Source organism: Benincasa hispida, chromosome 9 (assembly GCF_027475165.1).
Source record: "Benincasa hispida cultivar pf3 chromosome 9, pf3_genome.v1.1, whole genome shotgun sequence".
Taxonomy (NCBI): Eukaryota; Viridiplantae; Streptophyta; class Magnoliopsida; order Cucurbitales; family Cucurbitaceae; genus Benincasa; species Benincasa hispida.
The window spans coordinates 1,927,644-1,999,732 of record NC_143486.1 but is presented as its reverse complement, the minus strand read 5'-3'; the positions used below and the strand labels follow the sequence as shown (position 1 = coordinate 1,999,732).

Below are 72,089 nucleotides of genomic sequence, written 5' to 3'. Positions count from 1 at the left end.
TTAAACCCGTAAACATCCATCAAAGCCATCCACAAACACATTTAACAATCAAACACAATGTAGAAAACCCACAAACAACTGAAAAAGAAGTTCAAAACATAAGTGAAATTTGGAATATCAAACAACCTAGCTCTTGATACCAATTGAAGAAAATCAGACATGAAGATTTCCATGAGCAGCGGAATGATCGTTCGAAATTTCATTCGTATTTGAACATACACAATTACAATCAAGAAACGGAAACTAGTCGGTCATGCAACATATGAAATTACAGCATGCTTTTAATAAGATCAAGGGAAGAATTCACATACCTTTAAAGACTCATCTTCACTCTCCCTCGATCACAAACGCTTGTTCAAACAGCAAGACAACAATCACGAATGCTCGAACACTTCAATCGCACCACAACACGATCACAGCGACCATAAACTCAACGATCTCCAAGATCACGAACACAGCGAACAACCTCTAAAAACCTCGAACAATGTCGAGTTGTGTACAACACCACCACAATGGCTACCTTGGTATTCTTGGTGTGAGAATCTAGAAGTGTGGGCTCTGTGTGGACTTGATTAGAGGATGAGACCGGAAGAAGAAAAATTGTGTAAACGATTGAGCAAGTGGGAGATGACAAGTCTATCATATAGACGATACCCAATCGTTTAGAAGAAGCTCTACGATTGTTTAGCTATCGGCCAGTTGAGTGACTATCATGTAGTGTCACTCCACGATCATATAGTCTCTTCTTTAGCTATCGTTTAGTGAATGTCATTCACTTGATAGTTATTCCGTGAGAACTTCCGAGAATAGAAACTCTCATAAAAACATACTAAATTTAGGAATATATTTTTCCTTTAATCTCACGGTTACTATAAAACCACTAATAACCTCTCACTCAATTGATTATTAGAGAAAAAGAGATAATTATCCAATAATTAATATTATTATAAATATATATGATAACCAACTTACTATAGTATATTCATAACCTATAGTTTTAATATTTCATTTCATAAAACATATAAACCATATCTCTTTTTCTATTTCATGGTACTTAATGTAAATCTCATTTACATTAATCCTCTACTTGATGTATCTCATACATCACACCAATCATATCATATATAATCGAATTTTCTCTTATCAATTTGAACATTTCAAATTAACACCAAGAACTGATTCTCAACTTGAATCGATTGAGCTACCAAGGGGACCTTATGGACCTATAGCTTAAAGCTCCAACAGTACATGAATAACTGACTAAACTCTTTAGTCATGGGATCTACGATCCGTTAACTGTCAGGCACTCCACTAAAGATTGATAGTTGAACTCTCCATATTTCAAATATATTATATGTTCATATCAACCAATCAACAGTGCGATAACCCTGAATAGATCGTTCGTAAGTATAGCTAGGCCAATAACCGTTATGCCTCTATAGTTACATCTAACTCCTTAAGTACCACCGATCCCTCTAATGAAAATAAGTCATAGTTCTACTATGACTGAGTCCTCTCTTCCAAAGAGAAGTTGTGGCCATTATGTTCAAGACCCGGAATCAGCCCTTAAAGAACAATCTATCTACTTACCCCTGCTTCAGGAAAGAAGTGAATTCCATCTTGTGTAACTGAGTTCCCAGCTCCCAAACTAGACAAGTCCCCAAAAAGGTAGACATGTTAAGTTGGCAATTTGGCCACTTTCACCCATACTAATCAAAGGGCCGCCCTCAAATGCAGGAGTTCCCAAAACACTCAGGATTGAGGTCGTGTCACCTATGGTCGTTGATGCGTTATTTTATTAAGTGTGGAAAATGGATGATATGCGTTGATGGAATTACGTTGTGCACTCAAGTTTCCCCAACGGAATTCAAGTGTAAATTCCTCTGAGTTTCTTGGTAAGTCCAGGGTCGAACACAGGGACTTGTGAAAATAGTTTGCGTTGATAATTTTCTTATGAAAACTTTGCGATAACTGGTAACATAAATAAGGTGGTTGGTTTGTTGTTGCGTTAATGAAAATAATGATAAATGTGGTAGAGTTCAAAAAGAGTTGGCAACGGGAAATACGATGAATATGTGGTGAACAAGTTGAGAAGGGTTTCAGCTAACATTCCCTAGGTTGCATTAATGCCTTGCGATCATGCAACATGCATTCAATAGTAAACCACCTCTCGGCGTGAATGCCACGGCTTCTAAGGCTAGACGCATGCGATAAATATGCGATAAGTCTACATGGTTTACACATAAACCTCTATTTCTATTTATGCAATGACAACATGACATTCACACAAATATGCGACCGTATAATATCATTCCTATTCCTAGGATACATGCGATGCAAGTTGACAAACAGAATTTATCTCTAAGTCCCTATTTCTTGTTTATGCAGGCTTAATCTTGCTCTTTCAAGTCAGATTCTAACCTAGCTCTCTCGAGACATTAGGTTCTTTCTTTAGATTCTCTCTCAAGTATCTCTAAAGGGATGTTTCTCACAGCATAAAATAAGACAATCGCAAGCAATGAACTTCTTAGATCATGTTAGCTTAGTTCTTCTCAACCCATTCAACTAGTTTAACTACTCATGCGTATTGAGAGAGTGAGCAGATATAGAAATAGAAATTCCATTAAATAAATAAAAGATGAAGTACAAAATAACAATGTAAGTATAGTAAAGAGCCTGGAGCAATTTCTTGCCACTAGGTGTTACACTGTTCTACTCGTGCTCTAAACATATTCTCACTTTCGCGAGGGTCAACCCGCTCTCTGCTTTTACGCCCCAAGGTTCTCTCTTTAGCCGCCTTGGACGATCTCTGGCATCACCACTCTTCTCTAGCTCCACCGTGAAATGGAAAAGAAAACTATGAACAGAGGTGTGAACTTGTAAAGTGATGAAGTAATCGACTGCTTAACCCCTTCTCTGAAGAATGCACTTGGTATTTATAGGGCATCAAAGGTGAAATGTGGCTTCTCTCTCCTGGTTTTACAGATGGGACAACTTTAATTCCTGACTGATGCGCTGGATAGTAGTCACCGATATAGCTGGATGTACTTTGTGACCATTATCGACTGTCAACTTAATTTGGATTCGACTGCTATCAGCTTTCTGTCCCATTGATCTTAATTATCCTTTCGTCTGGATGCGTCCACCATGTTGCGGTGATTCTTCTTGGGTAGATGTTTCCGAGCACGATCAATGCAAAGTCTTGCAGTGAAGTTGCGCTCGACCGATATATTCCTATGATCGCATTCTTTGTATTGCGTTAACGCATTATTCTGCACAAAAATATAGAGATCAACTGCCCTGTGTTGGATGCATGCGACCGCAATATTGTAGAATTTATGCTTAATTGACGCAATTTAACATATTCTACCAACGCAATCCAACATTGTTTAAGAACTTAGTACTATGATAACGTGCATTTCTGCCCATTATCAATCGTTTAGGTGAGATGTAAGTCTCAAATATCAACGACGTTATATACAGAGACTAGTCATCTTGTGGTCCAGTCTTATACAAACTCTTTATAGAGGACACCCACACTCGCATGTCTCCACATGAATGTTCAGGATCTATAATCTGTAGTAGTTCACAACACTTGCAAATCTTTACAAAGCTGATCGTATCTATAGTGTCACCAGGATCAGGTATCCTACCTTAAACCTTATACTACAGACCTATATAGGTTATCACTTAAGACATGATCCACTTGTATATCTCATGTACATGCTTATGTTTGCATACAATAATCATGGAGCTTTGTTTATTGGATATTAAATGCTAAAATAGAATAACTCTTATTTTATTCATAACAATGTGTATAAATTACAAACTACGCGACTCCGAGAGAATTAGAACACCCTATTATCATTATCTATCATCATTTATATAGAAATGATATTTACCTTTTTCTTATTTATATGTTTTGATTTTTTTTTTCTCTTTTTTGATTCTCTTCTTGTCTAACTTCTTCTTCTTATACTTCAACTTCTTCTTCTTGAACTTCAACTTCTTCTAATTCAGCTTTTTCTTCTTCTTTATCAGTTTTATAATCTTTTTCGACTTCATCTTCTTCCTTTTCTATTCCAATTTTAGCGTCTTCTACAACTTCATCTACCTGAAAGCATATGATAGAAAAGTAAGAATTTTATTCATATAGGTTCTGATAGAGAGCTATCACTGTCTATCTCAGATAGACAGTGATAGACTTCTATTAGAGTCTATTCCAGATAGAAAGTGATAGAGGACTATCACTGTGTATCCCAGATCGACACTAATAGGCTACTATCAGTGATAGACATTGATATCTCTGTCATTCAACTCTTATGTTTGAACAAAAAGTAGCTTAACAAGAGCATCAAACCTCAGGCAACTCTTGTGTTTTGGGTTTTTCCAAATCTGTATTTGCAATCGGATCCAAATCATCTTGTGTTTGAAGTTGTTGTGTTTGCATCTTGGTTTCCTACAAGAAAAAAAAAATTGTTATTATTTTCTATCTAAGAATCTATTGTTTTCTATATAAGAAAGTAAGAAAGAAGATGGACCAATAAAGGACTATCACTGTCTATCATATATACAAACCTCTCTTTCCCTTTGTCTCTTATTTTGAACTTGGATCTACAAGGAAAAGAAATTTTAGTTAATAAATGTATCGTTAAATTTATTTAAATGTAAGAAAGAAAGAAAGTAAGACTTAAAAAATATAATATTATGATAGACAGTGATAGGTGACTAGACAGTGATAGAGGACTATCACTGTCTATCTTACGTGTGTCTCATTTTTAACTTGAATCTACAAGGAAAAAAAAATTTAGTTAATAAATGTATGGTCATATTTAAACAAAATAAAATAGTATATAACAAAGCAAATACTAACCTCAGATAAATATATTGTTGCATAGCCAACAATTATATCAATATCATCACTTTCTTCCAAAATTCGAAGGCTACAAGAAGACATTTTATTTTTTCCACACCTTTTTTGTACTCTTTTTCTTTTTGTTGTTGTTGTTGTGGAAGATTTTCTAATGGAAGCCTACCATTCAGGCTTTCCATAATTGACCTCGACATTCTTTTGATTTCTTATTGGCCTTGTTTCAAAAGATTTTATTCTTATACTATTTTATATTGGTATTTTCTTATTTCAATAACTTCTTTCATTATTCTATTCACTCCTCCTTCTTCAATTTGTTATTTTGTCTTCGTTCACTTGCCTCTCTTTCTCCCTTTCTTCCCCCCACCACCCCGCCCGTGAACCCCTGAACTTATTTTCACTAGTTAATTAAGTTTAAGTCCTATTGATTACGTGTTAAAGATGTGTATTAGCATTAATGCAAAATTAAGTTAAGTATGTAATGAATGATGCGTTTGAAATGTTTAGAGAAGGAAAATTTTCTAAGGAAAATTTTCTAAGTGTTACGAGTATATGCATTCAGGTTGTAAACACAGTCAACGCATATAGAGTTTGAGAAGTTTAGACAATGGAAAGCTGGAAAAAGGGGGCAAGAAATTATGCTAAGTATGAGATGTTGAGTTCTCAGGTTAAGAAGAAAGAAGTTAACACTTAGAGAAAATAGAAGACTCCATATGTTGGAGGTATGAAGCATCATGCGACCCGTTTTGTTGAACTATGCGGCCAGAGGTCCAAGAAGGGAACATTATGGCTAAGTCCAACAAAGTGGCATGAAGGAAGTATTCGACTAACCTTGTATGCCAATGTTAAGGTGAAGCTAACAAACGAGGTGGCAAAAGATCATGCATTGGATTGTCGCGCAGTGAATGTAACAATGAGTAGAAGTATGAGTTGATAGGTAAAAGCTTAAGTGGCTGCAAGACCATGCGATGAAGTTAAGTTGGGGGGGTTCAGCTTAATTATCGGGTAAGCAAGCCAGATGGCATTCTTGAAGGTGCCAATTGGAAGATAAGTATGCCAAGTTACATTTAATTAAGCAAATTTCCCATGCAAGCCTAAGTATAAATAGGCTTGGCAAAGAAGGAAACTGTTTTGCCAAATTTTCTTACACCTAGGTGAAGAAGAGCTACTGCCATTTAAAGACTTTGAAAGTTGAAGAATTTTTTGACAAGCTGAAGGGAAGGTTGGAGGAATTCCAATCAACTCAAGGGAAATAACGCTCAACTTCTAAGATAAGTGAAAGATAAGATGTTTATGAGAAATTTCATTGAAAGGAGTTTAGCTAAAAAGAACGCTGGGATTAAGTTATGCAATCTGAAAGATAGAAAATTTAAATGATGATATGGATGAATAAGTAGGCAGCTGCATACGAAGAACAAGCAAGCGACTGGCCAAGTGATGTTATGCGTTAACGGATACGGGCATAGTCAGTTCATAACAAAGGCGTTTGGAGTACGTCGCATAGTAGACGTTCATCGTATAGGCTAAAAAGAGGTTTCAACACTTATTTGAACACCTTGAGGAAGGATTTCCAATCAGCCAATTTATAAGGTAAGAGGGCTAAGAATAGTTGATGCGGCGTAGATGGTTTATGATGCATTGAACTTATTTATGATACGATGAATTATTAGTATGCGATGAAGTTAAGTTTATGCGTTAAGCTCAAAAGGGAGCTAATTATACTGACCAAGGGATTTTTCCTTATTTTAGGGAAAACGTAAATAGGGGGACCTATAGACCCCTTAGATAAGTAGCTTAAGATAGTGAGTGACTAGTTTTCAAAATATTTTCTGTGTTCTACTTATGAATGCTCAACATATAGTTGTTATTACATCAATATTCAACGTATGCTTTTAGTAATGGAAATTGAATTTAACGCATGACTGATGTTTTTAAACACAGTTTTTATACAAAATCTCCATGCATTTTACTTGAGCTTTTATGACATGACTTGCAATTTACATGAGTTATCCATTGCTTCTTATAAGTTTGAAAGCATTTGATTAAATGATGGTAACATGTGTAATGATATGAAAACCTACTCCTAAGCTTTGGTACTAAAGGTATGGTAAGGTACTGGTGCGTTGATTTATCATGCGATGTAAGGATGTATGGATGTGATAGTCCCGGATGGGTCTATTGTGATCATTTTCCAGTAGGATAGGATTTGCCATCACGTTGTTTTCATTTGCTACTCGTTCCTTAGATTGTTCAGCCATTCTATGAACTCTTCCTTGCCGTTTACGTCTGCTTCTCTGTCTTTTGCGAAAAGTTCTTTCGATCTCTGGGTCGTACTTGAGTTCAGGAGTATGTCCTTCTCTCATGCAACACTTGCTTCTTCCTTCACAGATGGAATGGCAATACAACAAAGGTTGAAATCTGCAAAGATCAAAGAGGTTTGATGTTAGTGCAATTTATACCGTAATCCCCGGCAACGACGCCAAAAACTTGATGCGTTGATTTATCATGCGATGTAAGGATGTGTGGATGATGATCATACAAGTTTTCCTAATAAAGCCCAAGTATAAGCCTTCTTATTTTCCTGGTAAGTCCAGGGTCGAACGTAGGGATTACTAAATAGATATGCGACAGACTCTTTGATTCTATTACGATGATGATAAACAAGTAGATGGTGATTTATTTTAGATTTTCTAATGCGATGGAATTAAACGCGGAGTGATGAAAGGGTGGTGTTGTAACAAGTATGCGATGAAGGGGTTGAGAAGAGATTTAGCTAACATTTCTTAAGATTTTTTGCAAGTCATATGATCATGCTATACACAAATATTAAGCACTACATTTCTCAATGCAAAATGCCACATTTCCTATTTCTAGGATGCATGCGATGTGTATAGAAGGTAGCAAATAGAACTTATTTCTAAGTCTCTACTCTTGCTTATGCGATCAAATCCGACTCTCTCAAGCCTAGATTTCGTCTTTAGACTACTCTTTCAAGTACTTCAAATGATGAATGAAACATACATAAGACAAGATGATTGCATAAAGTGCATAGCTTAAGTCATGCCAGCTAAGTACTTCTCAACCCATTCACAAATTTAGTTACTCATGCATGGTGTGGATAGACTGAACATAAATCGAAATGAAGTTTCCATTTTTGCAAATAAAGTGTTGAGTACAAAACAATAAATGGAGTGAGAAATATCAAGCCAAGTGAGCAATGTCTTTCTTCCTGTGGCTTTTTACACTACTCTTATCACTTCAACTCTTTTTTTATTTGTAGAATCTTGCTCTCACAAGAGTTGGGTGTCTCTCCTTCATGTTGTTTTCGGCAGTCTCTCGACCTTTCTGAAAATCAATTTCTTATCAAGAATTCCCTTCTCTCGGCTTTGCCTTCTCGCGCTCTCTTCTGGTTTGGTAATATTGGGTATTTATAGATTTCAAGGTGAAGCAGTTCTTCTCACTAATGATTGCATGGATGGGCAGCATTAATTCCATACTTTGTTGTGCTGTCTGAAAGTCATCGAAAGTTCAATGTTTGCAATGGTATGGTCTTTAACGGTCGTCAACTGTATTTCAGAATTGACTGTTATCTGCTTTACGTCCCATCATGTTTTATTATATTGTCGCCTTTATGTAAGGTCTTTACGCGATCGTTTTTTATGTACTTCTTGCGATCGCAAACTCCAGTGCATCATCACATTGTATCCTTGGATCATAATTTTAGACGCGCCATCGCATTGTACCTGCACAGAATAAAGCAATTTAACTTCTTTTATGCGATGAGCATTAGTGATCGCAATTTCTTTTAGTTTGACACATTCAATCATAATATTGTCTATTTCAACATCGTTTTCTCCCATTGTTTTAATAATTTGAGCTTTAATAACTTGTATTTCTACCAGTTATTAGGTACCCAGTTATATAATGATCCTTACTACCAAAGGTATGGTAAGGTAAGCATGATCTTATTCAGTTCTATATGCACGTAAGAATTATGTTATCGACTTAGATGAGATCGAGCAAAAGGGCTCTATCTCAACTAAGGTTATTAGAGATTGAGCAAAAGAGCTCTCCTACATGTTCAAGCAAGGGAGTAGAGGAATTCTACAGGATATGTCGGTGAGCTTTAAACCAAAATTTTCATGTTATATTTTTCTATTTCCTAAATGATATTTTTGAACCCTGGTATGCTAATCAGAATATTTTATTATTAAGTTGTTTATATTGTAAGTAACAAAAGCATGTTTTCTTAAGAAGTCACTCACTAGGCTTTCCAGCTCACTCTTTTTAATGTTTTCCTCTCCAGGTAGCAGTCAATGTCCTAAGGCCTAACAACTCTGTCAATCAATCACTTCTCAAACCTTCAAAAAGTGTGAAGCTTAGGTGGCTCATCGTGTTTTGTTAATCCAGTTTTATTATTCATGTCATGGGAAATAAGATAGAATTTGAGTTAAGCAGATGTTGTAAATAAGTTTGGCTTATCTAAAATTGTTAATTGTATTGAAGTTGATATTCTGATTAGTAGTAATTTGTATGTTTTAAGCTATTGTTGAGTTGTATGTTAAGTTCTAGAGAATTATAACTGCTAATCAGGTTTAACATGTGCTAAGGACACAAGTTTCATGAGTATATTGAATAGTAGTTGTCATAAGAGGGTTGACAATTGCTATCTTCACATCTTTTTCTAGATTAAGAGAGTAATCTAGGGAGGGGTGTGACATCGTTTTTCTCCTTCTCTACCTCAAGTTCTATGAAATATTTGAAAGTTGGTTGAGATTCTTCTTCTATTGGACGTTGTGGTGTCATACAAAACTAAAAGTAAACATATGTTAAATTATTAGAGAAGAAAACTTGCACCATCAGTGATAAACAGTGATATACAGAGATGGAACTCTATCACTGTCTATCAGTGATAGATAGAAATAAAATAGAGATAGAACTCTATCACTATCTATCTTTAAAGTGATAGACAATGAAAATGTTCTCATTTAAGAAATTATTTACATTTTCTGTTTTGAAAATGTTCTCATTTAGAGTCCTCCACTCGTTTGACTCCAAGAACTCCCATGTTATGATTTTTGGACCTTCAGTTCCAAGTTTCCTTCCAAATCCAACATTTAAATCAGAAAGTTTTGGGATTTTCTTAAGAGTCCAATAAACTAATGCTAATAGGAAGCCTTGAAGATAGACAACATCCTTCTCAGTATATGATGCTCTCTTAAAGAATTGATAGATTAGGGTGTAAGACAATCGTCCCCAAGGATGGTCTTTGAAGATTTGTTCATCGTCCAAAATGTTTAGATGTTTTGAATTGACATGGTTATGTTGTTGTTTGGGGATTAAAAGAGCTTTTAGGATGTAGAGATTGAGTCATTTAACTTTCAATGAGTTTTCCTCACTGTGTAGTGCTTTGAAAGTTCTCTCTATATCTGTCCTAGTTATATAATCATCATGAACAAAAAAAAAACATTTATGAGTTCAGACACTTTTCTTTCTTCTAAATCTAGAGAATTTATGGCTTTTCAATCCAGTTATTAAACAAAATTCTTTCAAGCCAAAATTTGCTATATGTCCATTGAAATTGAATGCTAGGACATTCAGCTTTTTTGCATAGCATTGGTTGGGTATTTTGGTCATTTTAATATTAAGAAAGTGTCCAAATGGGCTATTTAAAACTTGAGGAAAAATTGTTTCATCCAAATTTTTTCTCAAATTCAACACCTCTATACTAAAGTAGACAATAACTCTTAAGTTTCTATTCTCATTTTCCATAATCAATTCATGTTCCACCTGTTGAAAAGATATTTAACAATTTGTTAGAAACTAAAATTTGAATAACACCAACACTAGCGAGCTAACTATCAAAAAAATCATCATCTATTTTCTATTTTCTATTGATAGACACTGATACTACTTTATCTCTGTCTATCTCAGATATACAATGATAGAAGTCTATCACCATTTATCTGTGATAGACGGTGATAGAACAATATCACTGTTTATCCCAAATAAACAAATATAGTGGTCTATCCTTGTCTATCACTAATAGACACTGATAGAATGTTATATAGTATTTATATTCAGTCAACATAGTGAACACAAAAATAGAGTACAAGTACCAAATACTAAAACAAGTTTCAAATACTAGAAAAAAGTAAAATAACAGCAATCATGTTAATATAGCAAGTATATTTTAGAAACCATCACAATAACTAAGTACCAAAATCTAGAAAAAGAGTCCAACAATAGCAAAAACTTTATAGAACAAGTATACTTCAGTATTTACCACTATTAATATCTTTCTTAGATATATTCACACTTTAAAAAATTGAAAATAATAAATCATTATCACTAACATAGAGTGCAAAGCATTAACAAAATCACTATCTACCAACAACAATCAATAATTATTTTGATAAAAACAAATAAATGTCTATCTATGTCTATCTACTTATAGACAATGATATAACACTATATTATCACTGTCTATTAATAGATAGACTCAGACAAACAAGTGTTTGTATCTATCTTTGATGGTTCTATCAATGTTAGATGGTTCTATTAACATTGTATAGTGGTTCTATCACTTTATATACCTTTGTGAACAAAAATATATAGAGTGTGTTATAATATGTATTTATATTATAATTATGATTAGGTATTCTTTATTGCAATTTTGTATCTCCTAGATTAAGGTTTCTTTGTTGCCTATTATATATATGTATCTTCAGCCTGATTGAATAATAAGATCATTATTCTCTCTAAAAGTATTGAGAACATTGTATTAGAGCAGTCTAGGGTTTAGAATATTCATTCGAAGGCTATGTTAGGGTTTACGCTTCTCACAAGGTTAGGGTTTGAGTTGAGTCACCAAGTTTGAGTGGCCGCTTGTATACACCACCCATCCCAAGAGAAGTGTCGTCACCGTCCACTCGAGTTTACAACCGTCAATTGCCGGAAACAGTCGCGGGTAAGCCTCACGCACTGCCACAAAGGATCTCCTCTATTGCTACATGTCAATGCATGGGAGCGCGTGAGACGTCCGTTCAGCGTTCGTCAGTTGGTTTCTTCTCGGTTCATCTTTTCTGACTATTCTATGTATTTGGTTCCATTGGAATCTACTTGGTTGTGAGTTATTTGGAAAAGAATACCCTTTTGTGCTTAGGGTTTATTGTCGTTTTGTTTCAAATTTGGAGCTGTTTTTGATAGAGTGAACTCACATGCAGCGGAAAAAATTAGAATCAATAAGCATTCTAATTACACTTAATTTGAGTTTAAAACATTTCTGAAGAAGGTATCTAGAACACAATACCTTTGATGAAAACACTTTAATTCTAGCTAGAGACCTTCTCTACTATTCTCTAACTTGAATTGTGTGGTGGAAACACTGAATTGAGTAAGATTTGAGTGAGATAGATGAGGGTTTGCTTGGTTTTCACTTTCGGCAGAATTTCAGCTAACAAACTAATTGCATGAAGAGGTAATTGAAGTTCAAAACTTCAATTTATAGATGGAGACCATGCAAATTAGTTAGCATGGCTGATGCCACTTCATTTCCATTGAAATTGAAGTGGCATGAGGTGTTAAATTGAGTGGAAGAATCCAAGATTGGATTTTTCCACTTTCAATTTCAAATTCAATTAATTTTGATTAATCAAATTAAATTAAATCTAATTTTTCAAAAAAAAAATTAATTTCACAATTTTGAATTTTCAAAAATCCAAAATTCTAATGAATCAAATTATCAATTTTGAACAAATTTCAAAATTAAATAAAAATGAATAATTAATTAAACTAATTTTAATTAATTTAATTTAATATCAAATATCAAATATTATATTTTACCTCATTAAATATTTAAATATTTTGAATTCTCCAATTTTGTTCAATTTTCACAAAAATTAAACGTTTCAATTGTATCAAATACAATTAATAGAAATCCTAATTAAATTTGAACACTTCAAATTCAAAATCCTAATTTTGAATCTTATCGTTTCAAATTCACCCAATTCACTAATCCAAGATAATTTTATGAGCTAGTAGAAGGACATTATGGACCTACAGATCATGAACTCTAACAATTTGTAATTAATTGGTTAAAATATTTAAACCGAATTAATCACCATTCATTAACTATCAAGACACACCACTATAGCTCATTTGTTGCACTCTCTTCACTATATATAGCTCCTCCGTTAAGAGTGAAAACTGATCCTGATGTAGATTTCTTAGAATATATATCAGACTGAAAATAAGAGTCAGTGTATCCCATAAGGATCAAATCCTTAGGCCTATACACAAGCATATAGTCTCTCCTTCTCCGGAGATACTTGAGGATGTTTTTTATAGCAGTCCAATGACTGTGTCCAGGGTTAGATTTGAATCTGCTGACGATTCTAATTGCAAAGCATATGTTAGGACGTGTACACAACATAACATACATTAGACTCCCAACTACCGATGCATATGGAATTCTATTCATTTTCTCAACTTCTTGAGGTGTTTTAGGACACTACTCCTTCGACAAATGAATTTCATGTCTAAAAAGTAACATACCCTTTTTGGAATTTTGCATATTATACCTCGACAAAATTTTTTTCAATATAAGATACCTGAGATAGTCCTAGGATTCTGCTTTTGCGATTTCGAAAAACTTGAATCCCAAGAACATATTGAGCATCTCCCAATCCTTCATTTGGAATTGTGATGCTAACCATCTCTTTACATTAGCAAGGAAACTTGTCTCATTCCCAATGAGCAAGATATACAAGGTTTGTCAACATTCTGTTCAAAGCCATAAGACTTGATTGTAGTGTCAAATCTTATATTCCAAGATCTAGAAGCTTGTTTCAACCCATAAATAGATCTTTTAAGCTTACAAACCTTTTGTTCTTGACCCTGTTCAATGAACCCTTCTGATTGAGACATGAAAATACTTTCATCAAGATGGCCATTCAAGAAAGTTGTCTTGACATCCATTTTCCATATTTCATAGTCATAATATGTGGCAATGGATAAAAGTATTCTTATATATTTTATCATGGCAATAGGAGAGAAAGTTTCTCCATAGTCCACCCTTTCCCCCCCCCCCCCCTTTGAGTAAAACCTTTTGCCACGAGTCTAGTTTTATAGGTTTGAACCTTGCTAGTTTGGCCTCACTTTCTCCTGTAGATCCATTTATAACCTATAGATTTAACCCCATGTGGTTGATCTACAAGTTTTCAGACAGAATTGAAGTATATTGACTCCATTTCTACGTCTATGGCTTTTATCCATTGTTCCCTATTAACATCTTCCATTGCCTTTTTAAAGATCAATGGATCCTCTAGACTATCATCAGGTATGATGTCCTGAGCATTTGTTAAACCCATGTAGCGTTCAGGCTTTTAAACAAATTTCTCACTACGTCGAGGCATTCTCAACTCTTGAGAAGGATGTGATGGGGCAACAACTTTTGTTGATGGACCAGCTTGATCAACAACTTTTGTTGATTTATCTGTAGTATCTTTAGTCATTTCTTTCAATATTAGTTTACTGCGAGGGTATCCTATTGGGGATCATAGAACAATCCACCTTTTGTTTCCTTAGGGTATCCTATAAATAGGTATAATTTTGAACGTCGTTTCAATTTCTTAGGGTTTTGAACCAACATGTGTGTTGGACATCCCCAGATTCAGAAGTTATGTAAACAACTTTTACATCCTCTCCATAACTCATATGGTGTTTCTGAAATACTTTTTGAGGGAACTATGTTTAGAATATATACAGTAGTCTGTACTGCATACCCCCAAAAGGATTAACTGAGCATAACTCATCATCGAACGAACCATATCTAACAAGATTCGATTTCTCCTTTCTGGAACACCATTTTTTTGTGGTGTTCCAGGTGCTATAAGTTTGGATTGAATTCCATGATCTACTAAATAGTTCTAGAATCGTAAATCTATATAATCACCACCTCGATCGAATCGAAGTGTTTTAATTCTTTTACATAATAAGTTTTCAATTCCGTCTTAAATTCTCTGAACTTTTCGAGAGTTCCAGACTTGTGACTCATTAAATAAATATAGCCATATCTTGAATAGTCATTAACAAAATTGACGAAATATTCATATCCACCTCGAGCTTTTACATTCATCGGACCACAAAGGTCTGAATGTATAAGTTCTAAGGGTTCTTTGGCACGAAGACCTTTTTTAGAAAAAGATCTTTTAGTCATTTTTCATTCAAAACATAGTTCACACGGAGGTAAAGAACTATCTTCTAACTGATTTAAATGGTTGTTTTTAACTAATCTCTCAATCTTATTGAGATTTATGTGACCAAGTCTGAGATGCCAAAGATAGGCTTTAGAAGAAATTTTTCATCTTTTATTTTGAGTTTCTGTCGTTTTAAACATCTCTATATTTAAAATGGCTTTTGCTTCAGTTTGTTTTAATACATACAAGTTATTTTCAAGTCTAGCAGAACCAATATGAATGCCTCTTGAAAAAATGAACATTTCATTAATTTCAAAAGATACTCCATACATATTTTCTAACAGGCAAGATATGGAGATCGAGTTTCTTTTCATTTTGGGTACATAATATACATTATTTAACAAAATAAAAGATTCTCCAAAATATAACTTGATGTTTCCCACTGCTTAAACTGAAATGATTTTTCCTATTCCCACCTTAAAAGTCATTTCATGTTCTGAGAGTTGAGTCCAAGAACTAGTTTTCTGTAGAAAAATACAAACATGGTTAGCGGTGCCTGAATCTAATATCCAGGTTAAGTGAGAATTTTTCACTAAGCATGTTTCAACTACAAGTAAATCTGATTCACCTTATTTAGCCTTTTCAGCTCTATTTTCAGCCAAATATTTTGGGCAGTTTCGCTTCCAATGCCCGTCCTCTCACAATGGAAACACTTTCCTTTAGGAACCTTTGTTTTAGCAGTAGGTTTCTTCTTCCTTTTCCCCTTTTTCTTCATCTAGATACTTTTATCTTTAGAAGATGAAGGGGCAGACTTCTTTTTATCTAAAGGCTTCATTCTCAAAGATGATCCTTTCAGAAATTTTTCCTTATGTGAAACAACATTTGCTTCACTTTCTTTTAATTTCATCATCGATTGGTAAGTCTCAAGTTCATTTAATAAAGTAGTCAGATTGTAAGCAATCTTATTCATTATGACATTAGTTCGAAAGATCAAGAAGCTTTTCAGAAGAAACTCCAAGATCATACTAACTTGACTAGTTTCATCTATAGTAGCCTCGTGAGCTTTTGCGATGTTAAAGTGAACCATCATGTCTAGGACATGCTCCCTTACATTGGTTCCATCTTTCATACATGAGCTATAAACATATTTTATAGCCCTATGTCGCACAGAAGATGACGGTTGCCCAAACATTTCTTGCAATGATGTCATAAATTCACAGGCAGTAGGCATGGCTTCATGTTTCTTGTTGAGAACATCAGATATGCTCGTCAAGATATAGGCTCTTGTTTTCTCATTAGCCCTCACCCATCTATCATAAACTTCCCTAATATTTTGGTTAGTATTTGAATCGGGAAGAGGAGGATATTCCTCCGTTAAAATAAACCTCAGGTCGTCAACAACTAATATTGTATTTATATTCGATTTCTAATTAGAGTAACCTTCTCCATTGAATTTTTCGAAAGCAAGAAGTTGTATAATCGAGTTTGACATTTGCTGAAAAATAAACAAATTCTATTAAGCTTATGCATTTAAACCCAATTTTAGCAAAAAGTAATAAAGTGCCCATATTTTTATTTATTTATTTGCAACGATACTTTAGTGAGTTAGAATAGATGCTACCGAGGGGCAGTCAAATATTCTTTCACAGAAGCGAGATTATCTTGACCAAATACTATATCTAGAATAACTCTTATTCCTATAGTTCGTTTGGTTACCGTTTTCGGTTAAGAACTTTTCTAACCTTTAGTAACTCTTGTAAATGTAACCAGCCATTTTCAGATCTTATAGAACGGTATGAATATGCTTCTGATTTGGAAGAAAATGTTCAAGACGGAACTATATGACCCTATTCATTTTTGAAGCTTGGGTTGTTCCGAATCTTTTGTTACAACCCTTCGAAAGGATCGCCATGGTTAACGACTAGCTAATGCTGCCTAAAAAACGACAACAGACATAATATAGGAATTTCACGGTTCAAATTAATGGAGGAGACCGTAGGATATATTGACATATTTCCTTCACCCACTTACTATGAACTACTTCCCTATTCACCTTGTTATTGACCCATGCAAACACTTTACAAATGGGGTAGTCGCAGTAAAAGCGATACGAAGCCGAGCATGGATCTCACGGTGTAAACTCTTGGGGACATGAGAGTTTAAAAATGATATATTGGATATATTGTTAATCTCCCACTAAAGTGTTCTAAATGTTTGGGTATTTTTTCACTTAGGTATATTCTAGCTAATTTTAAACAACTTAAGTCTATATGATTTATCCAAGTATAATGTTTATATTTGGATTTTAACCTATGATGTTTAGGTGTTAAACCAATTTTAAACCTCACATCGCTCATGCAAGCTCATAAAATCAGTTAACAACGCTCAACTTTTCGGTTATAATCTCTAGGTAGGAGGTATTACGTAAACCGTCAACTTAAATACCTCCAACCTTAGACAGGATTATAAATCGATTGAGTTTGTAACCGAATTTTATAAGATAACAACTATTTAAAACAAGTTGTTAACCTAAGTGAGCATGCTGATAATCTTTGTTATGAGTTTTAATGTCTAATGCACTTTTATAACAATTTATAAAACAATAGACATGCTATCCATCCATAACATACATCAAAGACATTCAAAATTAACATAACACTTATATTAATTTTAAGAAATCCTAAACATGCATACTATATATTATAACTAACTTATAACATAATATTATGCATGCAAGAGGCTTTCCTATGGTGGGATTTTAAATCTAAATGATATACTATATGCATATACATGTTTAATTTAAATATAGGGTTGTTTGGGGCGCTGAGATGATATAGGATATCTGGAATTTTGATGTCTGGGGAGTTTTGATGTCTGTGTTTGGGGTGCAGAGTTGTGTTGTCTGAGTTTATATGTTTGTGTTTGGGTGTGCAGGGTTCATATGTCAATGCTATCTAATTCAGTTTTTTGTACTCTAAAACAATTTACCTGTATGAACACTATTTTTTTTAATCTTATAATTCAATTATTGTATCAATTCAATTGTTGTCTTTTAAATAATTCTTTATTATTGTTGTTTAAAATAACTCAGTCAAAATTTAAGATTAATCATAAATAGTCAACGAAATACCAACATTTAAAAATACGAAAAATTAATTCTAAGTCAGGGATGGACGTACCAACCTTTTTTTGTAAAACCTTTTTCACTTTTTAATACCAAATGTGTGTGTGTGTGTGTGTGATCTTCAATCATGACTTGAATTTCAAAAGTAAGAAAAATAAAAAATAAAAATAAATGAATGAAAGTAGTATTTATAAATTTAATTTTTAAAAAACTATTGAGAACTACATTAAAAAAAAAAGATTTTGCTTATGTTTGATTTTAGGGATTTCGTTGAGGCTTTCCTCATATATATTCATAGATGAATTTTCTACTGACGTTTTATAATGGGCTTTTGAATAGTAGATTTTGAATAGTGATGCTGTATATGAAGAGATTTTTTTATTTTTGAGATTAAAATATTGTGATTTTTTTAATGGGCATTATACAGATAAATAATTGATATACTAAGCAAATAAAAATGAAAACTTGAATGACATCATTTATAGATATAAAATTATTAATATACTCTATCATAGGACACTAAAGGAAAAAACGATGTACGTAAATTGAAGGTAAAAAATAGATGCATGGAACTAGATTGAAATATCATGATTTCTTAATAAAATGGATATAGTGAAAAAAAATTACACCCAAAGTATAATGAAATAAACTCAAGAAAAGAATAAAGAAATAAAAACATAAGTAGGCCATAGGAAGGGAGAAAAGAATGACGAGAGTGACGATCAGGTATGAGAAAGGAGGAGATATAGGAAGTGGGGGTGGAGAAACTGAGAAAGTTGTTAAATGAGGGTTACTGTGCACATGTTGAAGGAAGTGAAAAAGGGAGATGATATATCAATGGGTCAAATGGTGATATAGAGGCTATATCATCTCCCCACATAGGATATTGAGCCCCCAAATAGGCCCTAACATACATCACATGCATAAATTACTTAAATAACACTAATATGCTTCAACTTTGGTATCCTAAACAAACAAAAGAACTAATTATTACAAAAATAATCCAAAAACAGCTTCAAATGAGGTATGGACCGCTCATCTTGACTCGAACCACCTGAACCAGACTACAACAACTCTAATTGGGCTAAACTAGACCAGATGTGGCTGAACCAGACCGCATGAAGACCGACCGATCAAATCGGTCATCCTCCCACAGTGACTCATTGACGCACGTTGTTCTTGGCTAGGATGAACAACTTCATGACGCTGCATCAGGGTTGCAACGCTATTCATCAAAATGTATGTGGCGTTGCAACGCTTGATGAACAGTGTCGCGACACTTGCAGGCAGAATCTTTAACCCAGAAATCTACTGCTCGTCCATGCTTGCTTTTCACTTCAATTACAACCTAATTTGGACTTTATTGACTCTAATAAAATTACACTCTAGAGCACACATATAAGCTCATCAATCAAGAACCAATTACAATTTAAACTTAATAATTAAAGAGAAATCTAATGCCAAAGTTGGATTTTTACCATATTGATGCGTTATTTTATGCGGTGAAAAAAATGAAAGGAGTTACGGTGATGGAAAATGCGTTGTGCAACAAGTTTTCTCAGCAGAACCCAAGTATAAATCCTACTGAGTTTCTTGGTAAGTTCAGGGTCGAACTCAGGGACTAAGGAACACAATATGCGGTAATAATTTTTAAGAACACTTTGCGGTAACAAGTAAATTAATAGTTTGGTTGGTTTATTGTTTGAAGTATAAAAAGTATGCGGCGGATTTGAGAAAAGATTGATTATGCGACAGATACACTGAGTATGCGGAGGAATGGGTTGAGAAGGTCTTTAGCTAGCATTTCTTGAGAATGCATTCAAACTATGCAATCATGCTACACTCATGCGATAACAATCATTTTCCAATGCAATGCGGTAGCCTCTAATTCTAGGACGCATGCGATGAATGCGATAATGTCTATAGAGCTTATTCCTAAGTCTCTACTTCTTGCTTATGCGATGATGCAAGATGCACGCAAGGACAAGGTGACCGCATACAATCATAACCTATCTCTAGGATGCATGCGATGCGCTAATAGCAAACAATGCTTATTCCTAAGCTCTTATCTCTTGATTATGCGTTTCTAATCTGACTCTCCCCAACCTAGCTTCTAACCTGACTTTTCCAAGCCTAGATTCTATCCTTAGACTACCCTCCCAAGTATCTCTAATAGATGAATGACGCATACATAATACAAGATAATCGCATAGAATGAAGATCTTCAGTTATGCTAGCTAAGTGCTTCTCAACCCATTCGACAGATTTAGCTACTCATGCATAATATACAGAGAGTGAACAGATATAAAGATGTAAATTCCATTTCTATAAATCAATTCAGAGTACAAAATGACAATGGAAGATAATGGTAGAGAGCCTGGTAGCAATTCCTTGCTTCCTGAGGCTTTTACACTATTAACTCTATTCTGCTTAAAAGATGTTCCTGCTTTCGCAAGAGTTGGCCTTCTCTCTGATCTCGACGCTTCTGGCACTCTTCCAAGTTCACTGGAATGATCTCTCGGTACAATCTCACTTCCCTCGCTTTCGCCTTCTAAGTAAAAGAAAACTAAGAACAAGGCTACTTTTATCTAAGGAAAAATTCTCTATCTGAGCGAACTTCTTCACTGAAGGTGGCCTCTAATATTTATAGAGCTTCAGGGTGAAAGACTTCTTCTCTCTTATGATTGCACTGATGGGATAGAATTAATTCTCTGTCTGATGCACCAAATATTTGTAACCGAAAAATTGAGTGTACTTGCTACAGTAGTTCGTTAACGGCTTGTCAACTTAATTCGGAATCAACCGTCATTAGCTTTCTGTCCCATCGTGATTTATTCCGCTTTTCACCCGGATGCACCCACCAAGTTGCGCCGGCTCTATGCGGCAACCTTCTTTAGTAGATACTTGCGAGCGCAAATGACCGTATAGCCTTGTGTTAACATAATCTTTTGATGCGCTCAACCGTTGATTTCTTTGGATCGCATTTCCCGCTTTGTGTCAACGCATATTCTGCACAAAAATACATAATTTAACTATTTTAATGCGATTAATGCATGCGACCGCAATATTGTGAAATTAATGCTTTTGGACGCAATCTTGTATACTTTTATCAATGCAAACCTGCATTGTTTTATAACTTTGCACTGTAATAACATGCATTTTTGCCCGTTATCACATATCAGTCACAAAAACATGCAATCTTAGAAATTCACCCATCAAACTCAAGTTAATGATAATTGAGTGCTTAAATCATGCTCTGATACCAATTGATAGAGTGAACTAACATGCAACAGAAAAAATCAGAATCGATAAGCACTCTAATTATACTTAATTTGAGTTTAAAACATGCATTGAAACATAATTTCTAAAGAGGGTTTCTATAACACAATACCCTTGATGAAAACACTTCAATTTTAGTTGAGATCCATGAATTGATGCTTCAATCCTCTAGTAACCGCCACATAGACCTTTTCTACTATTCTCTAACTTGAATTGTGTAGTGGAAACACTTAATTGAGTAGGATTTGAGTGAGATAGAAGAGCGTTTGCTTGGTTTTCACTTTCTGCTAAATTTCAACTAACAAACTGATAATTACAATTTAAACTTAATAATTAAAGAGAAATCTAATGCCAAAGTTGGATTTTTACCACATCAGTCACAAAAACATGAAATCTTAGAAATTCATCCACCAAACTCAAGTTAACGATAATTGAGTGCTTAAATCATGCTATGATACCAATTGATAGAGTGAACTAACATGCAACAGAAAAAATCAGAATCGATAAGCATGCTAATTACACTTAATTTGAGTTTAAAACATGCATTGAAACATATTTTCTGAACAGGGTTTCTATAACATAATACCCTTGATGAAAACACTATAATTCTAGCTGAGATCCATGAATTGATGCTTCAATCCTTTAGTAACCACCACAGAGACCTTTTCTACTATTCTCTAACTTAAATTGTGCAATGGAAACACTTAATTGAGTAGGATTTGAGTGAGATAGATGAGCGTTTGCTTGGTTTTCACTTTCTGTTGAATTTCAACTAACAAACTGATTGTATGAAGCGGTAATTGAAGTTCAAAACTTCAATTTATAGATGAAGACCATGCAAATTAGTTAGCATGGCTGGAATTTGAAGTGATATGAGGTGTTAAATTGAGTGGGACTTTCAATTTCAATTTCAATTAATTTTGATTAATCAAATTAAATTTAATTTAATTTTTCAAAAACAAATTTTAATTTAATTTTATAATTTTGAATTTTCAAAAATCCAAAATTCTAATTAATTGAACAAATTTCAAAATTAAATAAAATTGAATAATTAATTAAACTAATTTTAATTAATTTAATTTAATATCAAATATCAAATATTTTATTTTACCTCATCAAATATTTAAATCATTATTTAAATATTTTGAATTCTCTAATTTTGTTTAATTTCGACAAAAATTAAACGTTTCAATTGTATCAAATACAATTAATAGAAAACTTAATTGAATTTGAACACTTCAAATTTAAAACCCTAATTTCGAATTTCATCGTTTTAAATTCATTCAATTCACTAATCCAAGATAATTTTACGAGCTAGTAGAGGGGACCTTATAGACCTACAAATCATGAGCTCCAACGATTTACAATTAAATTGTTAAACTCTTTAAACCAAATTAATCATCATTCAATAACTACCAAGACACACACCTTCGATTTTGATTTTGATTTGCTCTTTCCACTCGTGAGATCTACAAACTGTTTATTAGCTCATAATGGATGAAGTGAAGCATATGGTAGTATCTAATGTAATTCCCCTAGCATCGAAGATAACTGAACACAAGTTAAATGGCTCTAATTATTATGATTGGATGATTCAATTTTATTTTCTTAGTACGGATATGGATGACCATGTGACTAAGGAGCCACCAAAAGATGGTAAGAAAAAGGCTTGGCTTTGCGATGACACTTAACTTTATCTTCAGATTAAGAATTCTATTGAAAGTGAGCTTGTTGGTGTGGTAGATCATTGTGATTCTATGAACAAAATCTTAGAATTCTTAGAATTTCTATACTCTGGAAAAGAACACATTCATTGAATATTTGATGTATGTATGCAATTCTTTCGAGTTGAACAGAAAGTAGAATATGTTACGAGTTACTCCATGAGACTTAAAAAGGCAGCTGTCAAACTTGCTTTACTATTTCATTTAGTCTTGATGTCAAAGTTCAACAAGCTCAGCGAGAAAAGATGGTTGTTATGATATTTTTTAATAGACTTTTATCTGAGTTTGAATGGCTAAAACACAGATTCTTTCTGAGTATGAAATTTTGTCATTAGAGGAAGCCTTCAGTTGTGTTCTTCATATTGAAAGTTCTCAATCCGGTTCGCTTGTTTCTCAACCTAACAATGCTCTTATGAGTAAGAATAATAATAAATCCCAGGGTACTTTAGGGATGACTAACAATTTTCAGATGTCTAGTTATAATAATTGAAGATTAGATTCTCAGGAGATCGTTTGTCACTATTATGATAACCCAGGACATATGAAACGTGCTTGTCGAAAGTTGTTGTATAAGACTCAACGATCTTAACATGCTTAGATAGCTTCCACCAATGATATGGCTGAGAAGTCTGTTACCATCTCTACTAACGACTTTGCTAAATTTCAAATATTCTAGGAATTCTTGCAGGCATCTTCCTCATTAAATCCTATTGCCATCATTGTCGAGATAGGTAATACGAAATATCTTCTTACATCATCTACCAAATGGGCCATAGACTTTAGTGCCACTACTCATATGATAGGTAATTCTAACTTATTTTCTATGCCTTTGTCCCCTGTCTCATCTCCATCTGTCACCTTGGCAGATGGATCAACCTCTTCTATTCTTGGATCTGATACCATTTCTCTCATTCCATCACTTTCTTTTTCCTATTTATTACATTTGCCTCGATTGTCTTTTAATTTAATTTCTATTAGCCAACTTACTCGTGACCTTAACTTTTTTATCTCCTTTTTTTCCTGGTTATTGCTTGTTTTAGGATTGTATGACGAAGAAGATTACTGGTAGAGGACATGAGTCGGGGGGCCTTACATTTTTTGCCACTAGATATCGAAAGTTGTGGCTTGCTCTGGAGTTACATCCCCGTTTGAAGTTCATTGTCGTTTGTCATCGATCGTTATTCGCGTTGAAGAAACTTTATCCAGAATTTCGTTCCTTGTTGTCTTTAAATTGTCATTCGTGTCAGTTTTCTAAATTTCATCATCTTAGTTCTAGTCCTAGAGTTCATAAACAAGCCGGTGCTCCTTTTAAGTTAGTTAATTCTAATATTTGGGGTTCTTGTCCAGTCGTGTCCCGATAGCTTTTCATTACGTTATTACTTTTGTTGATGATTATTCTTGTGTGACTGGGTTACATTTAATGAAACATCGTTCTAAGTTATTGTCACATTTTTGTGTTTTTCGTGCTAAGATTTGAAATCAATTTAATGTCTCTATCAAGACCTTGCAAACTGATAATGCTGATGAATATTTCTCTCATGTACTTGGATCTTACTTATGTGGTCATGACATTATTCATCAATCCTCTTGTGCAGACACTCCATCTCAAAATGGAGTTGCTAAAAGAAAGAATAGACACTTTCTTGAAACATCCCACACCTTATCCTTTCAAATGTATGTTCCAAATCAATTTTGGGCCGAAGCGATGTCTACTTCTTGCTTCTTGTTTAATAGAATGTCTTCCTCTGTTCTCAATGGATAGATTCCTTATCGTACTCTTTTTCCTACGAAATCTTTGTTTCCTATTGCCTCTTAGATCTTTGGTTGTATTTGTTTTGTTCGGGATATTCGTCCAAATCGTACTAAATTAGATTCGAAATCTTTGAAATGCATTTTCTTAGACTATTCGCGTGTTTAAAAGGGTTACCGTTGTTATTGTCCTACTCTAAACAGGTATCTCGTATCTCCTGATGTTACATTTTTCAAAGATATACCCTTTAGTCCATCATCGTCGAGTCCGTGTCAGATGGAGGATCACGATCTTTTTATCTATGAGATTACTCTTCTATATCATCCTCTTCCCCACCTTCTTCTGTATCTCTTCCTTCTGACCCTTCGGTTACTCGCATCTACTCCAGGCATCCTCCATAGCCACCTTCAGACCCATGTCCTCCACCATTGACTTCTTCGACATCTGATCCGAGACCAAGTGATGATCTTCTCATTGCTCTTCGAAAAGGTAAACATACTTGTACTTACTCTATTTCTACGTTTGTTTCGTATACCCCTGGGTGGCATAATGCAACGATTGAGGAGTGACTGTTTTGGATGATAATGGTAATTGGGATCTAGTTTTGCGTCCAGCTAGAAAGAAGGCTACTGGGTGTAAATGGGTGTTTGCTATAAAGGTCAATCCCGATGGAACAATGGCTCGGTTGAAAGCTCGTCTTTTTGCCAAAGGTTATGCCCAAATCTATAGAACTGATTATTCTGATATATTTTCTCCTATTGTCAAATTAACCTCCATTCAACTATTTATATTGATGGCTACTACTCACAATTGATCTTTGCATTAGCTTGACATTAAAAATGCTTTTCTTCATGGTGATCTTCAAGAAGAAGTCTATATGGAGCAACCACTTGGGTTTGTTGCTCAAGGGGAGAATGATAAGGTATATCGCCTTAAAAAATCTTTGTATGGACTGAAACAAAGTCCTTGTGCATGGTTTGGTAAATTTAGTTAAGCACTCGAATATTTTGGTATGAAGAAAAGTATGTTTGATCATTCTGTATTCTATCGACGATCTGACAATGGTATTACTTTGCTTGTTCTATATGTTGATTATATCGTTATCATTGAAAATGATGTATCAGATATATTCTCTCTCAAGACTTTTCTCCAAGGTCAATTTCATACCAAATATTTGGGGACGTTGAAGTATTTCTTGGGTATTGAAGTAATGAGAAGCAAGAAAGTTATTTACTTGTCCCAACGAAAATACATACTTGATTTGTTGTTGAGACAAGTAAGCTAGGAGTCAAATCATGTAGTACTCCGATGATACCAAATTTGCAACATACTATGGAAGGATAATTGTTTAAAGATCCTGAGAGATATAGAAGATTAGTTGGAAAGTTGAATTATTTAACAATGACACGACCTGACATTGCCTATTCTGTGAATATTGTGAGTAAGTTTATTTCTTCCCCAACTGTGGGTCATTGGGTTGTAGTTGAAAAAATCCTATGTTATCTAAAAGCTACACCTGGACGTAGAATCTTATATAAAGATCATGGTCATACAAGGGTTGAATATTTTTCAGATGCTGATTGGGCTAAATCTCAAGAAGATAGGAGATCGACCTATGGATATTATGTTTTTGTAGGAGGAAACTTGGTGTCGTGGAAAAGTAATAAGCAGAATGTAGTTTCACGTTCAAGTGCTGAGTCAGAATATAGAGTTATGGCACAATCTGTGTGTGAAATAGTATGGATACATCAACTCTTATCTGAGATGGGCTTCAGTGTTACTATGCCAGCTAAACTATGGTATGATAATCAAGCTGCTCTCCACATTGCATCCAAATCAGTATTTCATGAACGAACTGAACCATTGAAATGGATTGTCATTTTATTCACGAGAAAATACAAGAAGGGTTGATATCTACCGGATATGTGAAGACTGAAAAACAGTTAGGAGATATCCTTACTAAAGCAATAAATGAAGCAAGAATAAGCTATTCGTGCAACAAGCTGAACATGATTGACATATTTGCTCCACTTTGAGAGAGAATATTATAATATGTATTTATATTGTAATTATGATTAGTTGTCCTTTATTATAATTTTATATCTTCTAGATTAAGGTTTCTTTGTTGCCTATATATATGTGTGTGTATCTTCAGCCTAATTGAATAATAAGATCATTATTTTCTCCAAAAGTATTGAGAACAAAGTGAAAACCATTAACACTATCTACCAATAACAATCAATAATCAACACAATATTTAGTGGTTTTATCACTATCTATTTGTGGTAGACAGTGATGGAACACTATCACTCTCTATCACAACTACTTTGGTTTTATCTTCTTCTTCTCTTCATATTTTATTTTGTTTCCTTTTGCTTTGCTTGTTGATGATTTAGCTTTGACCACTTTTTGTTTTTTATTTGCCATCTATTTACATAAAATTAGGTTTAATAAGGTTTATAAGTATGATTAAATGGAAGAGTTGATGAAATGAAAAAAAAAAAGAATGATTATAACCTTGAAGAGTTGATCTGATGATAGATTGTAACCTTGAAGAATCAACAGCAGCGATGGGAGAAGAAGATGAAGCAACAGTGACAGAGGAAGAACAAAAAGAAGAAGAAGTAGTAACAGTAGTGGGAGAAGAAGATGAAGCAGCGGAAGAAGAAGAAGCTGACGATTGAAGAGATAGAGTGCAATAGATGGTTATCATGTACTGTTTGATGAAGAAGAAGTCGTTGTCGTTGAAAAGAGACATGGGAAGACGGTTAATCGTGGGTATCAGGCGGGTTTGATGGGTAATCTGATTAATTGTGGGTAGGTTTGAATGGGTAATCCGATTTTTGTGTGGGTTGAGGATTTTTCTGGTATTTCACTACTGTGGGTTGGGCTTTTGGACAATTTACATTGATTTTATTGTATTATTTAATTCATTTTGGGCTGGGTATATATTTTACTATTCAGGTAAATATCTTGTGCTTTTTTATTACATTTTCCCTGTAAAAAATGAATCCATTAAAATTTAAAAATATATATGACAAAATATATTATTTGAAAGAATAGTATTATAATATATTTATTTAAATTGTTAAGAAGTTAGTAAATTTTTAGGGAAGCTAGTATGTATCAACTTTTACTTTACATGATAGTTAAAATTAAAAAGTGATTCTAATATATTAATAAATAATTTATTTTATCAAATAACCTAGGTAGTTAAGATTTTCCCATAATCACTTTTAACGACGACAAACGTAATCCCAAACGGGATTGAATTTGGTCAACCCCTAGGTCTTATGATTAAAGAACATCAATTCCAAGACTTATTATCATTTGATTTTTGACAATTGTGCTTGTTTTATTATATTTTTTTAGCTATGGTTTTCATCTTTCTCACAAAAAAACATTTGAGAATTCATACGTTTAGAAATATAAATAAACTTTTAAGAACAACTATTTTTTATAGTATTTTTTTAAAATATATCTAAAAAAGTAAATAACCAAACAAAGAAATTCACAAGTGAAAAAAGTGTCTATAAATTTAATTGTAAAAAACAAAGAAAGGTTACTTTTATAGTTCATGAGTATTCAACTATAAGTGTATTTGATCCATAAAGTTTCAAAATATTATATTTTAATCACCTATTTTTTTTTCATAGAAATGTAATCACCTAGGGGCATTGGAGTTGATTATTATAGTTAATAAGTTATAGTAGTTAATGTGTTATAATAATTAGTATTTGGAGTGTAGACTATATTAGTTTGGGTTAAAATAGTTTGTGTTTAGGGGGTAAATTTTTGTTTTGGTAGAAAATAATAAACACAATTTTTGTTTTGGTAGAAAATAATAAACACTATAACAAAGATGAAAAGAAAGGATGAGTTAAAAATAGTAAATACTAAACCAAAAAAAAATTTGAAATAGTATTTACTATATACATAATACAGTTTTGTAAATAATTATACACATCATTATTATTGTTGTGTCCCAAATATGGAGTGAACTATAATGATCACTCTACAAACTTCTGGTTGGTGTCCAAACGACCCTTAGGTTTTCGACTATGAAGCACAGATACTTCATGTGAGGCAAAGAATCAGTATCAGACACGTATCAGATACCGATACTTCCAGATACATATTTGACACGCGATTTGACGTATCTATACATACTTTCTATATACGTATATGACACGCGATTTGACGTATCTATTTTATGCGTACTTTTTTTTTAAAAAAAAAACAAGTAACTCATTTAATCTTTCCCAATCTAAAATTAGGCAACCTATTTAAAAATCTCACTACTCGAGTTCGAAACTAAAAGAAAAAATAAATAAATAGCAAACCAAACTCTATACTAGAATCATTTAATCTCAATCTTCACATTTGGGTCTCCACAAAGTCCACCAAAATATAAACCATTTGAATATTTTCAACAATAAGTTATTCGTTTATCTTCATACTTCTCTCTTTAATATTCTTCTTCTTTCTTTTTTGCAATATGAGTCACTTTTTTATTACATTTTATTAACTATTGTACTTCAACATCTTAGATATTGTTTTTTTTATATTGTACTTCAGTGTTTGTATTCTATTTTGTACTATTGTTATTAATTTGTATGCTAAATTTATTTATATTCTAGATTTTTTTAAAGAAAAAAATGTATTTTCAACGTATCAGTATCCTCATTTTTTAGAAATATATATATAAAAAAATGATGCATTCTTAGACGTATCCGTATCTTAGTTTTTTAGAAATTGGCGAATTGTCGTATTCGATCGTATCCGTGTCGTGTATCGTATCTGTGTCTGTGTTTCATAGGTTTTCGAAGATAAGTTTAAAATGATTTTAAATAATTTATCATTATTATTTTAAATGTTTATTTGACAATTGAAAATTTAAAATATAATTATTTTTAAATATAACAAAATGAGTCAATTTATTTACAAATATAATAAAATGTGAGATGATATCTATTTTGCTATCTTTAAAAATATTTTGAATAATTTTATCGTTTAAAATAGAGATGGAAGAAGAAACGCCAAAAAGTAGATTGTTCGATGATTGGATCCATGATCCATCGCTGCAATTAAACGAATTTAACGGAAAAAACGAAATCAATTAGGGCACAGTTATTTACACACATTGAACAAGAACGATTTATGTTTATCTCTGAAATTGCAAAATCCATGAATCTAATTCAAATTCGAGTTCAGTGATATTATATAAATCTCAGAAGAAGTATCGTTTCGATTCAACCAATTCAATTACGTCATAGGGAAATTGAATGCTGAAGCCAGAAAGAACGAAGAACAGAAAGAGCGAGGAACAGTAAAGCCAGTTCGTTGAAATACTTCACATTAGCATGGGATGGAGATCGTTATTTTACGGTGATGGTGCTTTTCATCTTGCCTCAGGACTGTATGTTGGTAAATTAATGGAAATTGAGAACGTCTCAATGGAATCCCTTGAATTAAGAGAGGGATTCTCTGTCTTCCGACTCATTTCCATGGCCAGGCAATTCTTCAGTTCTGTTACTACCTGATTCATTGTCGGTCTACTGCTTGAATTTGAAGACACGCAAGCCATCGCTATTTCCACCGATTTCCAAGCAGAATTGGAGTCGAATTCCCCTTTTAATCTTGGGTCGATCACGTTCCTGATGTCCCCTTGCGCAATCATGGTGGTCGCCCATTGAATTATGTGAACGTTTTTCTGAGCTCTGGAAATCACTGGTCTGCAAGTAATTATCTCCAACAATACTACTCCGAAGCTATAAACATCACTTTTCTCAGTCAGTCTGTTCGAGGTGTAGTATCTGCAAGTGCGATATAAGGTAAGATTTGAGCTGTATTTAATCTGTTTCTGTTTCTTCTTTGGTGGATTTTTGCAACTTACGGAGTTAAGTTCGTTAGGAAATTGGTTTGACTGAAAGTGATACCTACTCTGGATCAAAGTAACCAGGAGTGCCAGCCACCGTTGTGGACATGTGAGTCTTGCTACCATCATTTGGGAAACTCTTGGAGAGTCCGAAATCAGCAAGTTTGGCTTGGAAATTGTCTGTTAGCAATATGTTTGTTGTTTTGACATCTCTGTGGACTATGGGGGGCTTACAACCATGATGCAGGTACTCCAGTCCTGTATTTTTCAAGATTTGACTGAGTATTTCGTTTTTATGGTGCAAAAGGAATGTTAATAATAATGTATTTGTTGAAAGGACCGAGTAAACTCTATAATTTTGTTGAGTTTTCTCACCTTGTGCTGCATCTATGGCTATCCGAAGTCTATCTTCCCAGGTTAAGAGAACTGGACTCTCTGTGTGCATACATGAACTGATTAAAAGGCCCTTATTGAATTAACACATGAGAAAAGTCTTCTAACTAATTAGCTGAACTTGTATAACACATATACGGTATATTGTTTGAACTAGTTCCCAAAAATTACCTGAAAGAACCTGTGCCAAGTTACCCTTGGTCATATACTCATAAATAAGTCCAAAGTGGTCTTTTTCGTTCAAGTACCCAACAAGGCTTGTCAAGTTTCCATGGTAAACTCTCATGAGAAGTTTCACCTGCACAGATAGATTTAGTATAATATACTAGGACGGGTGGGTTTGGGTAATTGCACTCGAGTGAAAAAATAATGTGATGTACTGGGACGAGTCATGTAGATCAGAAATTGGAATCTTAATTTTTAGGTTACACTTGCCTCTGTTTGAAATTGCTGATAACTATGGGCTGATAGTGGAGATAGCATCTTTACAGCAACTTGAACATTTTCTATGTGACCAAGGTAAACTCTTCCCGAGCCTCCTTCTCCCACTGGCCTCGCAAAATTTTCTGTCATCCTCACTATCTCAGAATATGTAAATTGTCGCCTTCTTACCTCGAGGGAGTCATTGTTGGATTTGGTATCTTTCACCCTTGGGACTGGGACTGTAGAATGATCTTGTGACTTGTTCCGTAATTTCACGATCCAAAAGATGATTGCTGCCACTGTGAGGACGACAAGCAATCCACCAACTGATGCTACAACTGGTACAATGAAGCTTTTCTTCTTCTTTTCTGCGCATGAATCTGAGGCACATGCACCATCGAGATTTGGATTATCTTCCACACTGTCATGAGAACATTTCATTAGAAAACTGGCTATTTATTTATTTATTTTTGATAAATCAAGTAATTCTTCGATGTTCTTTTGATGTATTTGATAATTTCAGTGTAAACAAATACTGTGGTAATTTCCACTTAGAACAGACCTTAATGTTAGTGAATTGTTGTTCACTCTTTTTAAGAGTTCAGGTGGAAGTGGACCCGTGAGGTTGTTTTTGTCTAATTTTCTGCGAAGGGTCAGAAAAATATCATATTTCTGCGTTGTTTCAGATTTCCCTTAAAATTTATCTCCAATCCAAGTAACTCACATGACTTTGAGGCTTGGCATATTGGCCAAGAAATCAGGTACTTTTCCTGATAAGCTATTATTTGACAAGTCCCTTGAAAAGAAAAATCATTTAGTTCATTAGCATTGAATGTGAGATGAATACTTCCGGGGGGGTCAATTTATCTAACAGTTTGGATGAGATTCTTACAAAGTTTGTAACATGGATAAATTGAATATATAAGGAGATATTTCGCCGGTCAGGTCACTTGATGACAAGTCCCTAATAAAGAAAAAGAACCAGTAGCTTATTTCAGTTTATACTTACATTCTAATGGACATCAAATATGCAATCCGCAATTTATAGGAAAGAATGCACCTACAACGATATGATTCTAGGAGCAGTGTCATTGTTACAAATTAAGCCACTCCACGGATATGCTTTGGGAAGACATGGGTCTGCTTGCCAGTCTTTGTTTACTCCATATGTCAGCTTAATGCTCATAATGACATTTACTAATTTACAAGACGGCACAATCCAGATCATTTTGTATTTGATTGAGAAAGAGACAGACAGACAAACACATAGAGAGAGAGAGAGAGAGAGAGAGAGCAAACCATCCGCTGTGTCCGTTCGTAAATCTGAGATATTGATCACTTTATAAACTTCAAATGCATTGATGAGAGGTGGAAGAGTCGAATTCTCAGTTGATACTAACGAGATTTCATATTGGCCATTAGCATCGTACAGAGCTGTTTCAGAATAAAAAGTTTTGGTGGACAAGTATATAGGAGATAAAGGTCCAAACAAGTGCTGCCCATTTAGATTGACATTGAAGACTCTGGTCTGGTTGGCTTGAAGTTTTACAATTTCAGCAAAGGACATGTAAGCGTAGTATTGGGAAGTTACTTCATCTGGATTCCACTTGAACTCCAAGGGACTGCTAGAATTTGTTGGAGTTGCTGCAGTACTCATCACAATAGATGGTACTTCATATATAGCATGGTTTGTGGGATCTACAGTGTTTGATGTACTTACGTTTGTCCATTTTTTGTAGGTAAAAGGTAACCATATGCGATCAAAAACATCATATCCAAACCTTCATGAGAAGAAAGTAAAGTTCAAAATTATTGAATTTTAGGCTGAAGGAATATAGACAACATTTAAGAGTAAGATAATAAATCCCAGATTGTTGAACCTGTATGTTTGATCTGTACCAAAATTAGCCCGAGAATAAAGTGATAATGATCCGCCTGTTGTTGTATAAGTAGTGTTGGGCAAGGGCCTGAACTCCAGTGCAGAGATGAATGGTGTTCCTTGGTTTATGTTGATGAGACAAATATATATATTATCTGTTAAAGGGATGTGTATGATATCTTTCCAAAGATAAAGGTCTACCTCGGTAAACTCCACCGACCCCCACAAACTTTGTCCAACGTAGAGATTGAATTTAGGAAGCCTATTGAAGCCGTCATAATTCCCATACAAGAAACTTGCTCGAATCAGATATTTGGTACCTCTATTAATGCTTACATTGTAGCAGTTTCTAGTCCCAGTTGAAAAGTATCTTAGATTCCAAAACTGTCGTTCATATATATTTTTGTATTTGGAGGTTAAATCTTGACTTTCACCAGTACTTATATAAGCTGCATCTGAAATATAGTTGATGCCTGTGGTCAATTCTTCATAGCTAGAATTTTCTGGTAATCCACAGTCTAGACTTATGAAGCCTGATAAACATGGATAATTTTAAAATTTTAAATCGGGAAAGGTAGAGAAAAATCAAGGTTGATAAAACAAGTGTTGGTTTACCTGTTTGATCTTGAGCTAGAACAAGAATTTGAACTGCAGCTAGACAACCCAATAAACCAAAGAGGAGAGGCCTTAATATTTCCATAATCATCCTCTTCAATCTCTTTCTACCATTGGAAATAGGATGAGATTTGAAAGATGAAGGCGAGAAAAGAAGACGATGTTAAGCTTTAACCAGAACCGATAAATGAGAACCAAAACACAGGGTTGGTGTGTTGCTTAATATCTGCTTCTAAGTACAGGCGAGCAAAAGAAAGAAAGCTTAGGAAGTGGACGGAGAGGTTGTATTCCTTTACTTGACAACAACGACGAAGACTTAGTTTTATTTTATTTATCTACCTTTTTTTAATACATTGTTCAAGTAGCCAACTTAACTGTCTGCATCAGATATATCTTCCAATAAAGATTTCAATAAAAAAAAGAAAATCCTAATTGTTTTCATTCTCTTGGGAAGTTGACTATTCGACGTTGAGAATATTAAATCTCTGATTGACTCAAAAGTTTAAGCTGATTGGTGAAGATAAATTTTAATATTATACTATCTAATACTCTCTCTCTCGCTTGTGGGCTTGAAATATGTAAAAGACTCAACAAGTGGAAATCAATATTCATTGGAAAGGAAATTACATTGCAGAGGTTTGAACATAGGACCTTTTGGACTACCTACTTTAATTCCATGATAAATCACCAATTGACCCAAAAGCTTATGTTGATGGGTGAAGGTAAATTTAATCTTATAACCATCTAACCGAGAGTGTTGTTGCTTGAGGTTGATTGATGTTTATGTTATATACATATACATACATACATATATATATATATATTATATTGAGGGAATGTTTTATGTTATATTTTGAAAGAGTCTAAATATTCCCTCAACGATTTCTTATGATCTTTGACTTGATGATAATTTAATGGATTTTAAAACATTGCTGATCTAATTATTTGTGTTCTTAGGAATTGTGATCAGGTAAGCATGTTATTTAGTTTATAATGAGACAGGGGAATATAGCACCAATTATTCTTGAGTCTAAACTATCAGTTGATTTTTTTATTTTATTACCCATTTCAACTAAGAACCACCTTTTAATTTTTGGGCAAAGCTTGGGATGTTCTGTTTAGAGTATGGAAACACCGCAAGCATTTATATGCGATTACTACATCAACGTTTCAAATTTAGTGTTATAAACTCTGTCAAGGATGAATTTTTTTTAAGATGGTCAAAGGTTTTTGCATATGTTGGGTTCTCCGTCAGTATTTTGTGTGCATGTTCTTAAGCTTAGATGACGTTCAAGTTTTCTGGTAAAGCTTTGGTTTGAAAGAGTTCAATTACAGGATAAGCTTCTTCATTGGATTGCTCGCTTTGGTTTAGTATGGGTTCAAACCTCTTCACGTTAGATCTAGATTGATTTTATTTCTCCTGCTTTAGTCCTTTTCTCATATTTTTTCTATTTATTCGTTTCGAAAATTTTAGAAATTTTTGCTTTTGGTTTTCTTGTACTTTGAGCATTAGTCTTTTTTGATTTTATCAATAAAAAGTTGTTTCCTTTTTTTTTTTTTATAAAAAAAACTATGTCAAGGATAAAGAAAGGGGATATGTATTTTTTTTTCATTGCACAAAAGTAATGAACTTGATGTAGCCTAATTAGCTTCGAGGAGTAATCCTCCAAGAAACAAGGTTGTGAATCTTTTATTAGAATGATGATGTGTCTCATACAAGAGGGGAAAGACTCTTATTTATAGAATTTGTTATAAGTGGGGGTAAAATGGGAATTTACCTAGAATAGTACTCAATTAACACTATTCTTCTTTCATCATTCTACCCCTCAAAAAAGAAAACTCTTCCTCAAATTTTAAAGAAAAAAAAAATGAAGCAAACAAGGTATGAAACAAAATCGTTCAATGGAATATGACCAAACTAACCTCCTACATCTTGAACAAAAATATTTTGATCAGAGAGGTAAATTTGAGATAGAAAATCCAACAGTGTCACCAAGCTTAACATCTTCATCGGCCATAAACCCAGAAAAAATGTTTCCATCATGCTCATTCAAAGGCGTAATCAGAGGACCAAAACCCCTTAAGGAAGTCTTCTTCATCATTTGCTTCAAGTTCTTCAATGTTCTGGTGATCGATTTTCAATGCAATCAGTGTATCGTTGTTCTTGCTTGATTTTTTTACTTCTACCTTGACGTTTAGAGTTCCGGTGTTTGATACCTTTTCCTCATCTCCTTTGTTGGACTTTTCTTCTTCATTCGAGACAACTTTCAAATCAACATTGTCAAATTTTTCCTTTTCTTCTACTTTGTTCGTGTGATTTTTGTCCCAATCACCTCCGTTAAATACATGGGTCTCAACAAAAAATTTTCCAAATTTATCTTTAAGATTTTTTATTGAAAAGTTTCCAACTGAGATTCCTTTGTTTTTTGCTTCAATATACAATATTAATTTTTTCTTGAACTTTTGCAAATGAATTGATAGTTGATCGATACTTTGAGTCATTTTCCCAATGAACATGGAAGTTCTTTTGCTGTTTTTTTTATTTTCTCCAATGCTATAGGATCAAAGCAGTTATTTTGTTGGATTCTTGAGCATGTTTCAATCTCATAGTAGGTAGTGGACTGATTCATTGATTTTCTTAAATAGGAATCAGCCATTTTGGGTTGTATTTCATAATCAAAAGAGTAATTTGAGCCTTAAGCATTCTTCTTGGCTTGCAAAAGTCCATTTTTGACAATTCTTTAATTTTCTTCTTTCTTATCTTGAATTTTAAAGGGTTTCCCCTAAAAAAAAAAAAGGAATGTTGTTGTAGATACAGGTAGTAAAAGGATTTGTGTGAAAATTGCCAATGGGAGCTTAGCGGTTAAAGTATGTACCTTTGACAAAGAGATAAGAAGTTTGAATATCCCATCTCACTTGTTGTTAAACTCAGAAAAAAAAAAAAAGAAAGAAAAAAAGAAGAAGAATCATTAGAGGTGTAAAATGTTTATGCAGGCAAGAGATTAACAATCCTCTCAAATTTCAATATTATTAAATAATGAATATTTATGAGATGTTTAATATCCTCTGAAACGCATATGTGCACAGAAGAGTATTCAGTTAATAGTTCTGTTAATCCTTCTCAAATAAACAAATTAATTAATTAATTAATTAAGACTTTTGTCAATTGAATTGTTATCTTTTGAAATTTTCTAGTCAACTGCAGACACTTTTGTGGTAGAACAAGATTATAACTTTTACTTTTTGGCTGTGTTGAAGATTTGTTTGATAGCATTTGAATGTTTTGATGCTGGGTTGGCATTATTTTCCTGTTTTGAATTTGAGTCTGGATTTAGGTTAAAATTGACTTCATAAAGTAACATTGGACATTTCTCCAAAAGTAAAATGGATTTAGGAATGAAATTGGTTTATGAATTAGTTTATTTACTTCGCACATGGCACAAGAAAGTTTTCTTCAACACCACCAAAAGACAAAGCAATCAGGGAACAGTTTTTCACATTGTTCTACTAACAAGAGACATTTATGTTGGGGTTGAAGGCGAATTTTATACGTTTCAGTTTTCAATGGCCAAATGATAAAACCCAACAACTTTAATAAATTCTGGATGGGAAACCTCCATATCAGATGAATGGGAAAGAGCAAAGTGATGTTCAAACGAACTTCACCTCGCCATGGGACCTGATTGAGGGGGCAAAACCATGTAGATGGATGTCATTTCAATGGACTCTGATGAATTAAGAGGCTGACTATCCGATGTTCGGCTCAATTCTGTGGCCAAGCAACCTTTCAGTTCTGCCAGCACTTGACTTATTGTTGGCCTTCTCTCCGAATTCACTGATACACAAGCCATAGCTACCTCCAATGCTTTTCGAACAGAGTGTATGTTATATTCTCCTTTTAATCTTGGGTCTACTATATTTCGAAAGTCACCTTGTGCCACCATTGGACCAACCCATTTAACTATATGAACCGAATCTTCGCATTGGGATTTCGATATCACTGGTCTGCAACTCACTATCTCCAACAGAGCGATGCCGAAGCTATACACATCACTTTTTGGACTCAGCCTGTTTGATGTTTTGTACCTGAGATACAAGGTAAAAGTTACTTCATATTTGTCTTTCACCGTTTCCTTCCTTTTGAGGAAAAACTAAGTGACCTCATTGAGAAATGTTTGCAATGAGTACTTACTCTGGGTCAAGGTAACTGGTCTTATCATTTGTTGGGTAGCTCTTGGAAAGACCGAAGTCAGAATGTTTAGCTTGGAAATTTTCAGTTAATAAGATGTTTGCTAGTTTCACGTTTCCATGGACTATTGATCGTTTACAACCAGTATGCAGATATTCTAGTCCTGCATTTTGTAAACTCGAAACCTCACAAGGTTTTCATTTTGTAGAGAACACAAGCAAAACTAGATAATGTGTTTGTGAAGATGTTTGAAAGGAAACTTATCTCACCTTGAGCTGCATCCATTGCTATTCTGAGTCTATCTTCCCAACTTATGACACTTGAACTTATCTCTGCATATCCAATAAAAATAACGGGGAAGCCTAATTTTTTCCTTCCTTTTATTTAAATGGAATTAAAATTTTCAATAGAACTTCGAATGTGATGCACGTGTTCAAATCCTTGCTAGATGCTAAAAGAAAACATTACCAGAAAGGCGCTGTGCTAAACTTCCATTGGGCATGTACTCATAAATGAGGCCAAGATGAGTTCCTTCGTTCAAATACCCTACAAGGTTTGTCAAGTTTCGGTGGTGAACTTTAAGAAGAATGGTAACCTGTATGAAAGAGCATCTTTTTAGTCTGATAAGCAAGTGTGAGCTAAATATTTTTATGAGAATATCCAAATATGAGATACTATATAAAAGTACATTCCTCTTCTTTAAATTGATTGTGGCCTTGTATTGCTGATGGAGCTAGCATCTTCACAGCCACTTGAATATCATCAACTAGCCCATGATAAACTGCTCCAAAACTACCCCTACCAAGAATCTGCTCAAAATTGTTGGTCATTCTCACAACTTCAGAGTAAGTAAACTGCTGCGTTCTAGTTTCCAAAGAACTGCCACCAGTGTCCTTGTTGGTTGTTGGACGATCCACCTCCAAGACATCTTTACCTTGTTCTTTCCTTTTTGATCGAGCCATACAAAAGACAATCCCTGCTATTGTGGAAATAGCAAGTAGGCCACCAACTGATGCTACTACTGGAATCACAAACCTTTTCATTTCCTTATGCTTTTCCCCTTTCGGTTCCTCAGTGCAATCACCTAAAGGACGTGCGTCCATATTTGGATTACCTTTCAGGCTGTTATCAATAGATTTTCATAAGGACGCATGTAGACGTACAATTTAAAATCGAAATATTATTACAAGTTCATCTATTCCAAGAAATAGACCTTAATGATAGTGAATTATCAATGAATCTTCTTAAGAGTCCAGGTGGAATTGGACATGAGAGATTGTTGTTCTCCAAGTTTCTGTAAATAGAGAGAATAAATTTTCAATCATCCTACAAACTGTGTGGTCCTTGACCTTTTTCCATTGTAAGTAACTTACAGGAGTTTGAGATTTGGCAATTTGGACAGAGAATCAGGCAGTTTTCCTGTTAAGCCATTGTTTGACAAGTCCCTGAAATTAAAACTCAATTTATTATAATTGGTTTTAAGATGGCATTGGAGATCCTAGTTTAGATATCATTTAAAGTAAAGATACTTACAGAGTTTCTAGGGCTGCTAGATTGGATACATCTGGAGATATGTCTCCTGTCAGACCACTTGACGACAAGTTCCTGTAAGTTTTTTATTAGTTTATTTATCTCAATGTATACGGTTGGCTAGCAAACTAAGATGATTATGTTATTTTCTAAGTAAAGCATTCATATACTTACAGTGATATGATTCTTGGGATTGACTCATTGGTACAACCTACACCACTCCAAGGATATGCTTTGGGGATGCATGGATCGCCTTGCCAATCTTTGATGACTCCGTAAGTTGACTTTAATTTTCTCATTGCATCCGCTAATTTTCAGTATAGTGCATTCATGAAATCATCACTCACGTTTAAATTTTTGAGCCATCAGAATGTAAAAGGCGAAAATAAGAAGCTAACGATGGAAAGTTAAGTCATCATACCATCTTCATGATCTGATTCTAGTTCTGAGATCTCAATTTGGAGATAAACTTCTAAACCATTGATGATTGGAGGAAGTGTTGAATTTTCAGTTTTAAAAAAAGAAAAGCTGTGTTGCTTTTGTGGGAATTTCAGTGGTCTGATGCTATAAATGCTGCTTGTGTACAAGTAATCAGGAATAATAGGTCCACCCCAATATTGCCCATTATGACTGATGTTGAAGCCTCGAAATTGTTTACGTTGAAGCTTTACCAACTCAGCAAAGTGAAGATATATATAATACTGGTTATTTTCATCATCTGACTCCCACCGAAGATCAATAGACTGACTTGCGTTTTTGGGTGTCATAGCAGTTTCCATAACTTTGGCTGCTGGATGGTGCTTGTTGTGGCCATCGGCATCTATAGTAAGAGAGGTGCTCAATCGAATGTAATCTTTATCGTCATTGAAAGGATGCCAAGTTCGGTCAAAAACATCGTAAGGGTACCTGAAACAAAGGGGTACACACACAAGAAATATTCCTTTTAACCATATTGGAAATTTCATGCTGTGATACACAATAACTCAAGGCAAAATTGTTATATCAGTAATAACTGACCTGTACGATACATTTGATATTGACCCCATATCCAGTCGACCAACAGTCGAGAAGGATCCAAATTGAACTGGGTAAGTGTCATTTGGTAAAGGTCTAAATTCCAATGCAGAGATGAAAGGTATTCCAGTTCCCATATTAATAAGACAGATTTGTACTCTATTTGCTGATGGAATATGTATGATTTCTTTGTACGTCTCACCTGCTTCGGACTTGATCTCCACTTTATCCCACAAGCTATCTCCAAAGTAGAGATCAAAGATCGGTAAGCTATTTAACCCATCATAATTTCCATACAAGAAGCTTGCTCTAATTAAGTATTTCTTTTCGCTGATAATATTGCTTATGTTGTAACAGTTCCTGATTCCCTGAGGAAAGCTTCTAAGGAACTGTAGTTGTCTTTGGTAGAAGTTTTTGTATTTCACGTTTATGCTTTTGCTTTCTCCACTGTTAATATATGCTGCATCTGAAATGTAGTCAATGTTCGTTGTTTGCTCGTTGTATGTTGAATTTTCTGGTAGTCCACAATCCAAGCTTATAAAACCTGAGAGATGGTTCTAGTGGAATCACAATTTAAAGAATGTTTATATAGAAATGTACAAATAACGACAACAATATTTACCTGATTGGTCTTGAGCTTGAACAGCATGGACAAGAGCTAGACCAAGCAGAAAAAATCTTGTTCTTGCGTTCATCATCACCCTTGGAAATTTCTCTCAGATTTGCTGCAGATAAGAATTCTAGTTATCTTGGCTTGTTAGGCCTTCCAAGTAATGCTCTTATATGCCTACTGCAGTCTTGAATTGAATCTCTCATTTCTCCTCATTGATTGTAATACTTCCATTATATGATTTTGATGTATGGTCTTTTAATATATATTTTGAGGACGAGACTTGCTTATATTGGTGACATTTAAGATTAGAAGTTCATTTACTTTATTAAAAGACATTATCTTCATATGATAATTCAACTGATAATCTTGAATAATATAATTTTTTATGTCTGGACAAATTTTTAACATTGCAATAATAAATATTTTGAATGAGATATTGTCATTAAATTTGGCAAAAGAACAGAAATTGGAGATCTAGCATTGAAACTTTTAGACTTCAAAGAAAGGTTCAGATTGCTAAACCTAAATCTTCTGCAGGTTATAGTTCTTGGCCATAGATTTTAGATTCATAGCACCTACAACCTATCTTCTAACATTAAGGAATGTGTTTTTCTTTCTTTAATCAATCAGTTTTAGGGTTCAAATAACTTGATAACCAGAACAATCCGAACTCCCCAATCCAAAATGTAAGGGTTGGATTGGGTTAGTTTTGTTCTTGGGTTGGGTTGGGTTGAATTTCATGAGATCTTAGTTATTAGTCATGTAATGTATATAAATTTAATATTTGTCGTTAAAAATTAAAAAAAAAATTATATTCCAACAATCCAACTCAAATTTCAAGGGTTGGGTTGGAAACTTTATTTGGGTGATTTGGGTTACTAATTAAACCAATCCGAATTTTCTTGTTGATCCAAAAAACACCATCAACTCAATTCAACCTAATCCATGTAGACTCCCAATCGGGGTATTGTCGCTCATGTTTGCAAGTTGACTTGAACTTGGTCATCATTTTTTCTTTTATTTTCTGAGTTGAAGAATCGACCCTTAGGATTGTACTGATTTTATTTATTTATTTATTTATTTATTTATTTTAATATGGCAGGACTTGGTCATCTATTTGAATACAAAACAGTTTGGACAAAGAGAATTTCAACCCAATCATCTGGCATCGTGCTGTTCCCAGCGACGTTATTGTTTAGACTTTAAAGCCCTCTATTTTATGGCTTAGTTTCTTTTGAATAATAAGAATGCAATCCACTCTGAATTCAAAATTTAGCTCAACGGTAATTAACGTAATCTTTTTCTTAAGAGGTTGAAGATTCGATCTTTCATCTTTATATTTTTCATACTAAAAAAATAAATAAAAATAAAAACGAGCACCAATTATTTACACTGAGCCGTGAGAAGACCAATATATATATATATATATATATATCTAAGTTCCCTAAGGGCTATGTACTTTAGTCCATCTTAATCTATTCAAACTTAGTAAACATAAAATTGAATATTTAGGTTTAATTAAACATAAAGTTCAATTCATATCGAACAGATGAATTAATTTTTAAGAAGTTTAAATATGTCAAAGAGCTATTTGACGAAAAATTAAAAGTTTAAAGACTTATTTGACACAAAATTGCGAGTTTATGAATTTGTAGATACTTTTTAAAATCTAGACATAAAATAGAGGTAAACATAAAAGTTCATGGATTGAAATTGTAATTATTTTTTTAATTTATTATTATTATTAAAAAAAAAAACACAAGGGTTTATATGTGATTACTGATTACTTCGTTCTAGAATAAAAAGAAAAAAAACCCTAAACCCATTATTTCACAATAAAAAGGAAAAAAAATAACTTTTTGGTTTCTATGTTTGAAAATGGAACATTTGTACTCATAAATTTTGAGTATGGTTTTTCATTGGTTCTAGCTTTCAAAATATTATTGAGTTTTGTGATCCGTTTTCATTTGGTATCTAGATTTCTAGATTTCTAGAACTTATACCTCTACCTCTGTTTTTGTTTTTATGAATGCACGCTTTTGATCATTGGTGATCAATTAATTAATTTAAAATAATTATGATGCGATATTTTAAAATTAATTTTAAACTAAAGAAAAGTTAATAAAATTAATTTATTCATAATTAAATTAAATTAACCAATAAAAAGCTAATACATATTTATGAAATTTGAGAAGTAAAATCTTGAGGTGCATTTTGCCCGTTATTGTCTCATCCTAATGTTTAGAGGAATGGATATTGTTGGAGAGTGCATAATAGACCCGTTGAAGAAGGAAGAGTGAACATGTGGAGCCTAGAGCTCGAGAAAGAAGTTTTCAAGGTAAGTTCAAATTGAAACCACAACGGGGATTCTATAACTTAGGAGAGAAGAGTTTCACTATCGTTAGATTATGCACCAATGTGAACCAATCAACGAGAAAGAAGAGAAGACAAAAGTGTTGGACTATATGAAAACTAAATTCTAAATTCTAAAATTTGGAAACTAAACTAAAACTAAAATCAACACTTAAAAATAGGTTGGTAATATTTTGAAACGTAAAAGACAGCATTCACAAGAGGTCATTTTTCATCCTTTTATTCCCAATTCTTAGATTTGTTTTGCATGGGACATTCCACGATGATTCAAATGATGACTCGATGGTAAGTGTTAGTAGTGAAGAGTTGGATTTTAATTTCATCGAAAAGAATCTTGAGAAAACTCCTATAATTGGGAATTACGGGGAAGAGCTTAAAGATTTACTTCGAGTTTTAGTCGTAAAGGAGTCTAGCAAAGTAGTTGGGAAATTCGTACAGATGGTCCCTATTTAGGGGTCCACTCGAAATTTGTCCTTCTGCTTATATCAACCGCGTGTGAAAGTACCCCCAAAATATGCATGAGATCAGATGCAACCGAGATTTCTCACTCCTTCATCTCATTCTCCAATTCATATTGCTCTCCTTCATTTTTTTTCCTTCATTTTTTCTTTTTCTTTTTTTTTTTTTTTTGAATTCTTCCTCTCATTACTTCCTCTCATTTTTTCCTCTAGCTTCTTCCGTTTGTTTTTTCTCAAGCTTCTTCCTCTTGTTTTTTCTCTAGCTTCTTTCTCGTCAACTTTGTAATTTTTTTCATTTGAGTTTTTTCCTTCATTTGAATTATTACTCTCGCTTCTTCCTCTCGTTCTAATTCACGCTTCAACTTACATCTTTGATTCGAGAAGAAGAAGACGTCAACACAAACAAAAAAAATCACCAGAAAAGGAGGGCAACTGAAGAAAAAAGGGTGGGAAGGAAATTTTTCCGGAAAATTGCATAAGAAATAAGAATAAAAATTGAGAAGAAGGTGGAAAATCGCAGAAGGAAGAAAAGGCATCGACAGTAACGGCTGCGTACAAATCAAATGAAAAAAACGGAAAATTTGTATGGATGGGTCAAATTATGAGGTCCACCCATAATTTGGTCCATTTTTTTTTAAAAAAATTGAAATTTGGCCTTCTGATGACGTCAACCACGTGTGAAATGTTTTTTAGTTCCCAAAACGCTCGTTGTCGTGCACACATTCCTCTCGTTTTAGACTACTTCATCTCGTGCTTTCCTCTTGTTAAAAAAAAAAAAACCAGAGCATGCACTCTGTTTGTTGCTATCGTGAGATGCTCTAGGAGTGTATTGTATAAAATAAATTGGAGAAATAAGTTAGTATAAGTGATGCGTTTATGCTTTGATGCATTTAAGTAAATGTAACGGGTTGGGGCGTTAAATATATGCACAGAACGTACACAACTCCTTCTAATGATGTTCAAGTTTTCCTAAACTAGACCAAAGTATAAATCTAATTTAGGTTCCTGGTAAGTCCAGGGTCGATCTCAGAGATTCAGTTAACCAAACGCATACCTTGCATTGTATCTATTGCAGGGGTTTTCTTAAATGAATATGAGAGATGTACTATTTACACTAACTTTTTGTACTTGTGCAAGAAGATACAAAAGAGTTGAGTGGTGAATGATGGGTCATACAAAATAGAATTTGAGGTAAGAGGATGTGTCGGTCTAATATGAATGTACACAACTAAGATGTGATGTAGATGAGATAGGATGATTTTCTTATCTGTTTGTTTATGCATTAGACCTTATTCAACACTTCTCAATGCGAATAACATACAAAGTCGATCTCTAGGGTGCATGCGTCTAACATAGAATGCAGGAAACACCAGTAAGTCTATCTCTAGCTGTACTAGGCGTTCTACTTGATGCGGCTTAGTTATTCTTTCGAACAATCTAAGTTAAGGATGCTTTTACCAAGTTATCAAGCTGGTTTGAGCGTTAGAATAAAGTTGTGCATAAAGTATTAATGCATATAACATAAATAAGAAATAAACAATAGCAAGTATGAGGGATCAAATATATGAATTTTATAAAGAAACAAGGAGTCTTTACAAAAGCAATATTCAATCGAATGGAATGAAAGCAATAAATAAGAAGGAAACTGAGTCAAGCCAAAGAATACAATCTCTTGTAGTTCTTTGACTCAATCTCGTTGTGTACAATCACTTGTATAGGAAGTGGACGGAGTCTTTCTCAAGAGTGGCGTCCTCCACTCCCTGACTGGTGGTGGTGGTGGTTCTCAACCCTTTTCATCGTCTCAACACCACGACACAGCTTCTATATAATTAAGACTATAACTACAATTTACAGAGAGTAAGGATCTTGATGATTTTCGAATTGCCTAACTCTAGAGGGTTCATCTTTTTATAGGCATTGGTCACGTCCACTTGGTGAATGGGCAGCATTAAAGTCCATGCTCTGGTTAGCCGTCTGACACTCGGAAGCCTTTTCAGACATCGCCTGTTGCTTGGAAGCTTTTTCAGATGCCGCCTGTTGCAGTTGCCTATACTTGCAAGTGGTGATGTGACACAATCAGCCTAGAGCAATGAATCTTTTCTGCGTTGAACTCCTTCCGATGTTGGCCCATGCGTTAGAGCTTTTCCTGCGGCACTTGTCTAATGCGTAATGTTAATCCTTGCATTGAAATCCTGCAGTGCAGTGCGTTAGTGCTGCGATATTTAATAATAAAACTTCTTTTGCATGAGTTTATTGATGTTTGAATAAATCCATGCGTTTCTACTAAAAATGAGGAGAGTTTATCATTAAAAACCTTAGTTGTTCCAACTTAAGAGCAAAAATAACTTGTATTTTTACAAGTTATCACACTCTTACCGAATTCTCGCACACCTCTCGTTTTAGACTCCTTCCTCTTGTGCCTTCCTTTTGCTCTTCATTGAACAGAAATCAAACGTGTTAAATTTTAATTTTCAATCCGACTCCCTTATTTCGCTCACTTCATCTTCTTTCCTCTTGTTTTTGCATCATGTTCTTTATCAAATATCAATTTCCCACCAATTTTCATGTAATTAATGGCCGTTGAACGAATTTCCCAATACTTCGAAAAAGAGAACTGACAAACCCACAATTCTTTCAAATCAATTTAAAGAAAAAGTATTGTGCATGCTAAGTTTCATTAAGATAATAAAACGTAAAATTAGTATTTTGAGTATTTCCATTTGTTCTCTTTAAAAAAACTCATAACATTCAGCTACAAAGTTTTCAAAAATAAAAATTTGCAACGTTATAATCGTTGTTGAATCAACATATACAAGCAATTTCACACTCCAAATAAGTATACACACGCACTGTGTTGTTTCTCATTCACTTAAATCGTACGAGTCATGATAGGAACGATTTGTTTGTGAGGTGGTATTATGCTGTTATAGATAGGCGAGAGGAAGAAATGAGAGTGGGGCTAGTCCAATGAGAGGGATCGTGCCAGATATATAAACGAGAAAAATGAACGAGTGCAATAGTTAACGATAGAAAGAAATGAGAGGAAGAAACGAGAATTACTAAAGAGAGTTTAACAAAATCTAAAATTTTAATTTTACTAATTTGTGTATTATTGAAGGATGGATGAGAAGCAACTGTTTGTTCAATATGGAGAGTCATGGGATGAAAAGGAATAATCTTATAATGGAGGATGTTTGAAGTGAAGGGAATCATATTCCCACAGAAGCATGTGATCGGCTTGCATTTTGAAAAACGATTTTATAAAACATAGAAACAATAAAAAAATCTCATAAAACAAAGTGTGGGATAGGAAAATTGAACCTCAAACCACAAGATTGATAATATGAACATTATGGCAGTTGAGCTATGCTCTTGTTGGCCATTTTTTCCAATTTTTATCATTTGTTAATTGATTAATTAACTATTAATTAATCAATTAACATGTAAATAAAATGACTATATATTAAATCATATTTAATATACAGTAAATTAAATATCACATATTGATACTAGCCTTCATTCTCCATCATTTGTTAATTAATTAATGAATTAACATATGAATTAAACAACTATATAATAAAACATATTTAATATAGGATTCATCAATTAACATATAAATATCATATATTTATATGCATAAATTACTTTAAGAATCCAACTCATAAAATCTAGTATTTGAATCTCATTCAAATACATCTCTCTAATACTTTAATTCTATATGAAACCAATTCATATGTAGTTTGTATTATAGATCATACCTATAACTAACCATATTCTATAATGTATCAGAATACACTATATATTAATCATATTAATATAAAATTCCTTTAAGTAATTTGAATAATTCAAATCATTCCTCATTACTATCCTTAGCGAACTAATAGGGGTCTTATGGACCTGTAGATTAGAAGCTCCAATGATATAAGATTAATTAATTGAACTCTTTAACTAAATTAATCAATATTCATTAATTATCCGTCACTCCATTAAAGACCGATAGTTGCACTCGTCGCATTGCAAATATATTTCTGTGTCCATGGATATAACCAAACGACAATGAGTCAACCCTTCACAAATTTTCCATAACTACAGTTGGGTCAAAATACCGTTTTACCCCTGTAGTTCCATCTAACTCCTTAGTACCACTGATTACTCTAATGAACAAATAGTTTATAGTCCAACTATAAACTAACACCTCTTGGGCCAGTTAGAGGTAAAGACCTCATTGTTCAAGACCTATAATTAGCTGTTAAGGGAGCAATATATCTACTTTCCCTATAATCGGGAATGAATTAATTCCTTCTTATGTAGGTGTGTTCCTAGCTCCTTACTCGAACAAATCCCCAAAATGGTACGCTTGTTGAGTCGACTAAATTGGCCACTCTCACCCATACAAATCAAAGGTTTGCCTTTACAAACAAAAGTTCGCAACTCACGCAGGATTAAGGTCAAGTCACCTATGATCATCCTAGTGAAATATTGGTTTCTTCAAATAACAGTGTTATAAAGAGAAACCAATCATTTCGTAGTCCGGTCTTGTATAAACTCTTTATACAGGATACCCCCACTCACATGTCTCCACATGAACAATATGACTCATATTGTCTGTAACATTTACAACTCATATAACAATTACGAAGTGGATCGTATCCGTAGTGTTACAAGGATAAGTCACCCAACCTTATCCATTTACTACAAACCTTTTTGGTTATAACTTGAACATGAACCACTTGTATGTCTACCATATACTATTCAAGTGACATCTAAAAGGATCGAATCCTAAGCGGAAAGTAGGGCTGTACATGGGTTATATTGGGTTGAGGGTATTTTTTGGACCAACCCGAAAATCTGGTTTGGTTTGATTGGCAACCCAAATGACCCAAATAAAGTTTCCAACCCAACCCAACCCAATCCTTAAAATTCGGGTTAGGTTGGGTTGGGTTGTCAGGTTATAATTTTTTTTTTATTTTTAATGAAAAATATGTAAATTTATATATAACACATAACTAATAACTAAAATCTTATAAAATTAAGATGCTAAATACCAAATATCTATGATATATTGTAAACTTTAAACAAAGACAAATAACATAACAATTTTAAAAGAAAAATATTAAAAATTCAAAAATTAATCAATACAAAGAAATCAAACTTTAAACAAAGAGAAATATATATATATAAAATTTGGGTTGGGTTGGGTCAATCCAAAATTTTTTTTTAGCCAACCCACAATCCAATCCAACCCAATAAAAATAGAAAAATTCAACCCAATCCAACCCAAGAACAAAACTAACCCAACCCAACCATTACATTTTGGGTTGAGTAGTCTGGGTTGTTTGGGTTGTTGGGTTATTTGAACACCCCTAGCGAAAAGCGTGTGATTGCCTTTCAATTTTTGTTTTCGATTTTACATAAATAAAATACAGTATAAAAATAATAACATACTAGATAAACAATCAAGATAGTATGCATTTAAGAGAAGAAAAGAGGGAAGAGTTAAAACTTACCATGGTAGATTTTCAAATTCCTCAAGATTCCCTCGGCGTCTTCTTCAAAATGTCTCTTCAATGATCAAGGGACACCGTTGTAATTGAAACCTTGTTATTTTCTAGGATCCCAAGAATTGGATGTGTGGTCTCCAAGACTTGAAAGAGGAAGAAGAAATAGTAGAGAAAAGAAGAGATCTAATAAAAGTAGTAAGAGACTAGGATTCAGAATTCCCAATTCAACTGTGTCAAAAACATGGGCCATGAAGACCTACTCAAGACGAAGTTAAGGTCGTTAACCACAAACATAGTTTTAACTGATTCTTTCTAAGTTGTATAATTGAATTCAATCAATATTTCAGCATTAAGAAGGTTCTTTGAAGCGCTAGTCATTTTTGCTGATACAAAACAAATTACTTATTTTAGACACTTATGTAAAAATTCATTTTAATTCAATCAGTTTAGCAAAAACTAATAATGAACCCAACATTATTCCATTTTGCAATTATGCTTTAGTGATTAGGACAAAGCCACCGAAGAGTGGTCAATCACCCATTCTCTGAATTGAGACACTTCTCAACCAATCATTATATCAGAATAACTCTTATTCCTATAACGAGTAGTCACCATTAACTTGCTTAAAAATTAGTGTTATATTTTTCAATGAAAATGAACTTTACATTGAACATGACACTACTTAGATAAATATAATAGTTATATTTGATCAATGCGATTAGATACAAATTATAGGTTTTAATCTGTCATTAAAATATAATTGTCATATGTTTAATGGAATAGATTAAAATCTATAATCAAGAGTTGCATGCAAATATAAGTCCAATTTTAGTTTTAAATGGTTTAAAATTAATTCACCTAGATTTATGTTGAAAGGTTTTCTAATGAGATTAGAAATATGTTAATATTTTAATTTGTTTTAATAGGATTAAAATAAATTCCATAAAAGATTAGATTTATAAAATATTTGCTCATAAGGGACCTTTGTCTTAGGAATGTTCTGTCTAAGTTGAGGTATTTAAGATGATGGAAACGGAATACCTCTGCCTGGTAACCAACCTGGAAGATGAATTGGGCAAATATTTTGTAAGCATGTAATAAATGATTGGATTTATTAAAGAGTTTAATAAATGAAATCACATATTATTAAAATATTCAATATAAATGTTATATTGAGCAAATTAATTAAGGACTTAGTTAGAATTAATTAGTCGTATTTTTCTAAGTTAATAAACTAATTTTTGCAAAACACTTAGTGAGAGGAAAAAATGTTCTCCCTAAAAGTTCGCAAGGTGAGATTCATGCTCGGTCTCGTGGTGCCTTGGGCGTACCCTCCCTTAGGAAAGAATTTGCATGGTTCAATATCAAAGTGAATGGAGAAAGTGTTTATAGTAAGTGGGAGAAGGACGTATGTCAACACATCCTGCAGTCTCCTTCATTGGTTTGGAATGCCATTTCCATGCTCGGCCTCGTGGCACCCTTGGAGTGTCCCCCAAAGGAATGTGTTTGCATGGGAAAGGGATATATCAAACTCTAAAAATGGATAAGATCGCTATAATTAATTGCAACAATTATGTTTTTTCCTGATGCAGACAAATTGAGGCAGGGTTATAAGGTTGAAAATAAAGGGTTATACTTACAAGAAAACATTAAGGTAGTTAATGGTTTCTAAACCTAATCAATAATAATTAAATATTATAGGAATAAGAGTTATTACAGTGTAATATTTGATTCAGAATGTCTCAATTTACTGAAGGAATAATTGTTCACCCTGAGGTGACATTTCTTCTAAATCATTGGAGTATCATTACAAAATAAAATGATGTTGATTTAATTACTGTTTTGCTAAACTGATTGGATCAAAATGAATTTTTTGCATAAGTGTCTAAAATAAGTGATTTGTTTTGTATCAACAAAATGACTAGCACAGTAATCTCTTTGTTTGGTGTCGTTATACTAAATGGTGATAATTACGCGACATGGAAAAATATGATTAATATGATTTTGGTAATAGACAACCTAAAATTTGTCTTGATGGAGGAATGTTCTCCAATTCTTGGGCCCAATGCTTCAAGAAATGTTCGTGAAGCCTGTGACAAGTGGACCAAGGCCAACGACAAGGCTAAAGTCTACACTTTGCCAATTCCTTGAAACACTTCCACAGGGGTTCTACCTCTGGGGTAAGTCTACGCCTTCTTCCTCAAACCCCAAGAAGTTGAAGAAGTAGAAAGGTAGTAAAGGAAAGAATAAAGCTAATCCATTTGTTGCTACCCGGAAGGGTAAGAAGGTTAAAGCTACAAAGGGAACCTACTTTCATTGCAATCAAGATGGGCACTGGAAATGAAGCTGCCCAACTTACTTGGCCGAAAAGAAGAAGGAAAATGAAGGTAAAATATGATTTACTTGTTCTAGAAAAATGTTTAGTGGAGCATGATAATAATGCCTGAATACTTGATTCAGGAGTAACTAATCATGTTTGTACCTCTTTGTTGGAAAATAGTTCCTAGAAGCAGCTTGAGGTTGGGGAGATGACTCTTCAGGTAGGAACGAGCAAGGCCATCTTGATAGTTGCAATAGGGAGTATTAAGTTATTTTTTCATTCTAAGTTCATATTGTTAAACAATGTTTACTTTTTTCCTAATTTCAAAAGGAACTTAATTTCAATTTCTTGTTTTTTGGAACACTGTTATAATATATCATTTATTCACGATAAAGCATTTGTCTCGAAAAATGGTGTTGATATATGTTCTGCACCAAATGAAAATAACTTGTATGTACTAAGGTCGTTAGTATCTAAAATGCTTCATAATGTTGAAATGATAAACACTGCAACTACATAAAACAAAAGAAGGAAAGTTTCTTCAAAAGAAAACGCTCATCTTTGGCATCTAAGACTAGGTCACATTAATCTTAATAGGATTGAGAGCTTTGTTAAGAATGGACTTCTAAATAAGTTAAAAGAAAGTTCTTTACAAGTATGTAAATCTTGTCTAGAAAGAAAAATGACAAAACGACCTTTTACTTAAAAAGGTTATGGAGCCAAAGAACCCTTGGAGCTTATACATTCAGACCTCTGTGGTCCAATGAATGTTAAATCAAGGGGAGGTGTTAAATACTTCGTCACTTTTACTGGCGATTATTTTAGATATGGGTATGTTTTTCTAATGCAACATAAGTTTGATATACTTGAAAAGTTCAAGGAGTATAAGGTTAATTTTGAAAATTTATTAGGTAAAAGGATAAAAATACTTCGATCAAATCAAGGTGGAGAGTACATGGATATAGGATTCTAAAACTATATGATTGAATATGAAATCACATCTCAACAAAACAGTGTCTCAGAAAGGAGAAACAGAACCATGTTAGACATGGTTTGGTCCATGATGGTTTATGCTTCTCTTCCTATGGAGTTATGTAGTGGAGACTATAACATACTTGCCAAGTTCCTTCAAAGAATGCTTCTGAAATGCCTTTTGAATTATGGAGAGATCGTAAAAGTAGTTTACAACATCTCATAATTTAGGGATGCCCCAGTACATGTGCCTGTGGTAAATCCAAAGAAATTGAACCACATTCAAAGTTATGCCTCTTCATAGGGTACTCCAAAGAAACAAGAGGTGGCCTCTTTTATGATCCAAAAGAGAATAAAATGTTTGTATCGATAAATGCAACTTTTTTTTAGGAAAACCACATTAGAAAACATAGACCAAGAAGTAAAATCATATGAAATGAACTCATTAAAGAAACTACGGAAACTTTAACAAAAGTTGTTGAAGAAGAAAACACTTCAACAAAATTTGTTGATATTGCTTTATCAAGTCAATCACATCCAACTTAAGAGTCACGGAAGCCTCGACATAATAGGAAGGTTAAAACCCAACCCATTCTCTATTTGGGTTTAACTGAAACTCAAAGTATCATACAAGATGATAAAGTTGAGGATCTATTGACCTACAAGCAGGCAATGGTTGATGTGGACAAGGATGAATGGATTAAAACCATGAATCAAGAAATGGAGTCTATGTACTCCAATTATGTCTGGGAACTTGTAGATCAACCTCATGAGGTAAAACCTATAGGTTGTAAGTGGATCTACAAGAGAAAAAGAGGTGTAGATGGAAAGGTGCAAACCTTTAAGGCTAGATTAGTAGCAAAGGATTATACCCAAGTTGAGGGGGTGGACCATGAGGAAACCTTCTCGCTTGTTGCTATGATAAAATCTATCTGCATTCTCTTGTCCATTGCCATATATTATGACTATAAAATATGGCAAATAGATGTCAAGACTGCCTTTTTGAATGGTAATCTTGAGAAGATAATCTACATATCTCAACCATAAGGATTCACTAAACAAGGTGAAGAGCAAAAAGTTTATAAGCTAAATTGATCCATCTATGGATTGAAACAATCATCTCGATCTTGGAATATAAGGTTTGATGTTACAGTAAAAACCTATGGCTTCAATCAAAATGTTGATGTACCTTGTGTTTACAAGAAGATCATTAACGATTTAGTAACATTCTTGGTATTGTGTATGGATGATATCCTACTCGTTGGAAAAGATGTAGGTTTTCTGACCAAAATTAAGGAATGTTTGGCTGCTCAATTCCAATTGAAATATTTGGGTGAAACATAAATTGTTCTAGGGATCCAAATCATTAGGGATCGTAAGAACAAATCTCTAGCCTTATCTCAAGCGTCGTATATTAACAAAATGCTTGTTAAATATTCGATGATGAATTTCAAGAAAGTTTTACTACCTTTTAGGCATGGAATTATGTTGTCTAAGGAATAGTGTCCTAAGACACTTTTAGAAGTTGAGGAAATGAGACGGATTCCTTATGCATCTATGGTGGTTAGCCTTATGTATGTCATGCTGTGTACTAGGCCCGACATCTGCCATGCAATGGGAGTGGTCAGTAGATATCAATTCAATAGGATTTTATCACTAAACAGTGGTTAAAGTCATTCTCAAGTATCTTAGGAGAACGAGAAACTATATGCTTATGTATGGTGCTAAGGATTTGATCCTGACAGGATACACTAACTCTGTTTTTTAGACTGATAAGGATTCTAGGAAATCCATATCTGGATTAGTGTTCACTCTGGATGGAGGAGTTATAATATGACACAAAATTAATCAAAAATGCATTGTGAACTCCATGATGGAGGCAGAATATTAGCTGCTTGTGAAGCTGCTAAACAAGCTATTCGACTGAAGAATGTTCTGACAAATTTGGAAGTCGTTCCAAACATGAACTTTCCCATCACCCTTTATTGTGATAATAGTGGTGCAGCGGCAAACTCCAAAGAGCCTCAAAGTCACAAACGAGGAAAACCCATTGAGCGCAAGTATCATCTCATTAGGGAGATTGTGCAACGGAGAGATGGATAGTCACATAGATTGCCTCAAAGCATAACATTGTTGATCCATTTACAAACGCTCTCATGGCTAAAGTTTTTTAGTGTCACCTGGAAAGCATGGGTTTATGAGATATGAGTCATATAATCTAGGGCAAGTAGGAGAGGTATGCCCTAGTTTATTATATTCTATTTGATATTGTACACCCCACTCCCTTTAGGACAAGTGGGAGATTGTTGGATTTGGTATCCTAAATCTCATGTATCTTATAGTTTGTAAATAAAAATCATATATTTAATAAAATAAGAGATAATTTTTTTTATTAACATTTAGACTGCATTAATTCAATCCGACAAACTAAGATCCAAGGTTATTCGTATAACTTAAAACATGTATGTGGTTGACATACAAGTGGATCATGTTTAAGTAATAACCTAAATGGTCTGTAGTAGATAGGTAAGGTTGGGTACCTTATCTTGGTGACACTACGAATACGACCAACTTTGTAGTTAATACAATTGTTGTAAGGTGCTACAAATGATTCGATCCTGATCGTTCATGTAGAGACATATGAGCGAAATATTCTATACAAAGAGTTTGTCTAAGACCAAACCATAAAATGAATAGTCTCTCTATATAATACTGTTACTAGAAGATACTTACATTTCACTAGGATAACCATAGGTGATTTGACCTTGAAGGGAATCGAATTCCTGCAGAAGCGTGAGATCGCCTTGCATTTTGTCTTATATTTTTTAAGGAAACAAAAACAACAAAAAAAACATAAATAATAATTGATAAACATTATATAAAGCATGCTTTGAAAGAATAAACAAAGGGATAAAGCAATAAACCTTTGTCGAATCCCAAACTCTTTATGTTTTCCTCTCCATCTTCTTACGAATGTTTCTTCAACGAACAAGGGACACCACCGCAAGTGCAACCTTGTTATTCTCTAGGAATCAAAAGGTAGAAGTGTGGTCTCTATCACCTTGAAGGATGAAGAATAATAGAGAATGGTTGAGAGGAAAAAATTTAAGAGGGAATCTAGATTGGAGGCTAGGATTTTCACGATGAAATTCAATCCCCTAAATTGGCTATAAAGGGATATTTATATGGAGAGGGGTTTACCCATTCTCCAAGTATTTCCCAATTTACCCTTAAGCTCATTAATTAAATAATATTTATTCAACTAATTAACATACCAATTAAATAACCATATATATTAAATTCAATTTAATATATATAGTTAATTAATTAATAAGTAAACATCACAAGTTTATTTGCCTTCACCTCTCAAAATTAATTAATTAATTCTTCATGAATCTAATGTTGGGTTTTATGTCCTAAAACTCGTGATATGTAAACAATGGAACTTATTTTGAAAATTCAACAAAGGTGTTATTGAATAGATCTATTGCTTTAATAGAAATCCAATAAATCTAAAAGTCCATTGACTATTGGATGAGTACTTGAACTTTATGTGGAGACATAAAGATGGATCGGGTTCGAGTAAATAGTCAAAATGATCTATAGTACATGGATAAGGTTGGATACCTTTTTCTGATAACACTATTGGATACGGCCTACTCTATAGTTGTTACAAGGAGTTGTAAAGTTCTACAAACGAAGTGATCCTAATTCGTTCATGTTGGACATGAGAAGTGGAGGTGTCCTTGTGCAAAAGAGTTTGTACAAGATCAGACCACGAAATGAGTCACTCTTACTTTATAACGTTATTTACAGTTTAAGACTGACTATTTCAAAGCGATGACTTAGGTAACTTGACCTTAATCCTGAGCTAACTATGAACTCTTGTTTATTCGAGATTACCCTTAGATTTGCATAGGTGAGGGTTGGCTCAACCGTGCCGGCTCAATATAACTGCCATTTCAGGGGTAAGATCGGATAGATAGCTGGGGACATAGGGTGCACGATGAAATTCACTCCTACCCGCTTTAAGGATAGTAGATAGGTTGTTCCCTTAAGTGCTGATTCTGGGGCTTGAACAAGGGATCCCGCCCTCTCATTTGGCATGAAAGGAACTCGGTTTTATGATTGAATCACAAAAACATTATTCATTAGGGGATCAGTGGGGACTTAAGGAATAAGAGGTAATTTTGGGGGTAAAACAGAGATTTGACCGAGCCGTTATTACGAACAACCTGTGAAGGGTTAACTTACTAATCATGGTTATATTGAGTGAACATAATATATCTACAGTGAGGGGAGTTCAACTATAGGCTTTAGTGGAGTAACCCATTAGTTAATGAATGGGGGTTAAATCGGTCTAATGAGTTTAGGCGATTAATCTCGGATCGTTGGAGCCCATGATCTGTAGGTTCATATGGTCCCCTTACTAGCTCGGAAATGGATTAGCTCTAGAGTAGCGTGATAAGTTAATTTGAAACATTCAAATTAGTATCAAATATAATTGGAGAAAATATATTAAATATGATTTAAATATATGAAGATGAATTTGTATAAAAACTAATTTAATATTAGATATTAAATTAATTAGAATTATTTAAATTATTTAAATAATTATTTATTAATTTTATTAGAAAATTAATTTATGAAATTAATTTTTAAAATTAATTAATTTTGATTTTAGAAATAAAATATGATTTTAAAATCAAAATAGTTTTTGGAAATTGAAAAATTACACACAATTGAAAATGAGTTTTTCATCTTCAACTAGCTTACAAGAAACCCACATTCTCCTTTAGTTTACTCCAAGCATGAGCTGCATCCCATGCAGCACATCTCTTTACATGATAGTCTGCAATATATTAAAGAGATTGGAGTGAAGAAAGGGTGATGAACCGACTGAATTTTTGCTGAAAAATTCGGATGAAGAAGGTGTACTTCAATGGGTTGGTTCAATGAGCTTTCTCCATATTCCCTTTGATTCCAATTTATTTTGAGTCCCACAACTCAATCTAAAGCACCAAGAGAATAGTAGGAAAGATATTGTGGTGGTCTACACAAGGATTCGGAGGATTTAGCAGCTGAAAAATGGAGATTTCGATGGTTCGGCCAAGGTATGTTCATGAAACCCATTATACACTGTTTTTAACATATTTCTTTTCAAACAAAATTAATGAATTAGAATGCTTATAGATCTTGTTCCCTTCTACTGCATACTGGTGTTGATCCAACATCTAATTCATAAGAATTTAATATTTGAATCTTATTCAAATATTTATCTCTTAATTATAAGTTACATCTATAATTAACCATATCATAATAATCTCATTAATATGCTATTCCATCAATTGACTTGAACAATTCAAATCATTCCTCTTATCTATCCTTTAGTGAGCTAACTAAGGGAATTTATGGACCTACAAATTAGAAGCTCTAATGATATGAGATTAATTAATTAAACTCTTTAATTAAATTAATCAATCTTCATTAACTACTGATCACTCCATTAAAGACTGATAGCTGCACTCTTTGCACTATAGATATATTTCTATGTCCATGGTGAGTTGACCCTTCGCAAATCAATGATGGTTTTATCCTTGCTACATCTCATTCATTCAAATTCAAAGGCTCGAAAATAGGGTCAGTTTTCATCACTGCATGAACTTCTTCCACAATCAACTCACTCTCTTCTTCTTACAATTCCTTCTTGAGCAGCTCCCAGCAATTAGCATCGATATTGTCGATGCATTGACGCGTCTCTAACTCATCCAAAATTTTCAATGCGTTAAACATATTGAATTTTACTTGCTAATCATTGACTCTAATAGTCAGTTCTCCTTTTTGAACATCAATCAACGCTCGTCCTGTTAATAGAAATGGGCGTCGTAGGATGATTGGTATTTCAGTGTCAGCTTCATAGTCCAAAATTATTAAATCTGCAGGGAAGATAAATTTATCAACTTGCACAAGAACATCTTCAATCTTCACTTTTAGGAACTTTATGGACCGATCAATTAGCTGCAAAGTCACAGTAGTAGGTCTTGCGTTGCTAATGCCATAATATGGACAATGACATCAAGTTGATGCTAGCTCCTAAGTTGCATAGCACATGGCCAACTTCTTTCCCACCAATTGAGCACGGTAAATTGAAGCTTCCAGAGTCTTTCATCTTTGCAGGAATGTTATTCTTGAATAATGCATTACACTCTTGAGTGAGTACAACCATTTTGATTCACCCTGCCTGCGCTTTTTGGTCAAGATGTCCTTTAAAACTTCACGTAGCTTGGCATTTGCTCAAGAGCTTCCACCAGTGGGATGTTTATATGTAGCTATTTCAACGCATCCAGGAATCTCTTGAATTGCTGGCTATCGTCTTTCTTCTTTAATCGATTAGGAAAAGAAGCTGGCACTTGCAAGATTTCTCTTTCTTTCTTTTTCTCTTTTGTCGCATCAGGAACTTGAGACAGAGCTTTTGTGCTTGCTTTCTTTGGAGTAAGTGTTGTAGTAGTTGTTGGAGTCTTAATTTATTGTTCATTCGAAGATTGTGGTTTCACTGGTCTATTTGATGTAGATTCTTAGGGCTCAGCTGGCAGCTTACTTATAGTTTTCCCACTATGCAATGTCACAACCTGACATTGCTCCTTGTCGTTTCCTTGTAGAGCCTCAGTGTTGCTAGGTAGGGTACCTGGTTGCCTATTTTTCAACTCATTGGAAATTTGCCCTACTTGGACTTCCAAATTCTGTATCGAAAAGGCTTGCGACTGGATTAACGCATCATTTTTCTGAATATATTCTTTGAGAAGCGCTTCAAATGTTGTTGATGCATTCGAACTTGACACATGGTTATACTTATATTGTGACCGATTTTGAGTTTGCTGCTGACAATGAGGGTGCTGATTGAATCCTGGGGGATTCCCTCCATGTGCTTCCTGCAGTTGATGTATGTTCTTCTTGAAGGAACGATATGAAGGGACCTTGAATAGAAGAGATGAATCGTCCCAATTCCCAAAATTTCACATAATATAATTTTATAGAAGAAGAGAATAAAATTATGCAATTCACAAAATTACGGCATGCTTTTGATAATATACCAAGAAAAATAATAAGGGTTTGGAACCCTTACTTTTGAAGACCAAATCTTCATGTAAGATCCCTCGATCTCCAAATTGGACACCACCACGATGGAAACCTCGGTATTCTTAGGGATGAGAACCCAAAAGGAGTAGGGCTCTGGCTACTTTGTATTTTTTAGAGAGAAACGAGATTAAGGGATGAGGGGAAGAACAAGCAAATATTCAGCAAAGTTTTCTATCAATTTCTTTCAAGAAGAAGAAGATTGAAGAACATTCCCACTCCTACACGTTGTGGAGAGAAAAAAATAAGGGGAGGGCCTGATTTGATTTTTTATTAAAAATATATGAAAATTAATCAAATTAATTTTAATAATAAACTTTAATATATATATATGTGATAACCAATTTATCATATAATATATATTAAACTATATGTTATATCAAATAACATATAATCTATAGTTCAATATTGTATCCAATACATATAACCTATGGTTTAATTCTCTCAACAACGATATTTAATATAAATTTCATTTATATTAAATTTAATTACATGAATCCAATTCACATAATCAATATTTGAATCATATTCAAATATTTAATTTCTCTCAATTAAATTACTTAATATTATAATGTATCAAATACATTATAGTAATTATATCATATATAATTAAAATTTAATTAATTATATAATATATAACTAATTTCCTCAAATAATTTGAATAATTCAAATTAATCATAAAATTGATTCTCAGTAAATCCCGTTGAGCTACCGAGAGGACCTCAAGGACCTGTAGTTTGAAGCTCAAACGGTACGTGAATAATTAATTAAACTGTTTAATTAAATTATTCACCATTCGTTAAGTATCGGGCATTCTGATAACGGGTAGAAATGTACGTTATTACAGTGTAAATAAGTAAAACAATCAGGGAATACGACGATAAAAAAAATATAAAATCATGTCCAAAAGCACTAAACCGAGAAAATTGCGATTGCATGCGCCCATCACATAAAAGTAGCTAATTTACTTATTTTATGTAGGAAAAATGCGTTGACGCAAAGGAAATTGCGATCCAAGGAATTAGGTGTCTGCGCGCATTGAAAGATTGCGATCGCAAAGGCATGCGATTGTATGCGATCGCGAGAAGTTGCTCAAGAAGGTGGCTGCATAAAGATGAGCATCAAGGTGAAAGCTTAATAAATCATGATGGGACAGAAAGCTGAGGACGGTCGAATCCGAATTTAGTTGACAAGCCGTTAGCGACACACTGTAGCAAGTACACTCAACTTTTTGGTGACCATTAATCGGTGCATCAGAGCAGAAAATTTAATGACCGCCCATCATTGCAGCTTCTTCACCTTGAGCTCTATAAATACCGGAGGCCACCATTGTAAAAAGGTTAACAAGTTAGATCAGATAAAAAGTAGATAATCGTTAGTCTGTTCATAGTTATTCTCACACTTAGAAGATGGAGACGAGCGAAGAGAAGAAGACGCCAAGAGATCATTCATGGACAGCTCGAAAGACTGCTAGGAAGCGCTACAAAAAAAGAGAGGGCCGACATTTGTGAAAGCAAAGATATTCTTCTCGGCAGAGTTGGAGTGAAAAGACAGTGTAAAAAAGCCACGGGAAGCAAGACATTGCTACCAGGCTTTCTATCCCCATATTCTATTGTTGTTTTGTATTTTGCACTTTATTTATAGAAAATGGAATTTTCATCTCAACATCTGTTCAATCTCTCCACATTTCGCATGAGTAGCTCAATTTTCGAATGGGTTGAGAAGTACTTAGTTAGCATGACCTAAGATCGTCACTGTTTGCGATCATCTTGTCTTATGTATGCGTCATTCACCCTTTAGAGATACTTGAGAGAGTAGTCTAAAGAAAGAATCTAGACTTGAGAGAGTCAGGTTAGAATCTAGGCTTGAGAGAGTCATATTAGAACCGGATAAGCAAGAGATAGAAACTTAGACATAAGTTCTGTTTGCTATTACTCATCGCATGCATCCTAGAAATAGGATATGATAGTATGTGATCACCTTGTGTACGTGTGCATCATTCATCATCGCATAGACAAGAATAGAGGCTTAGACATAAGTCCTATTGACATTATCGTATACATCGCATGCGTCCTAGAAATAGGAACTATGATATTTGCATTGAAAGATGACATGCTGTTGTGTGTGTGTAGTATGATCGCATAACTTGAACGCAATCTTAGGAAGTGTTAGCTATCTCAACCCGTTCATCGCATACTCATTGTAATTCTCGATTTCATCAACTCTTTACTCAAATCCGTCGCATAGGAAATATACTTAAACAAAATGCCATCCAACTTATTTGTTTTTGCCACCGTAAAGGAGTCACATTTACTGTTGCATAGTAACTCAGTAGTCCCTGTGTTTGACCCTGGTCTTACCAGGAAACCTAGTGAGATTTATACTTGGGTTTTACTAGGAAAACTTGCATGGGCAACGCATAACTCATCAATGCAAACATACGTCATAATCGCATCACATTCCACTAAAGACCGATAGCTGCACTCTTCGCGCTACAGATTTATTTCTGTGTCCATTGGATATAACCAATCAACAGTACAACGACCTTTCACAAATTGCTCATAACTACAGCTGGGCCAAAATTACTGTTTTTCCTCTATTGTTACATCTAAATCCTTAAGTACCACTGATCCCTCTAATGAACAATAAATCATAGTCTAACTATAACCTAACCCCTCTTGGGCTAGGAGAAGGTGTGGCGCCACATTATTCAAGTCCCAAAGCATAACTTTTAAAAAACCTAAGTCTATATTATTTTTATCCAAGTATAACATTTATATTTGGATATAACCCTACGATGTCTAAGTGTCTAAACTAGTTTTAAACCTCACACCGCTTATGCAAGCTCACAAAATCGATTAACAATACTAAAATCTTTCGGTCATAAACCCAGATAGGAGGTATTACCTAAACCGTCAAATTAAGTACCCCCAGCCTTAGACAGGTTTATGAACCGATTTGAGTTTGTAACAAAATTTTATAAGGTAACAATTTATGAACCGATTTGAGTTTGGCAGTTTTAAGTAAACAAAAGCCTATGTATTACAAAAAAAACAGTTGACAGCTCCAAACAGCTTCTTAACTACTTCGGATAGCTCCAAACTGGACCCAAAAATACTTGAACCACCTGAACCGAGCCAATCAAAATAATTTTGAAAATGAACCAGGTCAAGTTTGAAGAAGACCGGTCAAACCAATCAATCTTCTTAAACTGGTTCAAGAATCTCGCTTGGATTGAAATCTGGCTAAAACTTGACCTCTCACTGTAAGTTGAAATCTCGTTCAAAACTTGTCTCTCACTAGCTCATTGAAATCTCGCTCAAACCATCAGAATCTCACTCCTGGCTTGAAATCTCATTCGACTTGATCTAAAATCTTGCTCAAACTTGAAATCTGGCTAGGACTTCCATCAGAATCTCACTCGAACTTGAAATGTCGCTCAGATTTGATCCAATCGCGCTGGAAAATCAAACAGTAGCTGAAGAACTGGAAATCTACAACTCGACCTTCTTCACTTCTTTCTTCAATTACATCCTAACTTCAACTTTTAATGACTCCATACAAATTACAGACTCTTAAACATACATTAAGGCCCATCAAACAAGAGCCAATTACAAGAGAAACAACATAATTGAAAGGATTCAAATGCCAAAACACTGAAAACCCATATCAGCATACTATTTCATGCAGTTCATGAATAAACACCCACCAAAATGAAATTAACAATATTTAAGCACTTAAATCATGCTCTGATACCAATTGAAGGAATGATATATCATGCAACGGAAGACTACAGAATCAATAAGCACTTAAACTACATTTAATTTGAGTTTTAAGCATGCTGTTCATATGATACTCATAAGAGGGTTTGAAACTCATATTACCTTTGAAGATTTTCTCTACAAATTCAACTGAAATCACCAAGATAGTGTTGAAACACCGGGAGGACTACCACCGAGATCTTCTCTACTATGCTCAAGCTGGAACGTGTGGTGGAAACACTAAATCAAGTTGAATTGATGAAGAAATAGTGAGGGGTATATAGAGTTTTCAGGTTATCACTTCAGCAAGTATAACTCATATTGCTTAATTGTTCTTTATGCATGGAGCTTCTATATATAGGTAAAAATCATACAAATTTACAGGTTGCATGGTAGGCAGCTCCAGCTTGAAGATCATCACCAAAATCAAATTGGAATTTGATGATATTCCATCAAACATGTTAGTGGGTTTTTCCCATCCATTTAACCTAAAATGATTTTTATTTAAATTAATTTTAAAAAATTAATTCAAAATAATTAATTTTAATAAAACTAATTTTAATTGACTTTTTAATTAAACTTTTTAATTAAAATAATATTAATTTAATATCTAAACATTAAATTAATAAAATATCAATATCACTAATAAATCAATTTTATATTTAAACCATGGTTTAAATATTAATAGATTTTCCATTTTTGTTTAATTTCAATTAAATTAAACATTTATAATTGTATCATATACAATCAATCGAAAACCCCTAAAATTTTATTTTGAACATTTCAAATTCATAACCCTAATTTCATACATCAATACTTAATTCGTTATTCCAATTTAGTGAGCTAGTAAAGGGACCTAATGGACCTGCAGATCATGAGCTCCAACAATCTGTAATTAATTCGTTAAAACTCTTTGATCAAATTAATCATTATTTGTTAACTGTCAAGACACATCATTATAGCTCGATAGTTGCACTCTTCTCACTGTAGATATATTTCTGTCCATATAAACCATAATCAGTAAGTCGATCCTTCATAGGTCGTTCGTAATTATAGTTGTGTTAAAATTACCGTTCTACCCCTGTAAATACATCTTGTTCCTTAAGTTCCCATTGACTCTCTAATGAACAATTCGATTCATAATACTACACATGAATCATGTCCTTCTCTACCATGAGAAGGCGAGGCCCCGATTGTTGAAGACCTGGAATCAGTACTTAAGAGAACAACCTATCTGCTAACCCTAAAAGGTAGGAGTGAATTCCATCTTCCAAGGCTATGTCCCCAGCTATCCATCCAGTTTTATCCCCAAAATGGAAGGCTTATTGAGCAGTACTGTTGGACTACTCTCACCCATGCAGATCAAAGGATAATCCCGAATAAACAGGAGTTCATAGCTAGCTCAGGATTAAGATCAAGTTATCCTGAGTTACTTAAGTATGAAATAGTCAGTTTTAATAGTAAATGGTCGTTATAAAGAAAAGTGACTATTTCGTGGTCCAGTCTATATGCAAACTCATTGCATAGGATGTCCCCACTCATATGTCTCTACATGAATGATCTGTGGATCACATCATTTGTATTATGTATACAAAATGGGTCGCATCCAATAGTGTTACCACGATGAAATACACAATTTCATCCATATACTTATAAACCATTTAGGCTATATACTATTAACTTGATCCTGTTTATGTCACCATATAAAGTTAAAGTATTCCTACTATAGCTATGGATATGCTTATTGTGGATATGCTTATTGGATTTTCATAATAGAATGAAAAATTAACAACTTTAATGAATGAGACACTCAATAATATTTTTTTATTAATAAATAAAATGTTTAACACAAAATTTACGAACTGCGAGTTCTAGGACATTCCCAACATCCTCACATTGTATGTAGCTTACTATCGCAACTTACGTCATGGTATTCAGCTGAGCAGCATTTCTATTCAAAGCACCTTGGTTTATTGCCATGGTTTGCATAAGAGAAGTAACAGTAGCCATTTGGGCGGTTAGTGAGCTCATCACGTTCGACTATACTATTGCTCCCTCCATCTTCCTTCTATCAGCTTTTCTCTTCCAATAACCATCATTAACCCAATCATCTGTATTCCTGAAAATTCGGTCCAAGATCATTTTGGCCTCAATATAGGTCTTGTCCATAAATCCACCTACTGTAAAGGCATCTGCTACCGCCTCTGTGGCTATATTTAGCCCGTTGTAGAAGGTGAAAAGATCTAAAAAGTGCTTTTATTACATTCAATTTAGAACTAATATTGCTAGTTTTGTTTAGTTTGGCATGGTTTATTGAGTAATTTCAGGAAACTAAGCATCAGAAGCAATTTGTGTGAAAATGATAAAAAAAAAAACCCGAGGCAAAACTCCAATTTTGAGCAATTACGAGTTGAACATAAAATTAGAAAGAAACCAAGGACCTAAGATCAAAAAAAGAGGCAAATTTGGAAGGCAATTCGAGGGAGCCAGCATTGAAAGAATGTTGCAACGTTGCTCCCTGACGTTGTAGACCCGAGAGTAAATTGGAACAGCACAGCACTGCAACGCTACGAATTTGACACGACCGGCATGATGCCAGCATTGCAACACTGGTTTGCAGCGTTGCAACATTGCGAGTATATTATAAATAAGAACGTGCGCTGCCAAGTCTGAAAAAAAAAAAGAGAGAAAAAAAAAGAAGAGAAAAAGGAGCGTCAACTTTAAGAGATTTTAGTCCATACAATAGCCGAATTAGAGCGATTTTGTTCGTTTTTGGTTGAAGATTTGAGATTTTGATTGAGAGTTGATCCAAGATCATTCTGGGTCGATCATGATGGGAAGATGATCGTGATTGTGTAGTTTTGTTAAAGAACAATCCGAGATTCGTGGCCAGAGTCAAGGAGATCGTGATTGGGATTCATACCTATTGAGCAGAGATCGTTCTTCTACATTTAATTTACTTTTTGCTATAATGCTTAATTATTTGTTGAATATTGTTATCAAAATCATGTGTGACTAAACTCTTTTCTTCTAGGGTGTTTGTGGATTTTAGGGATGTTACTTTGAATATTGAATTTACAGTTGATTGATTTTGCATGGATTTCAAAATTATTTATGTTTAATGATTTTGATTAATTGGTCATTAATTGAACGAACTTAAGTTAATTAGATGTCTTGAGAGAGAGTTTAATTCATGGGCCCAATAATTTAGATTGTTATTCGAAATTGCATGAGAATGAATTTAGAATAATAAGGGGTGCAATTGAAGTGTCTTAATGTTGTAACTATTCAAGCGATAGAACAAATTCGGGTCGATGGGTAGTTATTAGGATGGTTTAAACTCGAGAGGGGATTTCCTGATTTTAGAACTTCTAGCCTCAATCTATCAATTTTAATCAATTTCATGTATATTCATTGTATTTCCTAAATTAAACAACACCTTGGTTGTTGTGCTCTGAATTTTTCTTGTGTGTGATTGAATTTCTGTTAGTCATAGTTATAGATAAAAATCATATTTTAATTTCCTGAATAAAATTGAAAAGGAATTATGATAGCTAAGTGATAAAAATAAAAGAAAAAGAAGGGAAAAAACACACTAATTTATGTAAAAAACCCTAGGCCAGGGAGAAAAAACCACGATCAAATCTTATTATTTAGTTTTCACTGAAATACAGAAATACTGCTCAAATAAATAGACAGACAGGAAGCCCTAGGCCCATAAGAGAATTACAAATAAACCCCTAGGGTAAACCAACCCTTTTTCGACACTCTCTCTCAAGTTGGGACGTAAATATCGATCAGACCCAACTTGCTGACACAGTAATCAAAACTTCGTCTTAACAACCCCTTTGTAAGGACATTTACAATCTGCTGATTTGAAGGAATGTAGGGAATACATATGCTCCCATTGTCTAGTCTTTCTTTAACGAAATGTTTGTCAATCTCGACGTGTTTGGTTCTATCGTGCCAGACCGGATTGTTGACAATACTTATTGTTGCTTTATTGCCGCAGAACAAATTCATTGGAAGCTCACTGTCTTATTGAAGATCTGTTAATACTTTCTTCAACCAAATCTCTTCACATATCCCCAAACTCATGGCCCTGTACTCGGCTTATGCACTACTCCTGGCGACCACACCCTGTTTCTTACTTCTCCAAGTGACCAGATTGCCCTAGACAAACGTGCAATATCCAGACACAGACTTTCTATCAACAGCAGATCCAGCCCAGTCCGAATCTGTATATGCTTCTACACCATGTTTACTAGACTTCCTGAACAGAAGACTTTTACCAGGAGTGCCCTTTAAATATCATAAGATGCGTTCAATGGCTGTCATATGTTCCTCATAGGGAGCTTGCATGAACTGACTAACAACACTCACGGTATATGATATATCAGGTCTTGTGTGAGATAAATATATCAACTTCCTGACTAATCGCTGATATCTCTCTTTGCTAACAGGGGCTCCATTATTAACATTACTCAGTTTGGCATTATACTCTGCAAGGGTGTCTACAGGTTTACACCCAGTCATTCCTGTTTCTTTGAGGAGATCTAGAGTATACTTTTGTTGTGAGACAGAGATACCCTCTTTCGATCGAGCCACCTCCATCCCAAGGAAGTACCGTAATTTCCCAGATCTTTAATTTCAAATTCTTCAGCCATCTTTGTTTTAAGTCTCATAATTTCATCAGTATCATCACTGGTCAGAACAATGTCATCTACATACACAATAAGTACTGAGGTCTTTCCTGAACTTGACTTTTTTGTAAACAACGTGTGGTCTGAGTGCCCCTGATCATACCCTTGAGCTTTAACAAACATGGTGAATCTATCCAACTAGGCTCTTGGTGATTGTTTCAACCCATATAATGACTTTTTCAATCTACAAACCCGATGGTTAAACTGGTGTTTGAAGCCGGGTGGAAGGCTCATATAGACTTCTTCTTCGAGTTCTTAATTAAGAAATGCATTCTTCACATCCAATTGGTGCAAAGGCCAATCTTTATTAACAACAACAGATAACAATACCCAAATCGTATTGAGTTTGGCCACAGGAGAGAATTTCTCAGAATAATCAATACCAAAGGTCTGGGTAAAACCTTTGGCTACCAGTCTTGCCTTGTATCTGTCAATCGAGCCATCGGATTTGTACTTGACAATAAACACATATTTACATCCAACCATCTTGTGCTCCTCAGGAAGAGCAACCTGTTCCCATGTTCCATTTTTCTCTAGAGCTCTCATTTCTTCCATAATTGCAGCCTTCCACTTGGGAGTTTCTATTGCAACTTGTATATTACTTGGAACCATTACCGTATCTAGACTGATAGTAAGAGCCTTGAACTCAAGAGATAGGTTGCTATATGTCATGTAACTATGCATAGGGAACTTTGTACATGAACTAGTACCTTTTCTCAAGGCAATTGGGAGATCAAGAGATGCATCACGGTTTTCCTCTTCTTCATGTTCTTTACTGCAACTAGCCATCTGATCTATGGATCTTTCATTAGGAATTCCCACACAATCACCTTCCCTTCCACTATTCTCGTTTGCTAGAGTTATTTCTTTAGTGTTGTCTTCTCCATTAGTTTTTCCATCCTCCTTAATTCCCTCTATTTTCTTATCATTTGCATCCTCTATTTTCTTATCATTTGCATCAATTTCTATATCTCTGTCCACTCTATAATTATTAGTCTCAACACAATCATCAGTATCACAAACATGGATATTCATACCTGGAACTGAGACCGAGTCAGACTCGTGAACTGGAGCCGGAGAAGCGATAGGTGGCACTGTTTCCTTCCTGAGATTCTTCCTGTAGTAAGTTATCCAAGGGACTTGATTAATGGGAAGAACAAGACTAGGAAGAATAGGGCTAGGATGTTCAGGTTTAGCCGACACCTCTAAGGGAATGGAGTATGTGAACCAGTTAGCCTCTTCACTAGAACGCTCCCCCTAAAGAGGACTAACGGGAAAAAACGGTTGATCCTCGAGAAAGGTGATATCCATAGACACAAAATACTTCCAAGACGAGGGATGATAACACTTGTACCCATGTTGATGGAGAGGTAGATATCATAAGGGAACGAGCGACCTCTACTAGATGCCTATTTTTCTTCTCGGCTACTCCGTTTTGCTAGGGAGTATAGGCATATGAGCTTTGATATATAATTCCTTTAGATACCAAGAAGTCCCTAAATGAGTGATTAATGAATTCACGCCTGTTGTCACACCATAAAATGGAAATTTTTGTGTTGAACTGGGTTTCTACGGTCGCATAAAATTGTTGGAAAACAGAGGATATCTCAGACTTATCAGTCAAAAGGAAGACCCATGTCAATCTGGTGTGATTGTTAATAAAGGTGACAAACCATCATTTGCCTGTAAAGGTATTGGTTGGTGAGGGACCCCAGACATCACTATGGATAAGACTGAACGGTTTGGACGGCTTGTAGGGTTGAGAGTGAAACGTAACACGACTTTGTTTAGCCTGGATACACACATCGCACTGTAAGGATGATATATTAATATTATGAAATAAATGCGGAAAAAGATACTTCATATATTGAAAATTGGGATGTCCTAGACGCTAATGCCATAACATAAAATCAGTTTCAACAATAGAGAAATTCAAAGAAATAAAACTAGTCCTATAACCATCCTTAAAGGAAGTTTCATCAGTCAGGAAATAGAGCCCCTATCGTGCCGGGCAGTGCCAATCGTCGTCCCGGAGCTCAAATCCTGAAACAAAACAATGTCCGATGAGAAAATAGTCTGACAGCTCAGGTCCCTTGTAATTTTACTAACAGATAGTAAGTTATACGAAATTTTAGGAACATGTAGCACATCACACAATATCAAACCATCAAACGGAGAAAGATGTCCTTTTCCTGCGACAGGAGCAAAGAATCCATATGCGATTCTAATCTTTTCATTGCCGGCACTCGAGTGATATGATATAAAATGATCAGAAGACCTGGTCAGATGATCTGTTGCTCAAGAGTCCACAATCTAGGGTCGTTTACCATTAATGCTAATAAAACCAAAAGACTGAGTCGTACCTGAGTGAACAATTGCATTGACCCCAACCGCACTTAAGTTACTCTGACTGTCAGCTTGAGGCAGAGTCGAGGTCTTTTCATTTGCCGGATCGTTGACCAGAGCTCGTCCAGGACCAGCCTTGTCTTGTGACTGACGTCATTTGTAATTTGGAGGTTTTCCATGAAGCTTCCAACACTGGTCTTTCGTGTGCCATGGTTTTTTGCAATGTTCACAAACAAGTGGAGGTTTCTTGTCACTGTCTGATCCAGATGACTTGGTGGCAAAAGCAGCAACCTCAGTAGATGTAACTACTAAAATATTCATGGCCCAATACCTGTCTTCTTCAAGGCATATTTCAGAGCACACCTCCCTAAGTGATGGTGTAGGACGTTGGCCCAGGATCCTGCTGCAAACACCATTAAATTTTGAATTTAACCCAGCCAAAAAATCATACACTCGATCAGCTTCCTCAAGTTTGGAATACTGCGTCCCATCATATGTACATCTCCAGATAATCTCACGACATAAGTCCATTTCTTGCAATAACAAGGACAATTTGTTGAAGTATGACGTGACGTCCATAGCTCCTTGCTTACATTCATGGACTTGTTTACGTAAGGTATGAAGGTGGGATGCATTTTGCTTCTGCGAATACAACTGTTGTACTGCATCCCAAATCTCTTTGGCAGTCGCTGTGTAAAGTAACGGTCTGCCAATCTGGGGTTCCATGCTACTCACCAGAACTGATTGTAGCAATGAATCTTCTGCTCTCTAGATACGTTTATGGGGACTGCCGGGTTCAAGTTTGGCTATCTCCCCAGTTAGATAGCCAAATTTCTGTCTTCCTTCCAGAGCCATTCGGATGGATTGAGACAAGGAGAAATAATTTTCGCCATTCAACTTTTCTCCAATAATAATTCCTATAGAATGTCCTATTGATCCAAATAATAAATTTGTAGCAGGTAAAGAAAGGAAAGAGTTTATTGGGTTCTCGGAGCCTAGCTGTAAATTGGACGATTCCGGTTGAACAATTTTTGAGTTTGT

At 34.3% G+C, this 72,089-nt stretch overlaps 2 protein-coding genes and 1 long non-coding RNA gene across 6 annotated transcripts; 1 reads left to right on the top strand and 2 right to left on the bottom strand.

The window, feature by feature from the left end:
• Positions 1-30,140: 30,140 nt before the first annotated feature.
• LOC120085860 (LRR receptor-like serine/threonine-protein kinase IOS1) lies at positions 30,141-34,452 on the bottom strand. Of its 4 annotated transcripts, XM_039042092.2 has the most exons (12): positions 34,135-34,452; positions 33,521-34,052; positions 32,940-33,421; positions 32,705-32,837; positions 32,533-32,604; positions 32,365-32,436; positions 32,203-32,283; positions 31,653-32,061; positions 31,389-31,515; positions 31,200-31,259; positions 30,890-31,082; positions 30,141-30,762 (listed from the first exon to the last, which is right to left on the bottom strand). In XM_039042092.2, exons 1-12 carry the CDS (start codon positions 34,223-34,225, stop codon positions 30,348-30,350), a joined length of 2,667 nt encoding a protein of 888 aa, XP_038898020.1. In that variant the 5' UTR covers positions 34,226-34,452; the 3' UTR covers positions 30,141-30,347. The 4 variants fall into 4 exon arrangements, with proteins under 4 accessions (XP_038898020.1, XP_090174364.1, XP_090174365.1 ...); XM_090318238.1 differs by having other exon boundaries at positions 32,705-33,421; XM_090318239.1 differs by having other exon boundaries at positions 32,705-33,421; positions 33,521-33,974; positions 34,135-34,441.
• Positions 30,643-41,042, top strand: LOC120085863 (uncharacterized). Its single transcript, XR_016532419.1, has 5 exons — positions 30,643-30,780; positions 30,860-31,071; positions 39,859-39,930; positions 40,030-40,128; positions 40,223-41,042. It is a non-coding gene; the product is annotated as an uncharacterized LOC120085863 (long non-coding RNA).
• Positions 37,503-41,714, bottom strand: LOC120085862 (putative LRR receptor-like protein kinase At1g51890). The gene is made up of 12 exons (XM_090318242.1): positions 41,490-41,714; positions 40,871-41,411; positions 40,275-40,759; positions 40,028-40,160; positions 39,857-39,928; positions 39,697-39,768; positions 39,537-39,617; positions 39,018-39,445; positions 38,792-38,920; positions 38,593-38,655; positions 38,327-38,486; positions 37,503-38,220 (listed from the first exon to the last, which is right to left on the bottom strand). The coding sequence occupies exons 1-12, from the start codon at positions 41,563-41,565 to the stop codon at positions 37,797-37,799; spliced, it is 2,664 nt and encodes an 887-aa protein (XP_090174368.1). The 5' UTR covers positions 41,566-41,714; the 3' UTR covers positions 37,503-37,796.
• Positions 41,715-72,089: the final 30,375 nt, after the last annotated feature.

Bases quoted from the DNA above. Each gene is read 5' to 3' on its own strand.
- LOC120085860 (XM_090318238.1), bottom strand. From the start codon at position 34,225: ATGATTATGGAAATATTAAGGCCTCTCCTCTTTGGTTTATTGGGTTGT. The intron at 33,422-33,520 runs GTTCAACAATCT...CTTCTCATGAAG, and splicing joins GGTACAGATCAAACATACAG to GTTTGGATATGATGTTTTTG. The intron at 32,284-32,364 runs GTGAGTTACTTG...GACCCTTCGCAG, and splicing joins ATGCCAAGCCTCAAAGTCAT to AAAATTAGACAAAAACAACC.
- LOC120085862 (XM_090318242.1), bottom strand. From the start codon at position 41,565: ATGATGAACGCAAGAACAAGATTTTTTCTGCTTGGTCTAGCTCTTGTC. The intron at 41,412-41,489 runs GTAAATATTGTT...ACCATCTCTCAG, and splicing joins TCAAGCTCAAGACCAATCAG to GTTTTATAAGCTTGGATTGT. The intron at 39,929-40,027 runs GTAAGTATATGA...AAAAACTTACAG, and splicing joins ATCCCAAGAATCATATCACT to GAACTTGTCGTCAAGTGGTC.